Source organism: Rhinolophus sinicus, chromosome 3, assembly GCF_057876585.1.
Source record: "Rhinolophus sinicus isolate RSI-liver-muscle chromosome 3, RSI-T2T, whole genome shotgun sequence".
NCBI lineage: Eukaryota > Metazoa > Chordata > Mammalia > Chiroptera > Rhinolophidae > Rhinolophus > Rhinolophus sinicus.
The window spans coordinates 72,023,991-72,096,079 of NC_142503.1; the positions used below are offsets into that span (position 1 = coordinate 72,023,991).

The following is a 72,089-nucleotide window of genomic DNA, read 5'->3' on the forward strand; positions in this document are numbered from 1 at the left end:
GTCTTCTGCTACACACACACACACACACACACACACACACACACAGTGTCCTTTATATAAGATTTGGGTGAATCATGTCTTAACAAAACTGAGTTTTTAAGGACTAAAAAAGAAAAAGAAAAAACAACAACAACAACAACAATAGCAACAACAACGAAAAAGCTACAGGCACTAGCCTTTTCCAGTTCCATTTCATCAAATTTGCTGACATTTAACTGAACATTTAATGTAAAAATGGGGTAACAACCTTATACTGTTGCCAAAGATTTCTATACCATTCATAAAGTTATGTGGGAATATTTTGATTTTAATTTTCTTGGCATCTCCACAAAGCTTCACTCTGAAATTTAGCTAGTGAGTGTGATCTTTATACCTCATTACTCTTATTCCAATTTAATTATTGTGCAAGCTTTTGTAAATGACTCATATGTTCAGTATTTCAAGCAAATGCAACCATTTTTTAATCTTATAAGAAGCTCCTTGTTGGTTGTTGACATTAAGCACATGTGACAACTCATTAGGAAAATAAATATACCGAAGAAAACTTTGCAAAGTTAGTGATCAGGGCACTGACTCACTTGAAATTTCAAGCTTAATAGTTTCAATTATTCCTGCAGTGTTAATATTGTACATTGTTGTAGCTATGTCTATTTTCCACCCTTATCATAATATACATCCCAAAGCATTTTTCCTCAACTTACACTTTTTTTCTGAGAATATCTGAGATAATTATCCAAGTCATTGAAGACAAAAATTACTTTTATACAAAATATACACAAATATCAAAATAAAAAGACTCTAGATGAATAATTATGAATCATCTAGCTATTAGAGGCCAGGTTGCCTCTTATCAGTCATGTTTTTCTTCCCTTTTTCATTGAAATAATCACTGAATCACTGGAGGTGCTTTGTTCTAAATCAGCTGATCCATCTCCCAACTTTCAAGCTAGAGCATACACAAAAAAAGTTATTTAAAGTTGAGTTCAAAGAGACTAGTTGATTTATTAAGTTCATAAACAGATTTTAGCATTAATTATCTCAATAGTCTGCACATATAGTCCTCAGCCTCATAGGTTGGTTAACACTGTCAGTCAACCTTGAATGTTTCCTCCACTCCAAAGAGAGTAATAATTAAAAAATAAATAAATAAATAAATAATTAAACACAAGTACACTCAAAAAATTAAAAAAAAAAAGATTCATGTACCAGAAACAGACCAGAAATAGATTTAAAAGTAGAGGACGAATCTGTGGGCCTGTGCAGATTCAAGGAAGGAAGCAACGAGAGGCATCATTAAACTGGGCTGCTGGCAAGTGAAAGGGTGCTGACAGAACTCGCCATTGCCTGAGGCTACCCTGATATAAAACTGTGACCCATCAGAGATTGGGAGATCAAAGGATTTTTCCTAGGCAGGACCTGGGCTGTGCCATTCACCAGCTCAGTGTTGTGTTTTGGGTCAGGATCCCAGGGCAGGGAAAACCACCCTCAAACTAGAGAGCAGGTAGTAATGAGTCTGGCAGGAGGGGAGAAGCAGGCAGACGGGAAGGACAGCTCACTCATGCTAAATTTAGGAAGGATTATTCCAAAACCCCTAGAGACTAGCACTGGGAAAAAGAACAATAGTTGACTTATTCACTACCAATAAAATGGAATTTTTAAAAAATTTTATTTTCAAAATGACTCTAATAAAAAGTCTTTGAGTTCCTTATGAAAATAGTTTTATCTTTAAAAAGTGTAAGAGTAAGAATGAAACCAAAACAGATATAAACAAATCAAGAACAGATAAATAAGAAATCGAACCAATTAGAAATTTAAGACAAAAGTATGCACTATTTTTCAGATCTCTGTACTAACACTACAAAGAGAGATTCAATCAGTTGGAAGTTCAAACTAACCATTCCACTCAGAATTCAGCACCAAAAGACGAATAGATTCATATGGCCCACCAAATGCAAATGAGCGGTAACCTATATTTAAAGAGATAATAGTTGAGAATTTTCCAAGATTGAAATGCAAAGAGTGTAAATAAAAATAGATCCAACCTGGACATGGCATGGTGAAAAAACGGAATAAGGAAAGAGAAAATATTACACCTCGGCAAGAAAAGACAGATAATTTTTAGAAAGAACAAATTAACATAGACCTTACGTAAAAAAGTACTTTACTTAGATTGTTAAATATCCTTCCCAGTTTTTCAGTTTATTTTTCTGCACATCCTAAAAACAAATGTATGTGTTAATGCAGCCAGTTTTGTTTTAATTTTATAGCCAATGAGCATAGATAAGAATAGCACTGGTACTTTTACAAAAGTAAACAACAAACATTTTACCTCAACTCAAATAATGCAAAGTTCAATGTGGATTGTTAAATATGCTTCACAAAAGTTGGTAATATTTTGAATCTATTACTGAACTATGGTCATTAGAAACCCAAAAGTAATAGCCTGGATGGCACAGCAGTCGGAAGATGTGCTTCTTTGATGTAAAATTAATCATCTTTTTGTTACTGTGAGCCAGTGCTTGTGCATGGTTGGGCTATATTATAGCTACAGCCTAGTAACAATGTAGTTATATATGAGAAAGTATTTCCAACCACAACCTGAATATTCATATGTGTATAAATAGGGGCGGTGAAGAGAATCACCCCCTAAGATTCAAATGCTCCCTGTTTTAAAGTTTTGTGGGTTTTCTTTTTTTTAATTGTAATAGACCTTACTTCCTCTAGTTCTAGAACTTGTAACCGTTAATGGCCATATTGTTCAGCTGGGAATACATGCTTCACTTTTTTTTTTTCCCCTAAGATAGGATAACCATAATTAAATGTATCTTCTTGACAAAACTACTATGCACATGGTAGTCAACAGCTTAATATAATTAATTATAAAAACAACTTTATTGCGGGGGAGAGATCAGGAGTTGTGTAATGGGTACAGTGTTTCAGTTTAGGATGATGAGAAAGTTCTGGGGATGTACAATGATGAAGGTTGTAAAACAGTGTGACTGTACTTACTACCACTGAACTGTACTCTAAAAATGGTTAAAATTGTCAATTTTATGTTATGTGTATGTTGCCCCAATTTTTAAACAATTAACTTCAGAGAAAGGGTAACTTTATCAACGTTTTACAAGAACAAGGAAATCAGTGCTGCCGATTGTATTCAAAGAACAGGCTGTTCATCATAAATCATATATAAAAATTTGGATCAGACTTGTCTCATCAAGTTCCTGGTTTGTGACTGCCCTAGTTGATATTTTCAGCCACTTTCTCCCTGTCTGTGTGGCACTTCTCCAACAGGAAATTTACCTCAGATCAGTACATGTCACCAGTCTTCCTACAACTCTACTTTATCTGCTCCAAGTTAAACTGAAAACTGCCCTGTTATTTCTGTTAACCTTTGAGTTTGAGGCAATTCTGTGAACTTCTCTCACAGCAATTGTCTGTTCCTCTTGGACACCATGCTACAACTAGGCCCAATCATAGAATTCTAGGGTTGAAGTACCTTAAAAAGAACTGTGACCTTTCCAGCACTGGCCACAGCCACTCAAAAACCATCCTAACAATCTAGATTGTGTTGTATTTTAAAGCTCGTTCTCACAATGCCATCCTTCAGGAATTGTTCTTATAGAAACATCAACTTCAAATGTAAATCTGTCAGACTTAGTATTCAGGCATATTTCCCCTTGCTCTTGCTAAAATTGAGTGGGGGCAAAAATTAAACATTTTCTTATTCATTACTTGCATCCAGTTTTTGAAGTCCATTACTACATTGAAATCAGATCCCAGCTGTCTCTTCTACAGCTAAATAACTTGGAACTTCATTCTTAGAACTTAAACACGTAAGGTTGCATTATAAAGTCCATGACCATTTTTTTTTCCTCTTCCATGCTTCTGCTTCCCTTCAGATATGGAGGGCATAACACTCAAATACAGGTATGGTAATTATTTTGTTAATTTTTGTGTTTTCTTATATCCCAGGACCACACTAATTTTTTTGAGAGAGATTCTACTACAGACTTACATATATCTTAAGAGTCAAGTATCACTAAAATGGCTACTACTACACTTATTGTCAACATTCACATTTGCCAGTTATCTCTCCTATTAGTATCAATTGTATTCACCCTTTTATTCCAGATGTGACCATTAGCAATCTTTTTTTTTCAGATAATACCAAGTAACTTTTAAATTCAACACTGATCTCAAATGAGAGTGTGGTATCAGTAACATTTATTGATCACACATACATGTAGGATAGCTTAAATAAATAGAAGAAAGCTTGTTTATTTTAATATCTTGCTTAATTGTAACTTTTAAATGCAATCTACTGCCAGTGATTATCCAAAAGATAGATACTCTCAACATACGATTCTTTGTATATCAACTTGTTACTCGTTTTTTTTTTTTAAATCAGGTTAATAAGTACAGGCATTCTGAGTATATATCATATATCAACTGTATATTTTGTACAATAGTATAACATCGCTTTCATTAAGCCCCTTTACTTTCCTTAAGAGGGAACAAACTATGCAAGAGTCAAAAGTCTCCATTATGCAGGTAGAGGAAAATGTACCCTGTAGTTCTATCAAATTATAGAGAGCCAGCCCTGTGCATCCAGAGGTAGGAACGATTTGCTGAGGCATAAAAGCCCAGCCAAGGAGGGCAAAGGCATGGTGATCATCATAATCATGACAACTTTAATAATAGAAATGCTTCGAAGACGAGTGTTTTACAGCAGGTAGACTCTCCACAACCTGCAGCTTGTACATAATCTCTGAGCTGGTCTGGGCTCCAAACATCCCCAGTTAGGAACAGCAAACACTCAGTGTCAAGTGACACCGACAAGATTCCTAAGCAATGATAAAAACAAGGAAAGGAGAGCGGAGCACCCATGCCACAGCAAACCTACTCTGCCCAGTCCCCCAAGGTGATGAAATGTGTGGCTGTCACAAGACTCAGTAATACTGTCATAATTGGGATGTACAGGGAATAGGTGCCAGCTGCAGAAACAGTATGTGCTTTGACAAGGAGTGTGTTGCAGGCTGCTGCCAACCTGTGCCTGCTGCCAGCTCCACTCAGCTACAAATAGAAATGACGATGCACAGAGGGTCCCAGCTCTCATAGCAGCCCTCACCAACCACTGCTTCAGGACCAAGCAAGATCCAGAATTCCAGAGTGGTCATCGCAGTCTTCAAATTAGTTGCACCTCACAGAGCAGTGTTTCGCAAAGGATGTCTGCAGGTCACCTGCATTGGCACGAACAGGAAAGCTTGTTTAAAAATGCAGCTTCATCCCCACTCCCCCACCACAGACCTGTTGGATCAGATCCTCTGAGGGTGAGGCCCAAGAAACTGCATTTTTGAGGTTCCCTGTTGTTATTTATGAACAATGTGGTTTGAAAGCCAAGGTCAAGTGAGCCAAATAAGAGAAACCAAAAGCTCAAATGACAAAACCCTATATAGTAGGAGAAAATAATATTGTCTTGCATTCTTATGATGCTTTTCAATTTAATAAGTGCTTTTATATGTAACCTCGTTTCTCCACAAGTATATTTTACAGAAAAGGAGGAGATCTGAAGTGGCCAATATAGTTTAAATTTTTTTTTAAAAGATCAAGAATACAGCATAGTTATTTTAATAATGTGTAGAGCTCCTCTCACTATACTATTCTGACTCACTGTAATAATAATTATGATGGCATGAATAATGATAAAAAGAAAAAGAAATGATAGCAGCTCTTTCTGTGTGCCAGACATTATTTTGTGTTCATTATCACATATCATGTCCATAACAACACATGAGATACTATACTGCCAGTTTTACAATTGAGGAGATGAAAGCTCAGGAAAATTAGATTAGATTGCCTAAGATCATAGAGAAAGCAATTACAGTGCCTAGATTCAAATGTTCTGCCTGACCTTAAAGCATGTGCTCCTACCACTCTGCCCTACAGCCTCCCTGGTCTGACTCACTCAGTCTAACTATGAAGTCGCTCCATTGTTCGAAAATTACACCTGGCTTCGCTTCCTCACAATACCCAGTGTAGTCAGATCAAGCCTGATGAAGTGAATGACCTTCTCAGTGACTCCTTCTGCTGCACGTCCTCATATGTTCCTTCATCAGCAATGCATTGACTTCCCATGTGATGCCAAAGATCGTGCCTGGTGATGGGAATACAATGATAGCAAAAGGAAGTTGATGCTTTCGTGAAGTTTGCATTGTGGTGTCAGTCTAGGGCCATAGCAATTCTCACACACTAGGCTCTACTTCCCCAGACCCGAAGAGCATGATCTGCAGATTTTTCCACTAACCTGTCTTTCTTAATGAAACATCCCGATTCTCCTGTGATCTTGGTCAAGCCTTCTCCTGGTGGGTGAACTTTAGCAAACCAGAACCCTTCATTGCTAATGTCTTGTAATGGGCGCAGATAATACGTTTACAAAAGGCTATGATCATTGTATCTAGTCAGTTTTTCTCAGCTGCAAGACAGAAAAAAAAAATGTGAATTGGCTCATACAAAGAAAGAAAATTTTTAGACTCACAAATTGGAAAATTCTAGAGATTTCCTAGGTACCGCTGGATTCCGATAGTCAAGCAGTGTTGTCCAAAAGCTCTCTCTCATCATCTCTGGCTTCTCCTTTCCTCTGTCAGCTTTATTCTCTTGTAGGTTCTTCCAACACAGTGGCAAGCAGCTATAGTCTCACCTCCTACGTCTCATTGTAAACACCAAGGAAAGAATTTCTCTTTTCTATAAGTCGTGATAAGAAACCCAAGCTTGAGTGCCATTGTCTTGACCTGGGTGACCTAAAACTGTAGCACTTTGTTTGTCCAGGCCTGGACCCTGTGCCCCTAGAAAATGAGTTTGGCCCTGCCCAAACTACCTCAACCAGAAGTTGGCAAGAGGTATTTGTCTAAAGACAAAATGGTGTTACTATCAGAAATAGATGCTGAGCAGGGAAAAACAATACACATACATTAAAACCATTTACTAGGGACTTTATACCAATATCCCAATCTAGAGTAACAATTCTAGAAGAAAAAAAATTAGTACTAAAATCAGGAAAATAAGGTGAGAGAAAAAGAGACAGGAAGGAAAATTGAGGGAGTAAATATTCTATTTCCTTCAGATATCAAATAGACTACTATTATTTCATTTATGCAAAGTGTGAGCCCTTCCACGTGGAAGAATGGGTCTTAGGTGACCGTAATAAAATGTATCCCACCAGATGGATCAAATTGACCACAGCAGAAAGGTTCTGTTGAATATAATTATAATTATAATATGGGAGAGAAAACTTGAATTCAATCAAATATTCAGATACTTTAAAAACGTCAGCTATTAGTCCTTTTAGACAAGTGCTCCAATTATTGTTTTGTTTGTACTTCTACTCCGGTGTCCACAGCATTTTGTTGGGGCATGGCTCAGATACCCCTCACTCTCACTAGTGTGCGACCTTGGAAAAATTATTTGATCTTTTTTGTAAAATAGAGATGGTAAAATAGAGCTATCTCCTAAAGCTGTTGTGAGAATTAAATGAACTAATTCAAGGAAAACACTTAAGATGTAGTAGTCAGCATACAATAGCCATGTTACCTATTATAATTATTTGAAAAGCATTCTTGGTGGAACTTAACAAACAATTTGATACTTGACTTGTTTGGGGCAACCACTGAGTTATACCAGTAATCATATTTTTGTCTTGAATTGTTTTTCAAATACGTTTATTAATACTTCTTCTATATAGTAAAAACTTGAGGTCAGCAACAGCCTTAATCTCTGTATTTTCATCACAAAACCTAGCATTTCTTGAATGAATGACTGAATAAATGAATGGAAACAAAGTTTCCTTTGTTTCCTGGAAAAAAGTAAGTAACAATATAAAAGCATTCTCCCTCAGTGTAATAAATAGATTTCTAAAGAGCATTCCTAGAAAAGGCAAAGACTTACTCCCAAAGAAAGAATACTTGATGGCTGCGATTTCAGGAACACAGACGGTCAGAAAAGGGAGATATTTTGGATCAGTGAACATTCCTGGCTGCCTGAAATCAGCATTTTCACATCAGCAAACATAGAAACCATATTCATCCCTTCGCACTCATCACAGCCCCTTTGAAGCAAGACTGGTGCTTGTGAGCACTTACTTACCCTCATATCTCACCATACCGGCTGCTGTCTGCTGCACCTGTGCTCAGGGTAGCCCTTGTCTCTAGACAGCTCCCCACATTGACCCCTTTCCCCCAAAGTACATAAATGGGAATGAAAACCACTAGTTCTCTACAATAACATCTGAGGCACTCTGATTACTGACACACTACAGAATGGCCACAGATGGCCACCCAGGGACAACCATACGCCTGCATAGACTTCTGCAGAGAGCAATATGTGCCGGAAGGGTAGCCGAAGGCCACATGTCCATGCCCACACTGGAGTCACGTGATTGCGCTGCTGCCAGAAGCTTCCTGAGAAGAGAGGAGATTAAGCAGGCATCCATTTTCGAAAAGTCCTTCCCCTTCTATGACAAAGAGATTAAGATCTAGCTCCGTGTATAAACAGCTTTCTCTCATCCATTTCCAGCACAGCAGTGCAGCAAAACCTTTCCTCCTGGTCTCCATGATTTTCTACCAGTGAGCATTTTTATACCCTCTGTGCTTAATAGGTTAATGGAGCTTTCATCCCTTGTAATGCCACCAGAAATATAATGGTATCTATAAATTCTGTCAAAGTGCACATTCCAGCCAGCGTTCCTTGTAACCATTCCCTGATCGAGTATGCTGGAGCATTGATCAGAAGCTGCGTGCCTTGGAAACCTGACCCTCTGGGAGGGTCAGTCCCTGCCTGTGGAGTCACCGCGAGAGCTTGTTCTCATGAAGTCAAGGCAGACATTGAAAAGAGCATGGAATCATTTTAAATACATACGTTCATGTGGTCAAAAATACATATATTTTAAATTATGTTTATGAAATTAAGAATCACCTCCTCACAAACGTAAAGTAAGTATCACTCTTCTGTGTCACCAAGTATCTTTTGCATATTCTAGACACTATGACTAAATATTTGCCGTATTATTCCTGGTGCTGGTGACTCAAGGAGTTGATGGCCCCGAACTATCTCTACTATAACATTGCATTCATTTTAGCTTTTTCTTTAATTCATTTTTTAAAGTATTTTTACAGCTTAGGTTACCATCTATCTGGTATGTTTACTTGGACGACTCATATTTTCTTATTTTGTCTACATTAAATAAATAAAGTACATTGTGACCTTTTGTTCATCAAGCTTACCTATATTATCTCCTGTTGAATTACTTAAAATATTAAGAAAAATTAAATATGATTATCCAATAATAAGATATTTTAAAAGAGCACTATTATTTTTAACTAGCTTTCCAATTAAAAAGTAAAAAATTAAGATCTTTTCTCTTTAATATTCATTTTATATATGATTGTTAAAAGGCCATAGGAAACCTGAAATATATTTCTGACATTTTAAACTGTCTGAATAGTCAGATGGATAATGTTTAACCTCATATTTTTTGTGAGGGTTACCAATCACCCAACACCAACTAATTTCACGTTCAAAATGCAACTCTGGAATTCTTTTTAAACAGGTCCTTCACCCATTAGATCCACAGCTTCTATAAGTATATAAAACAAAATTTATATGCAGCAAAGCAAGATAACATTTTGTTTATCCTTCAGAATTTTAGTGCATTCCTTGGATGTTTCTTTTATAGTGTTAGATGTATCCCATGGAATAAAATGCAAAATAATGATGCATATAATTTGCTTTTGAAGTACTGATATGAATCACAGAAGATTCCGGTGTTAATTGGAGTGTGCTTGTTCAGCACTTTATATGCCAGTGCAGCCTTCTCTGAGTTTATTACATTGTTGCATAGGCTTTGAAAACGTTGCTAATATTACACAAGTCAACCCTTGTGCAACAGTGATGAGAACTGTAGAAAAAAAACATGCTAAGATGGGATTGCTCCATTGGGCATGGTATACCTATTAGGTCACATCAATTAAGTCATTTCTGAAACAAGAGGTATTTGTTTGAACTAAAATAGGTGTTATTTTTAATTGGCACTGTGAGTTCTGAGCTTACATTTTATAGTGAACTTCTTATGATAGCTAAAAGGATAGAAAACTGTTCATCCATTACCAGAGACTCTGTGCTAATAGGGAATGTCTCTTCTTAGGAAGTTTAAGGTGCTTTAAGGGAGGACTACTTTAAACTCAAATGTTTATCTTGGGCCATCACTTTCAGGTTAGGTTCTATTTTCAAGGTGTGTATCCTCTTTTACTGAGAAAAATGATAAAATTAATATTATAGCATCAGCATAAACTATGCATATTTTTGATGGAAAAGATCAGAAAAAGGATAACATGACCACAGTGTTAGTATAATTTACTTTCTTTTCATGTCTTTTTAAAATTTTTAGTGATGTGAATATTAGAATTTGAAATCTAAAAATAAAGAAAAGAATCTACAGCAATAAGGGTAATTTCTAGTTTAGTAAAAATAAAAAAGGTCTGACACCCGATTAATAGTGCCTAGTCAAAAGGAAAGTGTTATCCATGACACATCCAAAGTTGGTGGTTCTTATAACAAAATGTAGCAACAGTACATTACACCTCATTATTTTTGAGACCATCTATAGTTTGGTAGCATTAAGAGCAAATCAATTTAAAAAATAATACATTAAACTCCATTTAAAGTGAAAAAAAATCACCAAACACCAACAGTTCAATGTAAACTACTATATGTTGTTAGTTTTTTTCTTTAAAATGTTATATTTAGGGAAACTTGAAAGAGACTGTTTCAAAGAATATATCTTATACATACAATGATCTTAAGTGCAATTTGAAGTCATATTCTAACTTTATGTAGTACTAAACTAGCATTTGTAATTTGATATGTGAATTTTAAAATACCTTTTATGCGTTTCAGCTAAACATATTTCACATAGGTTGATGAATGAAATACAAAAGAAAGAAAGGGGAAAAATGAAATAGCGCTAAGTAAAATTTTATCATAAAATTCTCCCCTCAAATAACTAGTTAGACAAATGCACAGAGTAGAATTAGAAATAACCAGTCTCTGGTGCTTCTTACCCTTCACTTTGCCCCTTCTGGCAAACATACCAATGATTATAACAACAGAGGCTTTTGGTACTATAACCTTGGTTCTTGACCCTTTCCTGACTTTGCCTTCTGCTCTGCTTATAAATCTGCTGAGGTCACTTATATCATCTTTACCACTTATGAGCTTGGTACCACTTAAAAGCTGCTTAACTTTACCCTATGTCAATTTCCTCACTTGTAAAACAGGAATAATATTAGTACCAACTCATAGGGCAATTGTGATGACTAAGTGACTTGATATAGTGGCTAGCGCATGTAGATGTTTGATATATGCCAGCTACTATTATTTCTATCAAATGGATGATGGACTCTGTCATTCCCAGATACATTTTAAAATAGGCAAAATATATCCTAAGTATGTTCAGCTATTCTAATTTTTATCTTTTCTCCCAACTCCATGCCTTACCCTCAATACTCCACCCCTATTCCCCGCCATATTGGCACTCTGCAAGGAACTCTGCTACAAAATCAGAGACTGAGGCTGGGAAATGTGGGAGAGCAGATGGAACATTGGGTGAGCATCAAAATGTTTGCCACAGTCTGCCTTTCTGAGCACCAAACATTCTTTTGCTCCCTTCTTTGCACACATGGATCCCATTCAAGCCTTCCTCACGGGAGAAAGCCGGAAGGCCCGTCCTCTTGGCATCTTCATCAAAGTCCATTATCTGTAAGTGATTCGTAGTCATCTCTAAATCACTTGCAAATGTGAATCCATCTGTCCTACAGCCACTCAATACACAGTGATGGAATAGTAACCACAGTAAAAGTCCTACTGGAAATAGGATGGCTGAGAAAAACACAGAACCCACTGGCCTGCAGCAATTCTGAAATCCTTCGAGGCAATCATTATAAGGTTTTTCAGCCAAGAGTATGGGGATATTTCTTAATTAGACCCAAATTGCACATGTTAGGAAGATCTCCCTGGGCTCCACCCTCGAAGACATTTTGGTGTTTTTTGTGTGTTTTTTTTTTCCTTTTCAGTATCCTCTTTGGCTGCAACTAAAGTAGTCATTAGATTAAGCCCCATACAGTCTGCACAGGTTTCTCAGTCACCAGCACATGAGAAGAATGCAGTCCCAAGACTTGTTTTAAATCTTGAGCATTACAGGACTTTAGTCCAAGTTCACAGATTATTTAGCAATACAGTTTTATCCCAAAAAAGTGATAGGTTTCTTTGATAAAATGATCACAGTTCATTTCAAGGCATGATCTCATATATCTTTTGGGTTTCGTTGTTGTTTTTGTTGTTGCTGCTGTTGTTGCTGTTTTGTTTTTGTGTTTTGCTTTCTCACCACCACCACCACCATCATCCCCTCCCTCTGCAATACAAACACACACATATATACACACACATACACACACACTCAGACATTTTATATTTCTCTTTCAATTTAAGGGGAACTCCTTGAGACTGCAGGCTTTATTGTGGAAAACTAAATCAAATCTCTAATCTGCGTTTTCCCATGAGCCATTTTGTCCACCTGAATGTTTCCTGGGAGCCATGCTCTTAGTCTGATCTTCTCCCAGAGGCAATTCAATTAACTGAAAGATTAAACTGGGGATTTTCCCACTCCACAAGGTGGATGCAAAGGCCATCCTTCATGTCCTAGGAGATTATATACCCACAAGATAATAGAAACCTAGATCCCTGAATCACCATACGGAGGAAATCTGCATGTAGATAGAAACACCTACATCAGACTGTTCCTTCAGTAACTTCTATTGTCTTTAGCCACTGAATTTAAGGGTTATTTCTTATTATAGTTAGCAATTCCCTGCTTTATATAATCAATGGCTCAGGAACAGTTTAAATATATTATTATATTTCACTGATATAATGGGTTGAATTATTGCTCAGTGAGATAGTATTTTTGTGGAGTACATATAATGCATTTGATAATAAACAAAATGAAAAATAATCATATTCAGGCTTGCCAATAAATGCAATTTATTTGCTATGCACCTGGTTTTCTGTTGATCAAGTTAAAATCAAACCATAATAGGCATTCCTAAAATAAAGGTGAAGATGAAGAGTTCATAACATATAAATGTAATAGCTAAAATGAGCCTAAGCTACATCTGTGACCAAAAAAAAGTCACATAAAGGAAATATCAATGTATGCTTTCCAAGTTTGAGCATCATGTAGAAATTAAACATAATGATTTTTTAAAATAGTAATGATTGCCACTACGTCCCATTTTTAGCCTTTCGATTATTGATGACATAGGCATTTGACTATAAAACATTTTTGTGTGTGTTACCTACTTAGTGTGTCTAGAAACAACAGTTTATCACTAGATATGAAGTGAAAAGGAAGAAATTCAAATTAGCTTTTAAATGTAAAATATAACAATCAACACTTGGAGTTCAACACTCTTCTAAGTTCAACACTTGGAGACTAATAGAAAATGTTTTATTTCCTTTAATTATTCCCTATTTAACTCATTAGATTCATCTGTGCCATTTGACCTTTGGGCATATTTTAATATTTAAGCATTTTTCTTCTATGATAGAGTAGTTTTAACAAAAACCCTGAAAGTGAAAGATGAAGCTGGATTTCCAGAATTGGCTCTGTTGCTGTTCCTTTTACATCAGTGGTTGAATGGCAGGACTGGGGGCAGCCTGAATATTGTATGTAATAATAGGTTTGGACATCCCAAGTTTGTAAGAGTGCCTTCTAAGAAATAAAATATAAACTGCTCAGATTGGATTAAAATGTTAGAACAAAGAGATGATCCGTCTTACTGCTGATCAAGGAACTGCTGATCAAGGAAATGCAAGTTAAAACTAACCACACATGACTGTTATTCACACTTCTCAGAATGGCAACATTTGCTCATTTTTAGGGTTGACATGGATGTGGAGAATGAGTGCTAGACTGTCTGGTGTTAGCAAAGCATCCCTATCCCCCCTTTTAAAGTCCCTTTCATCACAGAACAGAAGCCAGGATTGGCTTTATCCAAATCCCCTTCATTACATAGTTCCAGGTATGCTGCTAATAAGACACATTTGTGCCAGATTAGGGTAGCCGAAGGGACATAAGAATCATCGTTCTCCAGAGGTTATTGCAGCTAGATGAGTGTGCAGATGTGAGGTTTTGACTAGCTCTAGAGACCCACCCATTTTCCTACTGATGACTGAGGTAGTTACTCAGATCTTCCCAGAGATTCTGGGAAATTTCAGCAATTTACTGGCAAGTTCCAAAGAAGCACTCAAGTTGTTGCTACAGCCAGGAATCATTGCTGGCAGCTACCTGGATCTGCTTTCCTAGCTCTTCCAATTGTTGTAGAAGCTTCTAATCCAAGTACTTAAATCTCATTTATGGAATTCATAGTGTGACCTCTGTTTTCCTGACTAAACCCTGGTTGATAAAGCCCTCCTTGAAAATTTTGGTGAGAATATAGGTTATTATAACACTCTTAGAATACTGTGATACAAGGAATTCTTAAATGGCCTTCAGTGACCCATGTCTTTGTATACCCCCTCACATTTAATGTGGGTGAGACCTGTAACTTGTTTCTAATCAATAGAGTGTGGCAAAAATTATGGGATGTCGTTTTCATGATTATATTGCATTGGATGGCAAAAGTGAAAGGGCTTGCAGGTCTAATTGTCAGGCAACTATAAGTAAATAAAAGGATATTATCCCAAAACACTAATTTGAAAAGATATATGTTCACTGCACCCCTGTGTTCACTGCAGCACTATTTACAATAGCCAAGGTCAGGAGGCAACCTAAGTACCCATCAATAGATGATTGGATAAAGAAGATGTGGTACGTATATACAATGGAATATTACTCAGCCATAAAAAAGAATGAAATCTTACCATTTGCAACAACATAGATGGACCTAGAGGGTATTATGCTAAGTAAAATAAGCCAGAGAGAGAGACAAATACCATATGATCTCACTTATATGTGGAATCTAAAGAACAACAACAGCAGCGCAAAACAGAAACAGACTCATAGATACAGAGAACAACTGATGGCTATCAGATGGAGGGGAGTTGGGGGACTGTGTGAAAAAAGGTGAAGGCATTAAGAAGTGCAAATCAGTAGTTACAAAATAGTCACAGGGGTGTAAAGTACAGCATAGGGAATATAGTCAATAATATGGTAACAAAGTTTGAAAACTGAGAAAATAAATATGCATTGTATAAGCCGCTAAATTTGTGGTAATTTGTTATACATTAGAAAACTAATATAAATATCATTTAGTAATATCTAGTAAAATGTTTAAATTTTTGACCTAGCAATTCTAATGCTAAGATTTTCTTCAGGATTTATCATATATAAATGTTCGCAAAAAAGTATCAGATTATATGCATAATTACATCTACTATATTGTTGTAGATAGTAATAAATAAATAAATAAATAAAATAAGGTAAGTTTGTCTAGTAATAGGACACTATCTGCTAATAATGAGATGATTGGCATGTACAAATATTCTAATTTACTGAAATTTAAAAGCATATTGCTAAACAATACTTTTAATATTCCATTTTATTTATAAACAGTTTATGTAAATGTTTCTATATGTATATTTGTACTCTTGTACATGCATAACTCTGTCTAGAAGTATACCTTTGAATATCTGAAAAATGGTTAACCATGGGGAATTGAATACAAGCTGGGTAAGATGAGGAGAAGCCTTTATTTTCTTTTTCCAACAATAGCTCACTGTGTAATTTATTTTGCAAGTGTGTGAATGATTCATTCCTGTAAATGTTTTTTAATAGAAAAAGTTAAAGTTATTAGAACTGAATGATGGAATCTGGAATGTCTTCATTTGCATTAAGTGCCTAAAACAATGCCCTGCCCGAGGTAGGCTCTCAATAAACAGTTTTTAAATGAATAAATCAAGCTATTACATTCAGAACATATTAGTTCATGAGATGAGGGAGGAGTTAACTCATGCTGAATTTCACCCATGAAGGGATCTGAGTTGTGATAGAGTTGACAGCTGACAGTTGCTTTCCAGGGACAAATCATAAAAAAAGCTTTGTTCAGCCTCTTCAATAAATGGTGCTGGGAGAATTGGATAGCCACGTGCAAAAGAATGAAACTGGACTGCTATTTGTCACCATGTACCAAAGTTAATTCAAAATGGATCAAAGACTTCAGCATAAGACCTGACACAATAAACTGCATAGAAGAAAACATAGGTACTAAACTTATGGACCTTGGGTTCAAAGAGCATTTTATGAACTTGACTCCAAAGGCAATGGAAGTAAAAGCTAAAATAAACGAATGGGACTATATGAAACTTAAAAGCTTCTGCACAGCCAAAGAAACCATTGACAAAATAAAGAGGCCACCAACTGAATGGGAGAAGATTTTTGCAAATAGTGCCTCCGATAAGGGGCTAGTATCCAGAATATACAAGGAACTCATGCAACTCAACAACAAAAAAACAAACAACCCAATTGAAAAATGGGCAGAGGACTTGAAGAGACATTTCTCCAAAGAGGACATACAAATGGCAAATAGACATATGGAAAAATGCTCAACATCACTAATCATCAGAGAAATGCAAATCAAAACCACAATGAGATATCACCTCACCCCAGTCAGAATGGCTATCATCAACAAGACAAATAATAACAAATGTTGGAGAGGCTGTGGAGAAAAAGGAACCCTCATACACTGTTGGTGGGAATGCAGACTGGTGCAGCCGTTATGGAAGGCAGTGTGGAGGTTCCTCAAAGAATTACGAATAGAATTGCCATATGACCCAGCAATCCCTCTCCTGGGTATCTACCCAAAAATTCTGAAAACATTTAGAGATAAAGACACGTGTGCTCCAATGTTCATTGCAGCTTTGTTTACGGTGGCCAAGACATGGAAACAACCAAAATGTCCTTCGATAGATGAATGGATAAAGAAGTTGTGGTATATATACACAATGGAATACTATTCGGCAGTAAGAAAAGATGATATAGGAACATTTGTGACAACATGGATGGATCTTGAGAGAGTAATGCTGAGCGAAACAAGTCAGACAGAAAAAGCAGAGAACCATGTGATTTCACTGATATGTGGTATATAAACCAAAAACAACAAAAGAACAAGACAAACAAATGAGAAACAGAAACTCATAGACACAGACAATAGTTTAGTGGTTGCCAGAGGGTAAGGGGGGCGGAGGGTGGGGGGTGGGAGATGAGGGTAAGGGGGATCGAATATATGGTGATGGAAGGAGAACTGACTCTGGGTGATGAACACACAATGAGATTTATAGATGATGTAATACAGAATTGTAGACCTGAAATCTATGTAATTTTACTAACAATTGTCACCCCAATAAATTTAATAAAATAAAATTAAAAAAAAAAAAAGCTTTGTTCATGTTGTTCTTGAAAAGCTAATAATAAAATTAAACTATTACCAAAATAGGTTTAATTATTAGGTACAGGGAATAGATACATATATATGTATGTATATATATATAATTAAAAAATACTAAAGATCTTAAGGTTTTAAAATGGAGAATATGCAATCTGTTCAATTTCATACATAGGTGGTTTGGCTCCACCAGATTTTTCTTAATATCTCTCAAATAAATTTTCAAAGAAAGGGCAGTATGCTATTAAATGAAAAAAGCTTCTCATGAGTACTATCTCAGTGAAGAGATCAGATCCTGTTTTGGGTTGGAAATACACGTTGGCTAAATTCATAGATCCCTAGGAAAGAGGCACATTTGCAATACTTTGGGTATGCGCAGAGTGAAATTTTAACAAGAAAACAGAAAACAAAATGAAATCAGAAAACGTTTAGCTAGCACAGAATGAACCCATGGGCTAGTGAAATGAGGTCCACCTTCATGTTCTTTCCATTTTTACTTTAAATTCTTTCCTAGAAAGTACCAGCACTTGGAAACAACGTATCTAAAAAAATTATTTCCATTTTAGGCCCATTCATTCTGAAAACATAAATTTGGGGAAATCAGCAGTATCAAATAAGAAAACTCATGGTCAAATCATGTAGTAAATACTAACACCACTGACAGTGCCTACTCATGAGCCTAGTTATAGTCCTCTGGACTCAGTAGTTACAGATCTGGGCATCTACATCTTTGTATGTCCATTGTTTCTGATAGAGAACCTTAGAAGTAATAACCTCTCAAAAGCATTATTGCATTTTGATTTGACTCTTTGCATTTTTAATTGGTGAATTCTTGAATTCTAAATGGTACTTGGCACATCTTTGGCTGCTTATTTTTATTTACTTGTTTTAGTGCCCTAGCACTTGATTTGTTAGTATTAAACTACATTTATGCCAAAATTTCTCAAAGTACATCTGCATTAGAACACCCGATGGGAGCTTACACAAAAGGCAGATTCCTGTGACCCAATCGTACCTGCAGCATAACTTCTGATGGTGAGACCTAGGAATCAGTATTTTGAAAACAGTTGCTTCAAGAACACTTACATCTTAGAACTTCTACATTTGCAGTGAATGTATTTGCAAAGGGATCTGTAGTTAAACAGAAGAGATAGCTCAAAAAGGGAGGGAAAGGAGGTTGGAAGCAATCAAGGTTTCCTTCAGTAGGTAAATGGGTAGAGAAATTATGGTATATCCAGATAACAGAGTATATTTCTTAGTGCTGAAAAGAAATGAGCTATGAAGCCATGAAAAGATGAAAACAAACAAAAAAAAAACACTACATATTACTAAGTGAAAGAAGCCAATCCTAAAAGGCCAACTATCTGATGTGCTGGAAAAAGGCAAAATTATGGATATAGTACAAAGATCAGTGGCTGCCAGGAGTTAAGGAGGGAGGGGAAGATGAATAGGTGGAACACAGGATTTTAGGGCAGTGAAAGTTGTCTGCATGATACTACAGTGATAGATACATGTCATTACACGTTTCCAAACCCATAGAATATATACCACCGAGGTGAACCCTAATGTAAATTCTGGACTTGGGATGACAGTGATGTGTCAGTGTAGGTCCATTGGTTGTACCAAATGTACAACTCTGGTGCAGAATGTCCATCACGGAGGAGGTTGTGCATGTATGGGGAAGGGGATATATAGGGACTCTGTATTTCCTGCTCAGTTTTGCTATAAGCTTAAAATTGCTCTAAAAAATAAAGTCTATCTTTAAATAAAGGCAAACAGGGACTGACTATGGAAATAACAAAAAAATAATACCCCAAAATCCTTTTTAACTAATTTTCTTAAACTCTTAAAATAATGCACTTGAGTCATTTAAACATAGAACTTCCCAAGTGTTCTATTATCATGGATTAATCAGTTAGTTCTTTCTGAGCTTAGACTAAATTCCTGTTATCAAAGCAACAGAAAACCGGATTAGAAGGGCCCTAAATCATATGATTAGAACATTATTTCCACTTAGAAGAAAATTTCATTCTTCTTTCTAAAGTTTGAGTCCACTAAAATAGCTTCAAGCTTCACCTAAATTAGTCTGACAATATTGTATAAAAACTATTTGGCCATTCTCAAATTCAAATTTACCCACTGCAAATTCCTCATCCCTTAATTTCTTTGATTCTGAACCATCATGGTGCCCATATTAACTGAAACATAATTAGCTGCTAATAATTTCAATACTTTGGGGTAAGAATTCTTGGGAAATGATGCCTTGTACCCTAAGAGAAGGGAGAATCTTGGATTGTTAGCTAAGGGCTGAGTTTACCGTCTGTTACCACCGCAATCCAATAGGTCCATGGGGAGTTGCCACACATGTTTGTTATATAGGTTGTGTTCAGCATAGCAACCTTCTGGTAGTTTCATTCATTCGATAAGTGGAATGTATTTGGTATGTTCTAATGAGTCTCAGACATTCTAGCATGATGAGCTGAGAGATTTTTATCAGGTGAAAAATAGCTTTTGGATGTTTCTGAAAAGCAGAGGACCTTTGTAAACTTAACCATATTTAAGAAGAAGTTGTTATAAAATGTTGTCAATTGCAAGCACGTTATAAAACATTTTTTTGCTCATTTCATTAATATCCATTTTTCAATTCCAGAATTAAGTTTTTATAATCTCTATCATTTTGTACTAAGACGTGAAGAAGTAGAAGAAACTCCAAAGATGGTACTAACTCTATTTTTAACTTTCCAATGGCTTTTTCTTGAAAGGCCAATTACTTAAGCCCTCTTTTTTTTTTTTTTTTTTCCTCACTTACTGCAACGGACATAATCATTCAGGTTATCTTGATCGCACAATTCTTTAATTTTCTTGACAGAAAAGATTTATCAATAAAAGTTTTAGATTTAAAATACTATACTTTATAGTTCTATTCTTTGCAGAGAACTGGTTAAAAAAAAACAGTTGTAATGTTAAGAAATTAGGGTAAAATATAAACTTCCTTTCATTCTCTCTCTCAGTTTGTAGATTGAAAGCCACTTTGTTGAAATTCCCCCACTACCCTCACCCCACACTTCTCTCTTTTGTTGAAACCTTACCCATCCTACAAAATGTTTCCCTACAAAACTTTCTGGATTTCACCCAACCAGATGTGCTCTCACCCTTCCTTGAACCCATTGTATTTTTTTTTACTTATGGCACTTCTCACATTCTACCTCATATTAACACTATTGCCATATCGCCTAGTCCTTATTTAAAAAGACCTTCCTTGTAAAACTGGCGTTCAGTGTCAGTCATTTTTGTCCTCTGCATAGTAGTGCTTTAGACATGTTAAGTGTGCATTAAGTATGTGTTTAACTGACTTGTTGTTTTTAGGTATAGGGGGGAATGGCCGTGGGAGCCATTGAAAATAGAGTAATTGTCTTAAACTATTTCAATTGTCTTAATCATATGCATCAAATCATTTTTGGGATTTCATTTCCTTGTTGATCATAGCATGATACTTTCACAACACTTCTCCCTGAGGGAGCCCATTCTTCTCTGCTGACCTCAGCTACTATTTATGAGCCTAATGCTTCCAAAGTTTTATTTCTGGCCCATCAAGCAGCCTAGCAACTACCTATTGAATTAGTGCATCAAAGAAAAAATTTACTTTCATATTTTGTTAGCTTTAAGAGAAATGTTAATGATAATTTTTAAGCACATATATACTACATTTGAACATTTCATTATTTTTTCCTAAGAAAAATTCTAGTTTCTGTAAAAACAATGAGCTGATTAACAGACAACAAGCCTAACGTAAAATTAAGAAAACTGGAATTTAGTCCAGTTGTCACAGATTTTTTTATGAGACCCTGCACAAGCCATTTAATTGTCTATGAACCTCATCTTCAAAGTAGGAGTAATTGTCTTTACTGGCCTGCCTCACAGTGCTGAGGAGCTTAGGTGAAATAAAGGATGTGGCAGCACATAAGAAAGCGTACCGAGGTGGGCAAGGACTCACTGACTGGCTAAGGGCGTGGGTGCGGGGTCAGCCTTCCTGGGTTTGAATTGTGATTTAGTCCTGGCTCCCTGTGTAAGCCTGTCTCTGGTACCTCATCTATAAAATGGGAGGATAATAGACTACATAATGGGAGGAGTAAGTGAGACAATCATTGAAAAGCACTTAGCACAATACCTATTCTTACTCTAATGGTGTGGTTTCAATAGTGAATTGGTTAAGCCCTTTTAATTTCCCAAAGAACTTTTCATCTACATATGGCCTAATCAAATAAGTAGTATATAAATTTCCTAAATGGATCTAAAGAAATTAACCATTTTATAAAAGAAAGTTTGTACATATTGAACTGTTAACATCATACACCCCAAAATCTCCTAAATATTGTTAAGTTTAGAAATGGTATGACTGTCTTTCATACTCACACTAAGTACATAACATTCAAAAGCAAATATGATTTAACCCCAGGAGTGAAACTTGACTTTCAACCTATTTCTATATTCCAACTCATGAAACAACTATCTTCTACACCCCAATCCATTGACCTCAAAGAGGATTTAACCTCCTTATCACATGTTAACTGCTCAGCTTCTGTGTCTATCCAGTGAGTGAGAGCGGTCTACACGCATGTGTGAAATAAAACGCACTGCACAATTTTGGTTAGCAAACTGTAGAGAAAAAAAAAAAAATTCTGGTAGCCTATTTTGACAATTCTTATAATTTGCGGTGATGTTTTCATTACAGTGTGTCACACAGGAAGCCACAAAAGGATTAGACACAGACCAACTCATCCACATTTCCTCCAGCCAGTAATCATGTTGCCGCCCGCCAGCGACCCAAACTTCCTTAGTGCCAACTCTTCCAGTTATTGGATGGTGTGGCCCCGAAACTCGGTAAGAAATGGACGCACCACATCGGTAAAAATGTCATTATCTGTGTTTTATTAGGCTCTGTGATATGATCTTCTAGAAATATCTGAGCCCACAACAAGACAAATGTAGAGTACTATAAAAATATGCCAGTGGGATTTTGAAAACCACAGAGAAAGTCTATAGGAAATATTACGAAAGAAGAGGGCAAGAAACAGTGATCTGGAAAAAAAATATATAGATACTATAAAATTGGATCCATGCTATACCCTCCTTATGGTTTTATAGGGTTATTTTGAAAATCCAGAAATCATGTAGACTTTATCCAAACCTGAATTTTTGGAAAAAAAAAATCCATAGCTTTTATTGGACTAATAAAAACCAGGTAATATGTGTTCTGACACAATTGAAAACTTTGTATTTGGTTATTTTTTTCTATAGTTGCTAAATTACTTTTTGTAGGTGTGAAGGTGCCTAACATAATACTAAAGAGTAATAAAACCATTTTAAAACTTTGAGACTAGTCATCAATTAAAGAAGTTATCCACAGTATTTTATTGTATCAATAATATTTCTTTTTAGCCATTCCGTTTGATGCTATGAAGCATTTGGCAGGATTAAGAATTTCTTTCTTCAGATTTTCTCGTCTTGATATTTAAAATGGGTCTCCTGGTTTGACTCTAACTCCCTTGATATGTTTCCATCATTTGTGTCACAGGCTTCTCTTCCTTCATCTGACCTTAAATACATACACATATACATACACATGCATAAGTATTAGACCCTCTTCTTGCTCTCTGCTCTCGGATTAATCTTATTCACTTCCACAGCTTTATCACCTACAAATCAATAATATCGAAATGCTGCTTTCTAGTCCTAAGCTCTGTCCTGAAATTCTGATTCAAATTTTCAAATTGTCATCTACAAGAATATTGCATCATTTATAAATTTAGCTATCAATTTGATTAATTCAAAATAGTATAAAGTTATACTTTCACATATTCATTTTTGTATTTTCTATTACTACAAGCCTGTATAGATGCGCAAAACCATGCATATTGATTTTTATCCTCACAGTTACATGCTGGATCCCACCAACAAAGGGCCTTTGTGATTGGATGTTTTCTTCTCATTGCCTCCCATAGCATCTTTTGTGTAACTCTATCATGATATTTTATACAGTAAAACAATTATTCATTTTCCTGCCTGTGTTCCCAATTACAGTGAGAATTTCATCTGCAATGAGCATTACTTTTACTAATCTTGCATCCCCACCAAGCATAACAGTACCTAGCACAAAGGAAAAGTTCAATCAAAGGTGACAAATGGATGAATTAATCATGCGACTCCTAAAGGTTGACTTTATTATCTCCACCTTTTTCACTGTTCGGATTATTTAGCTTGGACATTACACAATTATAATGTTTTCCACCTACACTTCATTCATTGTATAAGATACATTTCTCTAAAGTTTACAGTTCATACTTACATCACTGGTGAATTGTTTGGAGATGTTAGGAGAGCGATGATTTATGTTGTTGCATGATTTTCAATGTAATGGTTTAGAGTGGAGAACAGATAAGAATTAAATTCCTTTTTAGTGTCTCAAAGAAGAATAAATATAAGGAGATCTTTGAGCTCTTTAATGATTTGCAACCTCACCAACTGTCTGCATCCAGCCTCCTGGTTTAGATGTGGAATTCACAGAGCTGGCATCGGTGATCCTGTTTCTACTCCTCACCCCATCCAAGAATCATGTTTTTAGGCTATACTTTTCATGCTATATAGTCACAAAATTCTCCCTGTAATACCAGTTTTAACATTTAAAAATCAACAATAACTACATAATGCTTTTAGTTATTACTCTATTACTTGGGTAATATATTTTAAATGTTTAAAAGCATTTTAGTGAAATATTAATGAATAACACTGCTTGCTGGTGGAGATCTTGGAATATTTCTCGATGCTTTTTATTCTTATGAAAATAATTTCCCCAGTTTTAGCCTTTTGTTATAAATTGCATTTCCCTAAAACTTTCATTCATTCAACAATTACTGAGCAATGCCTGTGTCAAACACTCTTTGATACAGCATTAATTTTTTTTTTTAAAACCCACTTTCAAGAAGCTTACATTCTAGTGAGGAAGACATACAATAAACAAGGTAATTAAGGTTAAAAGTGAGTATGTTAAACAATGAAAAGTGCTCAGAATGAAAATTAAGCAGAGAAGGGGAAGAAAGAGGGGCATGCTTACGTTTCATGGAGTCACTAGGGAAGACCTCTTTGTGAATGACATTTGAGTGAAGGCCTGAAAAAAAAATCACAGAGTTGAGCCATGCAGATTTCCAAGTGAGAGCATTCCCAGCAGAGACAAAAGCAAATGCAGAGGCATGAGGCAGAAGTATACCTTGTATATTATAGGAGACAAAAGGAAGCCAATGATGCTGGAGCTGAGGGAGCCAGGTAGCAGATAGTGGGTGAGTGAGCGTGGATGTGTAGATGAGGGGGAACAAAAGGGATGGCAGATTGGATGCTCCCTTGTAGGTCATGTGAAAAATGTTGGCTTTACTCTGAGAAATGGGAAACAAGTGAAAAATATTGAGGAGAAGCTTGTCCTTATATTTTAGCAGAATAATTTTGGCTGCTATATTGAGAATAGACTATAGAAAGCCAAGAGCAGAAACAGGGAAACTAGAAGGTATTTATTAATCCAGGCAAGGGGGATGGCAGTTTGGTATAGATTAGTAGAGGAGAAAATGATGAGAAGGAGTGTATATTCTAGACATTTCTTAAAGGTGAAGACAATTCTTTTTTCCAGATTGGATTTGATGAATAATCTAGATATGTTATACCATTTTCCCACCACTTGCACCTGTAATGGCTTCCTCAAATTTATGCAGCATTGTTGAATTTTTCTTAAACCTTCCACCCATTTCTACATCCATCCAGTCAGTCAGAGAATTCTACCATTTTCAATTCTAAAACAGTTTCAAACCTGTTCCCTCCTTCCTTCCCATGCTTACCATTCTACTTACTGACCCTCACTATTTCTTACCTGACAATTGTTACAATCTTTTAATGGACCTCCATGTTTCTTTCTAGTTTCTCCCATTTCCAATCCATCCTCCTCAAGGATACCAGAACCACATTTCCAGAGCACAGATCATGTCCCTCCTTTGTTTAAAATCCTCAGTAGGATTTAAAATCCTACAGAACAAGCCCCAAAGGCCTTCTTTTTTTTTTTCCAGCCTTATAACCCATAAATCCAGCCACACATGACCTCTGCCATTCCTCAATGCTTTCTTGTCCATGTAGTTGTTTGCCTTTGCTCATTCTTTATTCTTTGTTTGAAATACACTTTGCTTTGCTATCATCTTCTCTCTGCCCCATTCCCACAGGCCTGAAAAAAACTCCATCAACCCCAGCCTTGTGTCCCCAAGGCACTTGTTTGTAAACACATAGAGGCACCTATGATTCTGTATTACGGCAAGTGGTCTATCAATTTTATTTAAGCCTTGGTATACAAAAGATGCTCAAAAATATCGGACAGTTATATCAAATGAGAACAACTGTAGCCAATTCAGTCATGCAGTGATCTCCACTGAGTAAGATAACAGATATAATCAAGTTATCACAGCCATAGTTTTATCCTTTCCATTCAGCTAAGTTCATATAGGAATGTTGTTGAGGAATTAGATCCAAATTTTAGAACTAGATGAACCCTATCTTTACAGACCACATAAATCTGGTTTTTCTTTTATAGAAGAACAAAAGCACAAATCCCAATCACCTGTCACTTAAGGAAAAAAAAGGAAGAAGAAGAATTATGTCACTATGGGCCAAAGATATAAACACTGCAGCAAGAGATACGCCCCCGCTTGCAGATGCTTCAAACTGCCGGTGCTCTCTGCATTGCACTACCCTCTCCTTGCAGCATTAACTCAGAATACAATCAAAACAATGGAAGTTGAAAGGAGATATTCTGAAGGCAAAGTGACATACAGCCACACAATCACTCAATTGAATGAACAGAATTACAGTTTTCGCAAACTGGATGGCTGTCACTCAAAGCGACACCTGGCCTTTTGCTCATTGGACAGTCCATGCATGTAATATAATAGCTCTTCCAATTGTTGACAAGAAAAGAGCAGGTGGTGAAGGCAGCTATTGCCTGAATTCCAAATAGCAGGAAAATTTTAGTATTGGGTTCTGTGATTTGTAGTACCCGTGGTGTCACAAGTGAGATGAAAAGAAAATAATTATAAACACTAAAGAGAAGAAAAACAAATACATTTCTGTTTTTTTCAGCTCTGCTGAGGCATTCTCCATTATTTTTTTGGTGGGGAATGGGGAATAAAAACCAATATGATTTCCCTAACTATACATCCCAGAAGGAAATGTACCCTAAACATTTAGGATGGTGGAGGCCAAGATCTGTGTATGTATACACATATACATGTCAAATATTTGAAATCAGCCTTGCAGATGAACTGAAATTCATTCATAGAATGCAGTCATACCTGTTGACTGAAGTTCCCCCTGGTTGCAATAATTGATACAGTAAGGTACTAAACCTGTGTCCAATTCATAAGGAATAAACTACTTGTTCATTTAGTCAACCACTGATTATTGAATATCTGTCATGTTGCTCAGGGGCTGTTTTTACCATTTACCAAAACTAGACACTCATCTAGTACTAGGACAGTAGCAGTGCCCATAACAACAAAAATTAATTACTTCAAATTGGAGCTTAAATACTCAAGTTGGGGAATCAGACAATAGACAAAAAAAATTAATAAAGTGTAGAGCATCTTAATAGGTGATAATTGCTCTGCAGAAAAACAATGCAGTCAAATGTCTTAGTCCAGTTTAACTTCCTGAAAGAAGATAGAGATAATTAGGGGTTACCATTGTAAATAGGATGGTCAAAGACTGAGGTAAGAGGGTGTGTTTTACCAATATTTGGGAGCAAAGTATTCAGGGAAGAGAGAAGAGCCACTGCAAATGCTCTGAGAAAGGAGGCTGATATACTCGAGGACAGGAAACGAAGCAAGTGTGGCAGAGAAAGAGTGTGCAATGGAGGAAAATCGGAAAAGTAGAGGGGAAAGTGACCAGATTGTGCAGAGTTTTGTAGGTTTTTTTTTTTTTTTTTTTTTTAATTTGGCTTTGGTCTGAGTGGCACTGGATGTGAGCAGGACCTTAGCTAAGTTTCAGGTGGATCACTCTGAATACTGTGTTGAGGACAGACTGGAGGAGGCAGAGGTGGGACAACAGACCGGAGCAGTAAAGCCAGTTAGGAGACAGTTACAAGAATGAAGTCAAGAGATGATGGTAGCTTGGATCTGGATGGTGGCAGAGGACAGGTGAGAGGTGGTAAGGTTCTGGAAATATTTTTCAGATGGAATCAATAGCATTTCCTTATGTAATGGAATGGATGTGGTACATAAGTGAAAAGGGTAGCCAAGAATGCTTTCAGGTTTTCTGGTGTTTTTTTGTTATTTTGTTTTTGCTTTTCTGGTAATTGGAATGAGGGAACACTCTCAATAGAAAAGTTATGGGTTTCGTTCAGAGCATGATTAGTTTGATGTGTGTATTAGACATCTAAGTGGAGATGTTCATAAGCAATTGAATGTATGAGTCTAAATCGAGTTCTAGTTTGGAGATACGAAGTTGGGAGTAGGCAGTGTAAACGTAATATTAAAAAGAGAGTGAGTGTACATAAAGAAGAGATGAGTTCCAAGGACGAGGCTGTGTCGGACCTCAAAATTAAGAAGATGGGAAGATGAACAGGAACTAGGAAAGAAGGTAAGAGAAGTGGCCAGTGTGGAAGGAGGAACATCAGATGCCAGGTAAAATCTTTTCAAAAGTGGAGGGTTGTTGATATGTCTTATACTGTTGATAGCTCCTCATGACCGCAGCAGTAGGGTACTGCAAGTCCAGTCACTTGGTATCCAGTCTAACTTGATGTGTTCTGCAATTCAAGCTAAAGCTGATATTAGCAATGAGAAAGTCGAAGTGCTAATAATAATAGCAATATGTTGCATTATAGTCTCATTATGTGCCAAGCATTTTACCAAGAATTTTACAATCACAATCTCATTGACTATTCTCAAAGACCCTATTATATAAAGATTATCGCCCCCACCCCCTTTTATAGAAGATATCCAAAGGCTCAGAGACTCCTTGTGATTTTCCTGAGATCACATCACTCTTAAGAGGAACCAGGGCACAAAACAGGATAATACCACCCACTGTGCTTATAACCACTATGCCAGAGTGATAGCACCTCACATTACAGTCATTATTATTCTGAATTGACAACTTTTAAAGAGCTTTAATAACTTTGAGAAAAGGCCTCATGTAAAAGACAAAGAAATATAGCACTGCATAATGAACGATACAATTTCTTTAAATCTATATCAATATTGGAACCTGAATATAGCTGGTCACCCCCAACCCCCTTTTCTTTCTTTTTTTCATAATGCTGCATTCAAAGGTAGAGAAATTCAATTCCAGAAATCCTGAAGACCAATATAGGGTTTTACCAATAATTTCCTAAAAGTAAAGTATGGGGGTGTCAGGGACAGGATAAAAGCATTCAACATAAAATGCTGTCTAAATATCTTATTTGATGTGTTTCCTTCTCCCCATGATTTACAACTACCTTTCTCATAATAAACCACCTTTCTCAGCATAGGAAAAGCACAGGCTGAGTTGCCGAGGTCTACTGTGGGATGTTAACTTCTCTGTGCCTCAGTTTCCCTACTTAGAAAATGCAGTTATGAGAGTATCTCACTCTAGGATTATTATGTGGGTTACATAAGTTATTATATGTAAGTATTTAGAACATTTTCTGAAACATGGCAGATACAAGATAAATGTTAGCATGCATTATTACAGTATCTCTCTGGTTATATCTTGGTGCTGTTTCACAAAAACTAGCATAATCCCTCTCAGTGCTATCCTGGGACTCCCCCTGTTCACATTATAGACTCTCACATTCAGTTTCCTTCCCCTTCCTGTACTGAGCTGACCATGATTCACCTCAGGAAGTTTGATCCTTCAGAGCTTCTCTTAAGGAGTCCAGAAGCAAAACGTGTCAGCTTTCTGAGGTGATATCAGCCTCCTGCAGATTCTGTGTTGCTGATAATGTAAGGAAAATGGTATTTTCACTTAAATATTTCCCTCGTGAAGCTGACAACCACTAAACGCTCTTGCTAAAACAACAAAAGCAAAGATGGGATCATCTGTTGTCCCCCAAATTTCTGGCGGCCTGAGTGTGCTGAGATCTGCAAAACCCTGCCTGAAGAATGGGTAGCTAGAGAACCAAAGTAATTCCGCTTATGATCACCATGCCACTCCTGAAACAAAGGGCCAATTCTCCAGTCTGCTCAGAATCAGCCTCTTCAGGGTTTGTGATCTGGTTGCCCTTGCCTAGGGAAACCTTATTTGTTGGGGCTCAGACTCCATGAAACTGAAGCACAATCATACCCCAGCTGCCCAAATCACACCAGCATCTCAGGCCTAAACTTAAGTAGTTGTTTGTGTTCCTGGAGGTTTGCTAGAGTTGCCTCTTTTTCCTCCAGAAAGAACGTGATGGCTCCTTGGTTGGTAATAAATGCAAAAGGTTGCCTACAAGCAGTAAATCGGCTTCAAGTTCCACATTGACCAAACTTCAGTTTACTGCCCCCTGGTGGATGGCCCACAGTTCCAGCAGGCTCTTTCTGAATACTGAGGTCTAAGTATTTTCCTCTTGTTGATTCATAGTGTCAACTCAAAACGTGAATATCAGCTATTCTCCATGGCAGTTCCTGGTGAGTTTGAATCTCTCAGTGACCTGAATGCACTTAGTCAGTGGTATTTCCCTGCTCTGAGGCTATTTGTCTTTGTTCCATTTCTAACCATGTTTAGAGATCTTGACTTCAGTCCCTGGCAGAGCACTTCCTACTAATTTCTCAAGTTTCTGGGAGAGCTGGTCTCTACTTGTGGGCTCAAGGCCTGCTTAATTCCAGTCCCACAGTTACAGCAAAGTCCCTGGGTGTTTGTTCTTGTCCAGTGAGTTAATGGTAAAGCATTGAAAGAGCCCAAGCATGGCTCCTAAGAACAATTCCGATTTCCTCAGTAAATGGGTGTCCATTGAGCCTAAGTTAAAAATCAATTTTCAGCCTGTTTGTTCACAAGGGACTTTTTTAAGACTTCTCTGTTGATTCTTAGCCATTAATCTCAAACCAACCAACGTTATGCTACAGAACACACACTGATGGCATCGGATCTACCCCTACCAGAGGACTGTTCCCTAGCAAGCCAGATGCAGCAGCCATCTTCCCTCTTAGGGAACTGTAGCTATCACACAGACAACCTTAACTTTATCTCACTGGAGAGCTTTGTCTTTAAAAGCAATCCTTAACCAGTTGGAGTCTGGCCAAGAATCAGTGACAGAGAGTGATCTGGCTTATACATAATATAAGGAAATTGTCCTCTTCTCCTCTCCCCACTTTCTTACCTCCAGTTTCTCCTGCAGCAATTCACCACTTATCCCCATGACCTTAAATTCTAGCCATTGGATACCCTCTCTTATTTTACTGTTTTCTTATTGATGTCGCATGGCTTACTCATCCAGAGACTTTATCTTCTAGAAGATAAGAAACTGAGTCCTTTCAGTCAGCTCTTGTCTTGATACTTGTGGCTAATCTACCATCTAATAACATGCTGCTGAATCTAAGTTCTACCTAGACCTTGTGTGTATTGATACTAATCAGTTCTTCCTATTTTTGTTCTAGTTTTAAAACTATATGGCTTACCCATAAATCTCGCTCTAACCTCTGCATCTGTATTTCCCTATTATAGATATATTCTATAGACAGATATGTGCATAATAGAAGAAACATTCCCATATATCCATATTTTGTAAATATGCATAATACCACATTATGCAATTTCTTCAATTGAAATAACCATGCAGTCCAAATTTCATAATACTTATTTCTATATAATTCCCCCCAAAAAAATAGATGGTCCTAGTGAAGGTGCACTTTTAACTTAGTTCTCATGTACTGATTTGAAGCCAAAATCCTATATGTAGCCCAGATATATCTGACTCCCACTAGGACCAGCCTTTGTGTAGCATTACATTCACTGAAACAGCAGGCTGGCCACAGAAGGTCTGAAATATTATATACATCTTAATTGTGAATTGCCTTTATGGGTAATGTGGAGAATTTATACAAAATTTCACAGAAATTCTTCCTAAAAATTATTTTTGGACATCTCTCTTTCACCCCAGTTCTCCCTATCATGGATGTTGCCTCTTACTCTCTCCATGCGTACTTCTGCCATGTTTCTCTACCTCCTACTCTGTCCAGCATAGCTTACACATCTAGAGTTACCAACATGTGACTCTCCATACCATCTGCAGTCCCGATGGAACAGAGTTTGTGTTCTGCTCAGAATGCCTTTCTCATAATAAATAGCTCTCACGGGAATTACGTTGAATAAAAATACAACTTCTCCACCTTGTTAAACTTTCAATTTATAAAGTGTAAAATCATCCACCCAACCACTGAAGTTATTCTACACATAGAAATAATTTTCAATCACTTTCTCTGAATGTCTTATTTTAAGCTACAAAATCAATTTAAGATGGCCCTAGATGGGGGTGGGAAATCATAACAAATAGTTGGCAACAGACGTACTCTATATTGGAAATATGAATGAATGGAAAAGCTATTTTAGATGAACAGACAACATTGCAATATGATAATTACATCTTGCTTAGAATATGTGTTTGTGTGTGCGCACGTGTGTATTTTACCAATCTAGAGATACTCTTACTGTTTTGATATCCACATTTCTATTTGTTCACTTACATCTTCACATTTGGGAACGCTTATGCCTGGTGCTATATTCCTGACTCTACAAGATTGCATGGCCCTTTGGGTCAATTTTCAGAGAACAATGCATCTTGTCAGACTAGGTCTGAGACTAAGGTCTGAGAAGAATACTAAGGACTTTGATGAGTTATCATTAAAACTGAACTGTGCTGAGAAGTTATAAATCTTCAGATTCCCTCAGGCTTAGATGAGACTGATTACTAGAAGGATCATCAAAGTCACCACGCTGTCCTGAGCCCTAAAAATTACATTAAAAAGGGCATCATCCACCAAAAATGTAAACAAGGGTAACACGAATTCCAGGCATATGAAGTTCAGGCACTAATCGTCTCAGATAAATGATAAACAAATGATGAGTTACATGTAAATCAACAATGTTGTCAAAACATTGCCCTTTTAATCCCAGATAAATGATGAAGTTTATAAAAGGAGATTTCTGAGGGTCGTGGAAGATTGTTTAAACATACATGGAGAGTGGTTTAAGTGCTAATCCATTGCCATTTATGTAAACTGCATTTCTATCATCAGTCTTGGCTGCATAAAATTGCCTCATCATTTTATAAATCCATAGACCTAGTTGAAACTAGTCCCTGCTGAAAACAAATTTTTCACATTAAGCTTGAAAGTTTTAAACTCCCTTCTACATACACAGTGACACAGTCTTGAAAACCTCGGCTCAAGACATGACGAAGTTGAAAGCACTTCACAACTTTTATGGGGTGTCACCCTCTATCCAACTCTAAAAGATCTAACGATACAGAAATGCTTCCCCATCAAGATGCTTCACAAGATACTTTATAAATGAATCTGGATTCTACTGATGATGTTACACATCTGCTTTACTTTACCAGTGAAGAACACAAACATGTTGATGGTTTCAGACCAAACCCTTTTTGTAAGCAAGAAGGAAATGCAGAATGTTCATCTAATTGCTAAGAGGAAATCCATATGTGTTATTTGCTTCCCATGAAAGGACAGGTCCTCTTGCTATTTAATTGATGAAATGCTGTACACAAAACTGACAGTGATTAATACCATCCTAAGATACCATTTTAAAAGCTGTAAGTGTAATGCTCTGGAATATGTTCTTTGACATTTACATTGCTATTTGTTAGGTATAAATTCTAGTTCTTGCCTTAAGCATTTATATTGGGGAGGGGGGAATTTTAAGTAATTTCAAATGGCAATGTCTTCCTAGGGAGCCAATGTTTAAAAAGCCAGGAACCGATCACTTTTTATCCCTGATTTCCTTATAAAAACAAACAAACAAACATTAGGCTACAGATTCATCTAGAAACATTTATCAAGCATCCCGAGGATATTTTATGTGATTTCCCCTTGATGTGTGTCTTCCCACATCGAGGCTGGATGGGCACAGAATGCCCCGAATTCAAAGGGCACGTAGTGAAGTGAATGGATTTTTAGCAGGCTCTTCCGTGCATGGTCCTCTCCCCACATACACACACAGGGCTCATCTGGGATGTCTGTACTCCAGTGATCCTAAGGACAATACACAACGGCTCTCACATTTCCTTATTTGATGCAGTCTCGAAGGAGGTAAGGTTCAAGCCTGGGTTTTCTTTTGTAATCTCCAGCATAGAGAAGGATATGAAGGGCTTGATTTTTCTTCAAAGGATTCACAGTTCATTATCCTTAAGCTTTCCACAGTCCTGTGACCTCTCAGACCCCCTTCCCGCACTAGTGGATAACTGCCATCCTGAATCACTTATATCTAACGGAGATAAGAGGCTCTTTTGCATCTGCCTTAGACATTATTCCTGATACCACAAGCATTCAGACACCAGAAATTTGCAAAAATAAGCCATACAGAACATTTCCAACACACCCTAGTGCCTGAGTTCCTTAATAAGGGGACACCGTCATTTCCTGCTCTATACTTCCCGCTCTATACTTCCCGTACCTCATTGAGAGATGAAAGGAGGCATCACAAGTGCAAATATTTTTAGAAGCCAAGTAGGTAAGCATAATGAGAGAAGAAAACAACACAGGCACAATGTTAAAGATTCGTAATGCTACCTTTGAAAAGCAAAATTGCAAGTAGGATGAGGTGACAATTAACGCTGGCCTCAGTGACTGGGGTTCGTGGAGCCTGTGGCAAACATGCATCTAAAAGGTTGGAGGTTATTAAGCTCCATCCAGTTGTTTTACAGGCAAAACTAAAAGCCCAGTATGGCCAGACCTTACGGTTTCCAAAGGAGCTGGAAATCAAGATTTTTATGTGAATTCTCCCAATTTTTTTAAGTTTTTAAGTGATGACAACCAAATTAACCAAAAGGAAAAACAAACAAACAAAAACAGTCATTTGGTGGAGTATAAATGTGCAAGGCAAATAAAATCTCATCTGTGGACCAGATCAGCTCCAAAAGCTGAAAATTTGCACCTCTAGTCTTGACAATGCTCGGAAAAATGTTTTCTGATATTAGTCCAAGCATAAGATTCACTACACCTTAAACAAAGATTCTGATGCTACGAACGCTTCCAAAAGCTGACTCTGGAATTCTGCTATCCTGCTGTGCACTGGTGTCTCGTCAGAGCCAGATTCTGTAAAAACCTAATTGAAGGTAAGTCTCTTGTCGTCTATCATTTATCTTGAACACCGGAGGATGGAATTCATGATAACCAATATAAATACCAGTAACCAACTGCAGATTAATTCAACTTTTGTCCACCTCGTCTCTTCAACTATCCAGAAGTTCTTCAAGACAGAAAACAGATCATAAGATGAAAGACACTTGGGTTTGGTGATAATAAAAATCAGAAATGGCAGTGAAAGCCGAGTAAGCATTTTCAAAATTGGAGAAACAGACAGATTAGTTTAGGGACAATGAAAGCAGTGATATGGTGGCAATTTAAGCAATTGGCCAACTACATAGTGTTGGATGGAATTCCAGTGCTTTCATGGGCCACCAACCAACAGAAACTTCCTCTTGTTCTTGATGTCAGGTATATAGGATTGTTTATGATCCACAGCATGTTTGTGTTTCCTGCCATGTCCCGCTTTACTTCCCCGCGGTCCCTAATGCTGACATACACACACACACACCCTCATCCCACACACATTCTGAGTTCAGGGACTGAGCGATCAGCATTCCAAAAGCCAACAGATGTCTTCTGTGCCAGTTTCAGCCTCTATTCTGAAGATGCTGACCAGGGGAAAAAATAAAATCCTTCATCCAAAACCCTCTCCTTGCTAATGGGAGGGCCAGCTGTCTTGTGCCAGCCCCTTTATGGTTTGTCTTTGACAGATCAGTATCAAACCAAATAACTATAGGCCAACCAATTGAAAAAAAAAAAAAAAGTGGAGACCAAGAAATGCATGCCTGTTGCTGAAAACTTAAGCAGGCATGTGGGTAATATGAGTATGACAAGCTGGCAGCCCACAGTCTTTTTGAAGTGAAGAGCAAACAAGTTGAGGATTTTTATAATGCAGGCTTTGTCCAGTAATTCAGCCAGAAGCCTTACCAATACAGCTGCTTCCAAAAACTAAAACACATGGGGCCGAAAGCGTTGCAACTTAAAGCAAACAAGATTCGCAGCCAGGACCAGTATTCTCAACAGCTGAAGAATAGACACGCTCTGCCACTAAAAATAAAGTAGTGGCTAGATTTTGAATGTCTCCCAGACAGACCAAAAGTAAATGATGATGGACAATTATAAACTGTGAAAAGGACAACTAAAAGAGACTATGAGCAATGTTTGAAGTAACAGCTACAGAAAGCTCTCTTGGTGTGGAATGTAAAGGTCAGAGGGCATCTGGGAAACAGAGACAACAGTTATGAAAATAATGCTTAAAGTAAAAGAATAAAGATACCATCATTATCTTCTTGATAAATATGTAGTACCAATTACCCTTACTCTCAGGAAATATTTTATATATCTCACAATTTAGCAAAGATAAATGGATTTGCATAGTATAGCGTAAGAATGTACAATTCTAAAGTCTGCATTCCAAAGATAGGTTACCAATCTTAGTGGGGGTTTTTTATTGCTGCCTCCAATATTTGTTTATGTCCCCAGAACCTTTTTAAGGGGCTACATCCTCTAATGGCATATCAGCCTTCGGCCCAGTTGAATTTGAGCCTTTGGTGGCACAAGCAACATAAGAGGCCCTATAATTTCCATTGAAGAGAAAATGTTCCTGTCATAAGATTAGACCAGAAGTACCAGAGGTCCCCCAAAAAAAGGTATACAAGTGAGCACTTTGATCAATGTTGCTCAAGTAGACGTTCGCTGTAACCAGAAGTGTCTGGACCCTGATGGTAACCATTGAGCACCTCTTGTAATTGCGGAAGTCAAACATGACTTGTATTCCTCTTTTGTTATCAGTGTATATTGAGTGTTACAATTTTAATACAGTTTTCCTTTCTTAAAATGTATATACATTTTTCTGGCACCCTCTGTATTACCAATTCATAAATCAGTAAATCCTCAAATATTATGTTGTGACTGGCAAAAGCCCAAAATACTAGGACGTGAAAGTGCTCGAGTTCCTCCTGCAGAATGGGTCAGTGATGTCTCTCGTCAAAAGGGGATACTCTTGGGCTTTCAACAGGTGGCCCGAAAAAGCTTTAAATCTACTGGGCAACTAAGTGATATGCACTAAGGGGTAGGTGGATTAGGAGAGCGTGAAAGGCTTTTTCAGCCAGAAGTGCATTCTTCTGGGGGTGTAATTTGTGTTCATTCGATAGATTCCCTGTTACAGTAATTATTATGAATTATAGATAAGCACTCTGTGTGTAATGTTCTGCTCTCCATTTCCTACAAATCAAATTACCTAGGGTTATATTGGATTGTGGACATATTTAGAAAATCCTTTTATGGTTGTTTAAGTTTCCTTCTGCCAAGAGGCTCCAATCTCTCCTTTGACCAGATGCCCCAAAGAGCCTGCCTTATGAAGGACTACGCACTGTGGAGGGAGGCTGTGCAGGGTGGGGCTGCCCAGGCCTTGGAGTCTCCATCCGGACCAACATGGGGCTGATGTAGCCATCCTGACTGGGAAACAGTTGAAGCACCATAAACCTGGGCACATGGCTGGGTTCAGGAATTACTTGAATGTCCACCCTGGTTATTATCCTAAGGAGGCTGCCAACAGAGACAGCGTCTGCTAAGACAAGCTTCTAAAATGGACCCTAGACATTCCCAGCTGTCTTCCTCAGATGCTTGATAAGGGGTACCATGGGCCATACCTGCCATTGTAGGTGAAGGCGGGAGATGGACCCACAGATTAGGTTAGATCTGCGCACTGTTCCTATTATGAAGTAATCCCCAACTATTTAACTCCTTGATCAGCTTATCAAATCTGACTCTGGGTTACCTTTACAGCCCTTTAGATCATAATGATGAGCTGTGTGTATGTGTGAAGGTCAGAAGCCTGCCAGTAACCTGTAAAGTCTTCAAATAGAAGGAATTGCAAAGACCAGAGCTACAGAGGGAAGAAAACACCACCACCAAAAAAACAACAACAACCTCGTAAGCTAAAGCTATTGCCTGCCATTTCTATAAGATCCCGTGCTTCAAACATAGATGCCCTCATCAAAACTTATGTCCCATCCCTGAGGACTATTTTATAGGTCAGAGCAAGTTGTCACATGAAATAAATTTCACCATGACATTAATGACTGGCAAAGATACTCTATAATAAAAATAGCTAACATTTATTGAACACCTACTGTGTGCCAGGAACTGCACTGTATGCTGTATATGTGTTACTTCATGTAATCTTCGCAGCAAACTAATGAGGTTAATAGCTGACAGATATGAAAATTTAGGCATAGGGACTGAATGCCAGTTTCTTAAATTTGCTCTGAAGAAGTAGATTCAAATCCAGATGGTGTGGCTCTAGAACCAGAACACTTAACCACCTTCCTACAGCAGTTCATACTTTATAGTGTAAAAACGTGCATTATCTGAGTCATATTCTAAATATTATTGTTATCTTGGGCCAGTAACTCTCAGATGCCCCCCATCCCTCATCTGCAAAACTGAGGGATTGAACTGCCCCAGTGGTTTTCAAGATTTGATCAAGCTCCCTTTGGGCCTAATTGAGGTAAAAGTAGAAGATGGGGGTAGCAAGGCTCTGTTTCCTCATCTAATTTCAACTCCAGTATTTCTGCTTCTGTCTTTTTATTGGTTAGATTTAGGTATGAAATTTCTTGTTCAGGAAGGTTCTGAATCCTTAAACATTTTGAAACCCACTAGTCTAGACCAGAGCTCATAAACTGCTGACCAGTGGTTCAAATGCAGCCTGAAGATTTTGTTTGTTTGTTTGACTCCAGAGATTTTTGTTTTATTTTGCTTTAGAACTAACTTGCAGTACACACCAAAATCTAAAATTCAGGGTATTTTACAGAAAATGGAACCTCTCTTGAAAAAGTTGCTTTATAAATATTGGGCAGGTCTTCTGCCCAGAAACCGTTGTGTGACTAGCCTTCTGGACGGCATGTGCATTCTGAAATTCACTGTAGCTCCCACTCAACCCACTGCATTCAACACTCTACTTCCCTGACCCCTGGAGACATTTGAGTTCTCAGTCCCTAGTCTAGGTTATTTTTAAAGGGACAGGGCTTTTTATTATGTATATTCAATATTCCTCAGTGCTTCCTACTTCTAACCACCTCATCCCCACCCTCATCTCAGCACGCGCGCGTGCACGCACACACATACACACACATAGGTTCAATGCATAATAGATGTTCAATAATTGCTTTTATATTGATAAATGGCCTTCTAAACTACTCAGTGATATTTAAATTTTACCAAAGGATCTTGAGCCCCCATTGCTTAGCCCAAAGGAATACCTATCTAATGGTGTGTTTCATCATGCTGTGATGTCAGGCAAGCCCAGAAGAAATTTGGGAATTGAGGGATTCTGTTAGTAAAGCAATTTATTGCCAATAAATATAGACTTTCTCTGGTTACCTTAATGAGAGCTTATTATAAAGATATCCAAGGGCAAAAACAAGTATTGTGGAACACCCTTAGAAATGAGCATATTTGGGAACAAGAAAAATCCAACATGGTTCCAGTGACCACTGAACTTATTGGCCCTTTAGTAGCAGGACTGTTTTGATCTCTTGCCTTTATGGTGGTCACTCAGCTTCTTTCTGACTGCATCTATTCCTCCCACTGGTGTCAATTAACCACCTTACCCTCTACTGTCTGTCATTTCTGTTTCAGTTTCTGCTTACTTATAAATTCTGTTTACTTACACCATCAGTTTATTCATCTCTCTTGCCGCCACAAGTCCTCTTCTTGTGGTTCATTTTCAGCTTATACTCCCTCCCAAAACCAACTAATTGACTCCCTCCCAGATGCCCTAGTTCAAATTCCTGAGCTAGAACATCTGACCCAACTAATCACCATTTTGCCTGTTTGGGCAGTTTTTCATGCCAAACCATCTCATAGGACACTGGCCAGCCTAGGGATTGGTTAGGGGTAGGACCACCCTGGTCCAGTGAGACAGGTCTGTAAGAAGGGAACTCATGGCCACCCAGGGCAGCTCCCACAGCCCACTTGTGGGTAAGACACTTACCCTTAGAAGGAAGCTATTGGTGTGACAGGCACTATAATGGACTTGTCCAACGGGATCTTTAGACTTCAAATCATGCTCGTGTCTCTATCTTTGAGGATGGTTTCCTTCTGAAACACAAACGAAAGTGAAGATGATATTGCTGTAACATTCCTGTTCATGTGGACCTTTACACAGGAGCCAGTGGAGGACTTCTGTGGCTCTTACATGCTCTGTGATGACAACTTACTCTAACCAGGTAAGGCATAGTTCCTCAAAGCGTGGATCTCAATTGTTTTGGAGGCATCTCAACCAACTCTTTTACACATTTTTATCTAGACTTAAGTTCCAGTGAATTATACTGACCTCTGAAACTCTTTATCAAGTCCATTCCGATGGTTTCAAATAACCAGCTGTATGCTAAGGAATGTGAGCGGTGTAAGATCTTTCTTCTGAACTCTATGTTTATCTGACCCATCTCCACCTAAATGTCTCATAGTTATTCTGTGTTTCTTCAGGATTCCTCACATTCATCATGCCCAAACTAGTTTTGCCTACCTTGCTCCCGATAAACCTGCTCTTCTTCAGCCATCCGTTTGCTCAAATAATAAATTAGGGTATCACACTTCATTTTTACCTCTCCCAGGTTCATATCCAATCAATAGTTATTATTTCTGTTGAATATTACTTCCCAAATATCTCTTACTTATGTCTCTAATGTTCCACTTCCACTACCAGAGTAAACTCATTTTAATTTTCAGAGGCTAATGCTCTCTGTAGCCTTTAGTCTTTGGTATAACAGAGCTATTCCCACTGACTAGAGTTCTGTCTTCCCATCCATTACCCCCATCCAAACCCTAAACTCCTTTTGTCTGGCTAATCCTGCTCATTCTTCAAGTATCAAGTTGGTGTCACTTCCTCCTGGAAGCCCTGCCTTACTTACCAATTCTGGGGCAAGTACCCTCCTATGTCTCTCAGTGCTGTCACCTATTCCTTACCCTATAATGTTTGTGATTGCCTATTTGCTCCTCTGTAACCTCCACTAAACTATTTGCTCTCTGAATCAGGACCATGTCTGTCTCGTTTAAACCTGTAGTCCCAGTGCCCAATACAGTAACTGACACATAGCAGTTGTTAAGGAATAAATGCCCTACTCTATAAGACCTATATGCCTTTAATATAATTTTCCTTAAAACTAACCGAGAGAATAAGGTTGTGATTTTGATAAAGTTTCAAAGACGGTTGGAAACAGGCAAAGACATGCACAATCCCAGACACAAAACAGAATGAATAACATATAAAAAAAAAATGCAAAACTCAAATGAAGATGCAAATCACACATAGTCATGTAAATCACTAAGATAAGCTGAATACAAATTCTGTACCTAAATACATTTCCCAGACCATATTTCTAAGGACAGTAGCACACCATACCCCTGAGAATTACAGAATGCCTTTTTTCCATTGTTCATACACTAATTCATATTTCTGAAACTCAGATATTCAGATAACAAATAACGAAGTGTTGGGAGGAAAGTTACAAATCATAGTCATATGTCACAGTCCACGCAAATGGCAGCCAAATTTCCCTATATAAATTGCAGAATTCTCTTATGATTTCACAAGACGTATTGAAAAGAAAACCAGTAAAAATTTCATTTTTTACTCAGCTAATATAGTATATGGGTAAAGGATTCATGTTTAAACTGTTACAGATGAGTGAGTTTTTCCAGAAAGGCAATTTTAACAAAGCATAATACCACTGAGATATTAAAACTGAATTTAATTTTTTTTAAATTAGGTTAACACCCTCACAGCAAATCATGCTAATATCATATGCTTTAAATAATGCTGCATTAATAATGCTAAGTAATAAATTACTTAGCTAGCAACAAGAAAACAGATTTCAAAAGAAGGCAACATAAAAATGGAGCTGGTCAACAGAAACATAGGAACAAAATACCTTTTAATGACTAAAAACTATAAGCTAATAATAAAGTTTTTATGTAGGTATAAGTAACCCTTTTGTGTTTTATGGTTTTTTATTTATTTATTTATTTTTGGTATGGCTATTGCTGCTAATTATTAGTAAGTCTAAAGTTACCCCTTTAAGAGTGAGACAATAGTGAGCAATCCATATTTTTCAGGTCAAACTGTTACAGTTCATTGCTGAGAATGACTACAACATTGAAGGCAAAAATTGTGTTTGTTTTCAAAGTGACAATTAATTATTGCTAATTCTCATTATCCTTCCAACATTTTTATCTAAGAGAACCCAGAGTGAAATACTGATGAGGGATAACCTCAAAGAGAATATGTGAGAAGCCAAAATCTTCAGCCTGAGGCTTCTGAAAAGAAGTGGATGAACATAACAGTTTTGCCTTGGGCCAATTAAGGGGTAATTATTTGTAGATAAGCAAGATTTAAGACTTTTTTTCATCCTTAGCCCTACATCCCAAGGTCAAATACTGGCCCCGACACACCACACATCCCCAAACACTCCCTTTCGTACCCTCTGTAAGACAAATCCTTCGGTAGCTTCTTGAATGCCACATGTTTTCTGATCATTCCAAGATGGGAGTTTTGTTACTTCCATGTTGTTTTGCCCCATCTCAAGTTCAAAACAGTAAAATGTATTTTGTAGCATCCAATGTAGAAACTCTAAATGTTCCCAGAAAAAAAGAAAAAAAATGAAACTTGTTCTGGTAAGGCCATTTGGGGATTATAAGTTGGCATTTTTTGGCTGAAGTCAGATATAAATGAGCATCCATTCGTAGCAATCCTTACTAATATTATCTGTGTTTGTATTGTTGTTATGCTTATAAATGATTTTGGAATCCATGCTAGTCTTAAAAAAACAAAAAGAGATCAAAGACCTTTTTTTACTGTTTTTTTTCTAACTCAAGGAAGCAAAATTCCAAAAGTAACTTATTTTCATAGAATATATGAGGGGCATGAAAAAAAAATCCAAGTATAAGTCCTTGTGAAATATATTTGTGATCAGTGGAATTAGACCTCTTCCTGATGTCCTAGTCACTATCAAAACGGATATACGATTTCTGTGCCTGTTAGGTGCCTCTTTAAAGCCTTCCATAGTTGGCTTGTCCTTGTGCAGCTCAGTCATTTAAAAAACACTTTAAAAGCTAGCCATGAGAATTACAAATCATTTTTCAAAGGTATGTACAGCTCTGCAAATTACATGGAGTTTACAGGTGCAGTCTTATTCTGTGTCACCTAGAGATGAAAGAGTTATCAAGGACGCCGATGCTCATTCCTGCATCGATGAAATCCTCATGAATTCAAAAGTTGTGGCAATAATCTCCTTCGTGGAAATAGATCTACGAAGTTACCAAGCAGGAGGCATCTGATTCCGTCCTAAATGAAGAGGCCTTGCTTGTAAAATAGTGTGAGGGCACCAACAGCAGTGGGCAGCAGGAGCAGAAAATAGGGGCAGTGGTCCTCAGGTGACCTGCTGGACCCCGGAGGATGAACTGGGGCAGACACTTTCTCACACATTGGCTCACTTAAAGCTCGTAGGAACCTCATAGAATAGTGTTCTTTCTCTATAAAGTGGAGGAAGGTAAAATACAAAAAGTTTAAGTGACTTGCCCAAGAGTACCAAGCTCACAAATGTCATAGCAAGATTTCCATCAAAAAGGAACTAAGAAGGAAGAGACACTTGCCCTCAATGCTTCAAGCGCATGCACACGGACGTGGACACACACACACACACACACACACACCAACACAGAAACTTATGAAATCAACACAAAATCTGGGGTCAAAGCCTAATGATTAGCTTATTCTTCCTGTCTGTGTTTTTTAGCATACGTGCTGTTCTAGTCCGATACTGCCATTCTTCCTTTTCTGTTCAAGGCTTTCCAATATGTTGATGTGAACCCGATTTTCTCTTTAGTTATTCCCGTGAGCTGACCCTGGCAGTGGACACTAGACTTAGATTTGTTGCTCATTCTCTTTAACCCCCCATTCCTTCAGTTCTCCCTTTCCCTTGCAAGCACCACTGCCCATGCTTTTGCCCGTGCTGATACAGCTAAGCACTGTTAATGAAAACCCAGGAATCCAGCTGACCTGGTCTAATAAATTCTATATTGTCACACTGTCTTGCTTACTGCAAAGCAACATAACTACTACTCCCTGACCACAGATGGCTCTGAGATCAATATCTCAGGTCTTGACTCGCTCATCCTCTTTCTAATGACATATTTTGTGCTGTCTAAAAAAATAGCTCTTCTTGGTCATCTGCCAAGATCTAAAACTAATTATGACAAAACTGCACCCAGAATCCACTCCCTCAAACTCTTGCCCTATTTCAATTTGCCTACTATGATCAAGGGGCACCATTACCCATCTGGGCACCCAGCATTATAACTGTGGGGTCCTCTTCAGTCCCTCTTCAGCCCCTTCTCTCTCACCTGTCGCCAAGGTCCAGCACCAGTTTGTCCTTTCTAATTTGGGACCCATGTGTTCATACCTTCACTCTTTATTCCCACAGCTAAACCATGACCACCATCATTCATACTAGAAGCCAAAAAACAAAAGTCTCTGTTTCCAGATTCTCCTGATCCCTTCTACTCATCACACAGACACAACTGCTATTTCCTCATACCTAAAATCCTCAGCATGATTGGAAGATCTTTAATTGTCTGGCCCTACTTACTTCTCCAGCCTGAACTCATGCCACTTGCCCTCTCATTCACTGTCCTGCTTCTTCCTGTCATCTCCCCTAACATGACCTGCTCTTTCTACTTGAGAGCCCTTGAATATTCTGTCACTTTTCGTGGAATGTTTATTCCACCACACTAGCCAATACCTGATCAGCAGCTTCCTCCAGCCTCCATTCTAATTAGGTTCTCTTATCGAACCCTTACTTTTCTTTCATCTCCCTTATCATGGTCTGTAAGTATCTATTTATTCCTGAATGAATGAACACACCCAGTTGTTTCTCCAAGTAAAGGGAAGAGCATTTGCAAAAGATCAGAAAAGGATGGTGGCCTATTTCTGATAAAAAGGAATCCACTATAATTGAGACAGAGAGATTGAGAGGTAGCATGGCACTAAATAAGGGTGAAGAGGCAGATGAGGCTATATTGTCGAGTAACTCTGTTGTAAGTCCATGGTAAGAAGCTTAGATAGTAACCTAGTAATAATGGAAAGACAGTAAAGAATTTTACACAGAAGAGTAATACATACGATCAGACTTGCATTTGTAGATCACTTTAGGTAAAAGGTAAAAAATGAAAATGAACTGGAGGGGTAAGAGTGATTACATAAAGACAAATTTGGAGGTTCTTGCAGGTGGTTTGGACTAGGAACATGGCTATGAGGGTGGGGAAGAATAGATAACTGAAGCATTCCTGCAGTGAAATCTATAGGCTTTGCCCACTGCTTGGAAGTAGGAGTGAGGACGTGGGAGTGTCAAGAATGAGTCACAGATTTCTTTCTTAAGCCAGTGGAGGGATGGTCATGCCCCTCACTGAGAGAGGCAGTACGGAAGAGAAGCAGAGGGGAGTATATTGATGATTTTCATTTTAAATAGATTGTATTTAGGAGTCTTCTAGAGAAGCCAAGTAATATATCAGTGGGCAATTGGATCTACTCTACTGGGTTGTATATTGCAAATTGGGGAATATTCAACATATTGAAAATGTTCAAAGTTGTGATATGGCCTAGGGATGTAGAAAGGGTGTACGTAAAATGAGAAGAGATTACCTAGGGTATTCTCGTCACTTGTGTTGCCCCAAAACAATCTTTCTTCCAAGCCTTATACCTTCAAAACATTGAAAACCTTATTCAAAACTCACATTTTCCACAAAGGCTTCCCAGGTTCACCTTGCCTTTATCCTATCATTCTAATAACACTCATTACCCTTGAAAAAAGTTATCATTGGCTACATATATGTTTATGGGACTCTCCTCATACCAATATTATGTTGTAAGCTCCTAGAAGACAATCTTCTTGTTTCTTCTTTCATTAAATGTTTACACTATTCAATTGATAGTGTTGACAAGCTAACTCTGTACCTGCTAGTAATATATGCCTATTTGGGCTTTGAAAATTTTGAGTTTTGTATTGTCCCAGAGCAATTTTAGTAATTTATGTACTTTTTTTTTTTTTTTGGTCAAGTTATATATGTAACTAAAGAAGACATAATCATATGTTTTAGTCAAAATAGAGGGTTGGCATTATAACTAACCAACATATTGACCAAAGAAGAACATTAAAGCAAACATGCTATTGGAACACAATGCCAGCCAACAACTTCCAGTATCATTTTCAATTCCATTCCAGTGACATGGGTAGGTGCGTTGAAGTGTCATACACAGCCTTGTTTCTGATCCTACATAATTTAGCCTACACAGAGAGTCCCCCAATATTTTCAGGCTTCCTAAGGAATTGACAGCTGTCTAAAAGCATTAGTGACACAGTGATGTTGAGCACCCTCATTAGGTAGAGGGTGTGCCCTCTAGAGCATACCACTGGAACACATCACTAGAGCAGTGCCTACTGGTGGCTTGGCAGAGAGACAGCTTAAGCTGCTGATAGCAGTTCACCAGGCTAGTCTTCCACTGAAGCCATTAAGTTCCAGTTCATTTTCTTAGACTTCCCCTTAGCTGGGTGGTTGGAGGTGGCAAAAGGAAGGACGGGTACCTGTAAAAGTTTTTGATCAGATTTCCACATCCTCCAACGTCAAGTCAATTAATGACCTTTTCTTTCTGAATGGCACATAGCAGGTTTTCAAAAAATATTTGTTGAATGAGTCAAAGAGTGAAATCAACACGAACTGAGTACATAAAGATGTGCTGCCCAACACCATGTGTTTGGGCCTTTTTTAACGACACCAGGATAATTTTTCATCAGTATGCTAAATAAAACTGACATTCAAAGAAGTTGGTTAGCCTGATCAAGTCTCACAGCTAGTAAATAACAAAGCAATAACTTAAACACAAATCAAGAATTTTCTTCCACGTGAGGTTTTCCCTATTGACAAGATGAGGTTATTGCTCTAACCATTAGAAAAATATACTGATTAAGAGAACGTCAGTGGTTGAAAGGGTGAAAGGCTCTCACACTTCATCTTGGAGCTACTCAGCATGGATCAGTGGGTCTGAACGTGGACGCAGATCATGTGAGAGTCTTTGGCAACCCACATTACACTACGGGCATAATTTCTCTAAGCTCCTCCCCCTGTATAAAGACGATGTTCTATATAAATGTATATATGAAGCTAAGCAGTGAATAGCTGATAGCTACGGAATAAAACTGTACAGTCAGCCCAGATCACTGAACCAGATTTTCAATTTTCCATCTGTTTCAGGTGAGTTGCATCCTACAGATTTGGGATCAACCTTATGCGTGTGCACAGTAAGCAATTTCATATCCTAGACTGGTTTTAATTCAAGGGGATTGTCCTAAAAATATCTTCCCCTATCAGGAGTTCTACTTTTAGTGTTTCATGCCCAGGTATTCTTTCAAAATAAAATGTCTCCCTAGACGAATTATTACATTAAATTTCTAACCAATTTCAATGGGTTTCTCAAGTCACTTCCTATGAGTGATAAGAGGGACATAGTAGCGTCCACCACATGGATTACGGCGCCTTGGTTAAGAATACAGGATAGTTAGGCTCGTATCCAAGTGTCACTCTCTACTGCCCATTAGAGCTATGGATTTTGTAGGTTACTTTAGCTCTGTGAGCCTCCATTTTCTCACTTGTACAATTTGCAAAAATACTAACCTTATATTCTTGTAAATATTAAATAGTGATAATTATCATTTTCTTACAATGTATAGCTAAATCTATTTAAAATTCCCCTTATGCACAGTGAAAAATAGAACCCATTTCATAATAATTGATGCATTTATTTTAGGGAAGAAAAATCTATAAAAGTAGGAATTGCTCACATAAAAAGATAAAGAAAAAGACAAACATGCCTTCGTGTCAGCAAACAAGTTGTAATTTTTATGTGTGTGCTGTGATGATAATGAGTATTACAATAATTACAATACAGTGGTCTGTATTCTGAATTAATAGTATAGGATTTTACACACATAATTATTTTAATGATATGAACATTCTTATACTAAAAGGTTGCTGAAAAAGTCAAAATGCTAGTCTTTCAGAATGTAGAAACTTTTAAAGTCTTTGAGACCAGACTTTTCGCCCACTGTATTACTTTCCTAGGGCTTCCGTAACAAATTCACACAAACTGGATAAATTAAAACAACAGAAATTTATTCTCTCACTGTTCTGGAGTCCAGGAGTCCAGAGTCAAGACTTTGGCAGGTCTACACCCCTTGTGGAGGCCCTAGGGGAGAATCCTTTGTTGCCTCTTCCAGCTTCTGGTAGCATTCCTTGTGGCTGAATACCAATCTCTGCCTCCATTTTCACATGGTCTTCTCCTCCGTGTGTCTGTGTCTTCTCTTCAGTCTCTTATGAGGACACTTGTCACTGAATTTAGAGCCAACCCAGATAATCTAGGATGATCTCATTTTAAGAGTCGTAATTACATCTGCAAAGGTGCTTTTTCTAAATAAGTTCACATTTCTGGGTTCTAGGAATTAGGACATGGACATACCTCTTTAGGGACCATCATTCAACCCAGTGCACCAATAACATATTGTAGTCTCATAATTTTAAAAATTATAAATTATCAAAAGTAGCAGCTCTTACCTGTTAAGTCTATATCCATTCTTTCACCTGTTTAATACGGACCAAGTGCCCTCTACATGTGGACAGTGTTAGGCAATGGATAAACTACGGTGAGTCAAGCAGCCATTGCCTGGGCTGCCTCAATGGAAGTTATAGACTAGTCTGAGAGACAGTCAATACAAACTGAATATATACTTACACACAGTTGTGGCCACGAATGTGGGGAAAATACGGTACTTTACAAAGGATAAATCTAAATAAGAGTATCCAGGGAAAGCTGCACCTAATGGAAGATTTAAGCTAAGCCTTTGGAACATGAAGGACCCAGGCACGCAAAGAATTAGGGAGCAGAGGGCCTCACAGAAGGAACAACACAGGCATATGCATTGAAGTGGTAAACAGTGAGGCAGTTTCCAGGAACTGAAACAGATGACAGTGTTGGAGAGTGAGTGAATGAGGACAGGGACAAGGGCAAGAAATGTGTTCAGAGGGGTAGACAGGGACCAGAGCGTGTGTAGCTTTGTGGGTAATGGTAAGAAAACCATTTTTATTCTTCTTAGAGAAACAGGAAAGTTTTGAAGACATTTTAAAGTAAAAAGTTGGATTTTTAAAGATAGCTCTACTTGCCAGCTTTAGAACCAGTGCAGTAGTCCAGACTAGAGGCAGTGGTGGCTTGGACAAGGGCGGTAGCAGGGGATGAGAGAAGGAGATAGAGCGGAGGAGACATTTAGAAAGTGAAATACACACAACTTGGTGAAAAATGTGATATGGTGATAAGGAAGAAGACTGTATGAATTCTAGGTATCTGGCTTGTATGACTGTATGAATGCTTCAAGCAGATAGTGAAATGGGAAAAGCTGAAAAAAGCATAGAATAGGGAGTAATGGGTCATTTAATTAGCAAACAGTACACACATATATTAGTGTGATGGTCAATTTTATGTGTCATAGCTAGATCGTGGTGCCCAGATATTTGGTCAGTACCAGTCCAGTAGACTTAGAAGAAAGCAGATTATCCTCCATAATGTAAGTGAGCATCATCTAGTCAGCTGAAGTCTTAAGAGAAAAAAACTGAGATCTCTGAGGAAGAGAGAATTCTGCCTGCAGACTCTACCTGCAACATCATTTTTTCCCTGAGTCTCCAGCCTGCTGAACTGCCAGGCAAAGAGTGGACTAGCCAGCCTCCACAATCACGTGAACCAATTTCTTAGATAGCCAGATAGATAGATGATAGGTAGGTAGGTAGATAGACAGACAGACAGATAAGATAAGATAAGATATTCTATATATCTTTATATATATTGTTTCTCTGGAGAACCCTGAAAAATACACTCAATGATATAATTCTGTAAAACAAAATATATTTGCATATGTGCATATAAACAATACTTGTAGAACTATAACCCAAATGTTAGCCTTTTGGAAGCTTTATGACTGGGGTAGCTGTGAGACATCCGAATGAGGATGTCAGGTGGGGAACTGGATATGCAATTCAGGAACTCAGAAGACAGGTCTGAGTTGGGGCTACATAGTTCTGATTTGTCAGCATATGAATAGATTTTAAACCCATGGGAATGTATCAGAAATTTCTACAAATTGTTCTAATTGTTTAGTATATCTCATTTTATTTAAAGCTTAAAGCTTACAGCAACTCTATAAAATAGGCATTATAATCCCCAGTTTACAGATGTAGAATTGAGACTCAGAAATTAATTAATTTGCCTGAATTCACACAGGTAAAATACAAACCTGGGAATGACTGAATCCAAAGCTTATGCTCTTAATCAATGTGATATTGTTTTGTTTTCTTTAATTTCAGATTATTTTATCAGGAGTTTTAAACCTTTTTAACTTTGTAAATAAAAGACTTGACAAATAGTTAAGTACAACAGCAAAGCTTTTTTGGAAATTAATTTATTAACACATACAAATAACCTAAATTATTTTAATGTCATTTGACATAATAGCTCCACTCCTAAAATCCACTTTAAACAAGTAGAGGGGAAGATAAAGATGCTTTACAAAGGAATGGTTATTACCAGATTACTAATAATCTTGGAAACCTGGAATAACCCAAATATCGAAAAGCATGTGAATAGTTAATAATTATGTATTCACCTAGTGTTTATTAGGTAGTCATTGAAAAATCGTATGTTCAAAAATATTTTAAAACATTAGAAAATGCTTTAAATACATTAGTTGAAAAAATACACACATACACTTAATAATAATGTAATGTAAAAAATGTATATGTGCATATAAAGAGGTTTTGTAGAAAATATACCAAATATTAAGAGTGCTTAAAATGTTGTAGGATTGTGGTTAGTGTTTATATTCTTTTTCATATTTTAAGTACTTTGCAGATTTTTCTACAATTAATATATATTACTTTGTACTCAGAAAAAAGATCCTTTGTTTTATTTTTAATGAACACTGAATTTCAAAATGCAGGAGCAAAAACTGTAAAATGTCTATTCTCTAACAAACTAAGCCATTTAATATATTAGCTCCAGCTATAGCATGCATTTATATTTTTATTAAAAAATTTAATGAGTTTAAAAATACTGATCTAGAGAATTTTAAGAATTAATGTTTATATTGTGCTTTGAGATCACTGGATAAAAGGTGCTACACAAATGTAATGTATTATTATTAAGTGTTATTAAAGTAAACTAAAGGCAAAGCATGTAATAAAAATTTCCCTGTGGCAAAAATCTGAGGTCCTTATATGGTTCCATAGTGCTTAGATCACATTTAACTGTGAAAGTACGAATATTAACATGAACATGTTTTTGCTGTGGTCTGGAATCAGCAATGGATATGTACTGTGTAGCATTCCATTTTTAATTACATATCATATTTTATAGTAGATATTGAAATTATAGACCACAAAATTTTGTATCAACAGGTGCCAAAATTAGAAAAATGAAAATATTTTTTATTTCATAGAACTCACACAGCTAAAGTTTCATTTTGTAAAAGTAATATTAAGGACATATTGATGGAAACGGAATTTTAAAATCTCAAACCACCATCAAACCTTCAAGGTGTAGAATCATATTTTCAGTCAGTTCCTAATTATTCACATTAGAAGTGAACAATAGAGAGCATCTGTCACTCAGGTTCTCAGATCTCCAGACATACGCTAATCAGAGATTAGTTAGTGAATTGCAAGTGAGGAGAAAAAGTAGGGTATCCACAGAAAGTATATCTAAATAATAGAGAAGATCAGGGAGGAAGAGGGGAGAAGATAGCCCGGTTAAAGATGGAAAGGGAATTTAGAATTTATGATGGGGGATGTTCAGTAACAGCTTCAGGGTAGCAAGAGAGCTGGAGAATTTAGGAAGGACTTTTTAGAAACCTAATCAAAGGATTCCCTTTACTGTGCTGTGAAGGAGAGAGGTAGACATTGGAATTCATTTTTAATTGTGTTTGTTGGCTGAACACTTTTCTTTGAATATGATTCTCTGTGGAAATTTTGCTACCTGGGGCTCCAAGATTCATTTGAGTTACAAAGGAATATAATTGACTGAAAATTAAAAAAATGAGTTATAAGTGTAACCACTCAAGTCAAATGTATATATTACATATCCTTTCCCTTTTGTTATACAAGTCAAAGGAAAATAGTCCCCTGTTTTAAGAGCTTAATTCTAATATCAGTTTCTAAAACCATATTTGCCAAATTGAATTATTAAAATTAGTCAGCCTTTGAAAAATATGGATGAGCTTAGTCATCCATTTTTCACATCATGTGAACTATCTTTTAAGATGTAAAAAACCTTCAATAATGCATATTTTCTTTGATGTTTTTCAGTTGCCTAAACTGAAGTTAACATTTTTTTAAAAATTAATAAAACAATGTAAATTATATATAAACCAGAAGACAATTTCAAAAAATAACAAATTAAATGTCTTAAAACTTGATGAGGTTAAGAGGGGCGTTCTACACTTTAATATGTATTAGAATCATCTGGACAGTTTATTTCAAATGTGGATTCCAGGATTTAGTGCAGTTGTGAAGATTCTGATTCAGAGGGTCTGACGTGAAACCCAGTCATCTGGCCAAGTGAGTCAGAATCAGGAGAATCTAAAATCACAGTTTGAGAAACACTGAGTTAAGGTTTGATTTCAAATAATTGGAAAAAGTTTGGGGTATACAAAGATATATGTGATGTTTTTCAGCAATATTTTACATATAAATATCCTAAAAGATTATTAATTGCAAGCTGGTTCAAAATTCACATACGTGATTTCAGAACCACATAAAATTTCCATGCAACTTTAATCAGCTCATTCTTAAACTTGGCTCTGCATTTTTAACTTCAGAAACCAAGGTCCGTGTGAACTGTTTTTATAGCACATTTATTATGGTAAATGATTGGCACAGTGTGGAATAATAAAACTGAGGTTATTTTTAAAAAGTCGTTATTTACTTTAGAAAAGTTGAAACTTATTTACCTCTGCCTTTTCAACTTTTTCTCACTGGTTTTGTCCATATACATAAAGCAAAAGAGAAATGTATGTAATTACTCTGTGAATCTGAGTAATGGACCTTTGAGTCTGAGTAAGAAAACCTCAGATTTTCTTTAACAGAATCTTTTCCTTCTAAATTGTCTATGTAATTTCCTCGACTCTCCAATTTATAAAACCTAAGTACAAACAACCATTATATTTACCACTGGTTAGACCTGTGTGTTACAGAAAATTAATATCAGAATCATAAAGTTCTATCAGAAAAATTACTTACTTATGCATAAGAGTACTTACTTACATATGCATAAGAGCAACTTACTTACATATGCATAAGAGTAGTTTAGTTGGAATTCAAAAATTCAGATCTCAAAGCACTTAATAAGCATTTTTATTAAAAAGCATTGCATAGTTGCTCTTTTATTAATGGGTTCAAATGTTTGGTCATATTTCAATTGGAAAACATTAACACCAAGCTCTGAAAACCTCCCAGACTGGAATCTGGTCCTATTCACTGCTTTATCTCAGTGCCTGGAATAGTCCTGACAAGTAGTGAGAGTTCAATATGTATTTGTAAGAGCGTATGCTATCTTGGTAAAATTTTTGTACATCAAGGTCAAAGGTCATGTACTGTTCGGGTGGGTCAAGTAGATTCATTCTTCTATGTGCAAGGGGATGCCTATCAGCGGTGTGTGAACAGAAGATGGCAAATCATGTCAAGATGCTGTGTAATGTTTGCAGTAAGCAAAGTAGTTCCGAGTATGGTTTTACTTGTCTTTTTGTTTTCATTGCACAGGTGATCTGGAGTAGGTTGATAGTAATTTGAAGTCTTTGTCAAAACCATCGCAGTAAACTCTCAGCAGCGTAAGAGTCAAATCTATGAATGAATTAGTCCCTTTGTGGGTTACTCACAAAGGATACCTGAGTTCTGTGGTCTGTTGACTTAGTCTACATATAACCTCTGCAGGATTTTAGAACATTTCTGTCTCTTCCTCCTAGGATCAGACATTGCATAAAGCCATAGAAGCCAAAACACACCATTACTTTCCAACATGCTCCTTAAGGAAGACGTAACTCAGACCATGGATGAACTTAGAAAGAGATAAGGTGAGTTCTAGATGTGGTGAATCAGTCAGAACCAATTCAGCATCTCTCTTGAGCATGGGATTAGTAACTGGGAAGACTTTGGCAAGTGATAAAACAGCATGGGAAGCATGGGAGTTTTCCAAATCAGATTCTCCCAATGCGTTTTTATCATTTGAATGGAAATGGTATAAACTCCCAACATATCAAACACCTGGATTAAATGGAGTACAGAAATACAGAGCAAAACAAAGTATAAATTATATGCAATTTACCATTCTTGCATTATCCTTGTCAATGTTCCCCTCCATTAGCATAAATAATTCAAACTTTCAAAAATGATTTCTGCCCCAATGTAAAGTAACTGACTACATTATGCAATGTTTAAAAATTGGACTATGCTTGAAATGTAATTGTACTTCTGTGTATTTAGATAAATCGGGTATATATTTGGAAGAACATTTTTTGATTCAAGTTTTTCCTCTATGTTTATTAGTAATCATGTTAGTTTGGTAGGATGTCTAAATATACTTCTAACCACAGACTTGATTAAATGGTCACATTGGAACTTCCTGCAACTTTGGTATTAACACTTTTTTTTTCCTCTTTAAAAAATAATTTTGGGTATTCCACAGTCATTAAATGATGCTATTAAGTTATGCATTGACAACTCTCTTCCACAATCCAAACAGAGAAAAATGATAGCTACAATAAGAGAAAGATAAAAAATTACAGCTAAGCTCAAAATAAGGCAAGTATCTCTCTGGACTAGAAACACAGAGAAATCAGGGGGGCAGAAGCAGCAGTTGTGTTAGGTTCGGTGTCTAGAAACAAATGGGGGCAACCAGGAACCTGGTACTGTAGAGTAATGGGAATAAATACATATGAATCTGGGGCCTTAAATCTGTCTCTCTGCTTGAAAACAGGGCCAGTATAAGTTTCTATGCACTTGGAAGGAAGCTAAACGGAAGGAAGCTAAACAAAGCTTCAACTGAATATTTTCTGAGGTTGTAGCTTGTATAAAATAGCATGCCTGTTATGAGCTGAATGTTTTCTCCCCAAATCCATATGCTGAAGGCCTAACCCACAGAATGTGTTTGGACATAGGGTCTTTAAAAAGGTAACTAGGTTAAATGAGATCATTGAGTGTGTCCCAATTCAACTTGACTGTTGTATTTATAAGAAGAAGAGATTAGGACACAGACACACACTCACAGTGGGAAGACCACGTGGAGACATTTGGAGAAGATGGCCATCTAGAAGCTGAAAGGAGAAGCCTTCAGAAGAAACCAACCCAGCTGACACATTGACCTTGGACTTCTAACCTACAAAACTGTGGGGGCAGCCCTTTGTTTTCACATGGCCTTCCTCTGTGTACATCTGTGTCCCAATCTCCTCTTCTTATAAGGACACCCGTCATATTGGTTTAGGACTCACCCATATGACCTCATTATACCTTAATTACTTCTTTAAAGGCCTTTTCTCCAATTACAGTCCCATCCTGAGGGACTGGGTGTGAGGCCTTCAACATATGGATTTTGGGGGCATCCAATCCAGCCCATAACACCAGGTTTATCTTCAAATGTCAGAACCACCCAGTAGTAGATTCCAGCAATGACAACAGAACTGTCAAGTAGTGATGCCGCAAAGAAGTACTGGAGGAGGCAGGCAAGAGGGGGAGGGGCAGGGGGCTGTCCAGAGCTCAGCAGCAGTGCTTTCCTGACCCAATGAGTACATCAAAGCCCCAAACTCACCAATTTGATTAAGCTTCACTTTAGAAAAAATTGGGAAGAGTTACTAGGAAACATTTGAATTTCCTGTTAATTTGAACAAATAGAAGCTCAAGTTGAACACCCAAAAAAAAAAAAAAAATGCCACTTTTTAATCCCAAGATGGGCAAGTGACGCCTGATAGTCGTCACCGCAGAATGTGAATGCAACTTTTTATTGCTGAAGGAGAGAAATGTGAGAGGTGAAGCTGAGAGGGCAACTGAGAAGATGGGGTTTAAGAGATGCAGGCCTACTACTACCTGCTGAGTCCCGCTTAGCAAATACGTGCTGCAGATTCTGCTCGTGTTTGAGGGAGATGAGGCAAGCGAGAGGAATGTTAAAACCAAATATTTGTTGTAGTGCAATTCCTATATCGTAGTTTCAAATTTCCATATAACTTTAAGAATTTTAAAATAAATACAAGCGAAAGGGGCATGTCAAAGTTCTATAGATAGCCTTAATTCTTAGAGAAATTCACCCACTGGGAGATGGACGTTGCTCACAGAGCTGCTCCCCTGATAACTAATCAATACCTCTAAGTCAAGTGTACAAATGTAGCCAATGAAGAACATTTATTTATTTGTTTATTCAGGAAATGCCAATGAATATACAACAGCAGGTGAGAAAGATGAGGTCCCTGCACAAATAGAAAAAGTATTTCTCTTTGTGCCAAATAAGAATAATGTAAGGAGGGCTGAATAGAGGACTATTCACAGAATCATGGGCAGAGCGAAGGGATGCTGTAAGCAATAGTGCATCCTCTGGGTCCAGTAACACACAGCTGTTACCCTCATAAATCCAAAGATGTAGGTAAAGGGGAAGACACTAGAACTCAGAAGGAGAGAGCCTTGTGGAGAGGGCCACCTTGAAAGAAGCTGTGACTTTTAGTGCAGTCAGCCCAAGGGACCTAGAGGAATGAAAACTCCCATTCTTTCTGCTCCCTCCCTGTGTCTCCTGCAGGGACCCCCACTAACCAAATCCACGCTGAGATCAAAAGACAAGGAAGCCCACTCATCAAGACCATGTGGGGTCAGCCTCCAGGGCTGAGAGCAGGGCGAGGCAGAGTGGAGACTTGATGGGGGGGGGGGGGGGGGGAATAGAAAATGTCCAGCCAGGCATCTTGTCTCTACAGCCCATCTACTTGAATCCAGTGCTCAGAGGAGCTCACTCCCTCGTACACACACCATGTTAGACTCCGCCTCAGTTAATGGCCTTTGCAAATATTTGATGTTTTATAGTAATGGCCAAGAACTTTACTCTCAAAGAATTTGGACTCTCATAAATGAGATCAGCACTTACAAATTTCCAAGCATTCGCTTCAAACATTCCCAAAGGGTCTCTTATGAAAGCCTGGGAGTTCTTTCTGGCAAGGATTGGTGATAATAACAGCGTAGTCAGGGGTGGCTCCCACAGCCTGTGCCTGGGTAAGAAGACTTCAAAAACTTAGATTCCAAGTTGAAATTTAGGCTCACACTAGAAACACAAGCCTTTAAAAATTATCAAGGCCTGTAAAATGAACCAATATAAACTGTTCTTGCGTCGTTTGTCCAAGCGTCTGAAGAAAGCACGCCAACGTCAACATACCCATCACCACCACCTTTCATCCCTGTTGCCCCAACATTATCTGCTCTTGTTTTGAGCCAATTACTGAGAATTTTTACAGTATCCATCCTTTCCCTTTGTATATTTTATATGTCTTGAACACCCTTTAATCTATGGGTCTCAAAGTATTTTATAAACATGAATTGTCCCAACAAATATGTGAGGTTAAAAGATAATTATCCTTTTCCTCCCAATTGTTTAAATATACGAAACACAGAAACGATAAGAAACCACACCCCTGGTCTCAGAGCGAGTCTGTTTCACAATGGGATTCAGCTTGCTTAGTCACTAGCAAGCTTTTCAGTTCTTATACCACTGGGAAGAATATGTCAGTCTTTTCTTGTTCATTACCTTACCCCGATAATTAAGGAGCCTCCTAAGGCACCTAATGATTGTAGAGCACATCATATGTACCAGGCACTGTGCTTTAAATCAGTGATTCTCAAACTTCGTGCACACTCAGAGCATCTGGGGAGCTTTACAATACCGATTCCCAGGCTGCACTCTATGTCCATTAAATCAGGAACTTTAGAGACGGGGCCCAGAGAGCAGGTTTTGTTTTTTTTTTAACTTCCCTTGTGATTCCAGTGTGCCGTCAAATTTGAAAACCAGTGTTTTTAAATCTTTACCCTTTCGAGTGTGGTAGGCAGAACAACTGCATCAAGCGGAATTTGTGTGCCCCCCCCCCGCACCAGGATGATCACTGAACACTGAAACTTGTGCACTTTAACAAGCTCTCACGTGCTTAACATGCACGTTGAAGTTTGAAAAATAGTGCTTTAAATAATCAAATAAACAAATGAGGTCAGTGACACTATCCCTATTTTACAAATGAAGAAACATGTTCAGAAAGGTCAAGGACAGCAGGTCCTTGAATACCATTGTTTTGTTCAACATCGTTTCGTTATACCATTGATGAGAAAAAAAAATCGGTTTCTCTCTGGGGCTACTGTCAGTGTGGAGTTTGCATCTTCTCTCCATGTCTTCATGGGTTTTCTCTGGATACTTCAGCTTCCCCTCATGTCCCAGAGGTGTGCACATTAGGTTCACTGGCGTGTCTAAATTGTCCCAGTCTGAGTGGGTGTGGGTGTGAGTACTCCTGTGATGGAAGCCTGTGCTGTCCAGGGTGAGTTCCCACCTTATGTCCTGAACTGCTGGGATAGGCTTCAGCCACCTGCGACCCTGACCTAAAATACCGTGTTACCCCAAAAATAAGACCTAACCAGAAAATAAGCCCTAACATGATTTTTCAGGATGACATCCCCTGAACATAAGCCCTAATGCGTCTTTTGGAGCAAAAATTAATATAAGACCTGGTCTTATTTTCAGGGAAACACGGTAAGCAGGTTGGAAAATTATTACCTTACTTATTTTTATTAATCTTTCTTAAATGTATATATAGCTCACATTTATTTCAGTGTTTAATATCAGAAGTATTTTGGATTTTTATCTAGAAGTTTGGTGATGATTTTGTGACCAGAAATACAGCCACGGGAACTTGACTCTTTTTTTCTTCATAATTTTTTAATTAGTTTCAGGTGTACAAAACAGTAAGTGATGAGACATTTATGTATCTCACAAAGTGATATCCCCTATAAGTAAGTCTATTACCCTGTACTGTCTGACAGTACATATTACTATGTACAGTCTGACACTATACATAGTTATTACACTATTACTGACTATATTCCCAATGCTGTACTTTGTGTCCCCGTGACTATTTTTTTATAGTTGACCTTCAATATTATTTTATATTAGTTTCAGGTGTACAGCATATTGGTTAGACATTTATATAATTTATGAAGTGATCCTCTTGATAAGTCTAGTACTATCTGACACTATACATAGTTTTTACACTATAATTGGCTATATGCCCCATGCTGTACTTTATACATCCCTGTGACTGTTTTGTAACTACTAATTTGTACTTCTTAATCCCTTCACCTTTCTCACCCAGCCCATCTAGTAACCATCATTTTGTTCTCTGATCTATGGGTCTGTTTCTGTTTTATTTGTTCATTTATTTTATTCTTTAGATTCCACATATATGAGCGATATCATATGGTATTTCTCTTTCTCAGACTGATTTCACTTAATAATATCAAGCCTATGGTGAAATTGTTTTAAGTTGTTAAGCTTAAAATCACAGTTTCCAAGAACCTATTGAAGATGCTAAGTGAGGATTCACTGCAGTAATGCAGATTCTAACACAGGGCCAATGTCTTAGAAGTTCATGAGTTTTTGACCACATCAGTTTAAAGCTGGAGGAGGAGGCAAGTCACAGACTATTTTCAAAAGCTCATGAAAGTTTTGAAACTTCACCCAAGAATTATTGCAATCAATAAATAAATGTACACACTTAGAAGGGTTTATCATCCCAGAAGCCCTCCATGCAAACCTGCAGGTCCAAGGACCACAGTTTGTGAATACTCCTACTCCCTCCTGTTCCCCTCCACCCACAACTCCATGGCCTGTGTGATATGAGTACTTAATTTCTTTTCAGTTTAAAATGAGAATAAGCTTTATCTTAGATGGATACACCACACACACACACACACACACACACACACACACACACAGCATTTCCTCTAAACAGCCCAAACACTCTGGGAATTTTACAACCCAAAGTCCTTTCAAAAGGCACATTGACAAAAGGTAACATTGTACATGGGCTCTTCTACACACCTGTTAGCAGTTGAACCTAATTGTTCACCTGGTACTAATTTAAGATGCTGTCACTATATCTCCTTATTCCTTTTCCATGATTTTTTCTGGTTTGGAGCTGCTGCTGCTGCTGTTTCTGCACAATGTATATATTTTTAAAGCTAAAAAGACATACTTTGAAAGAACTCTGGAGAGAGACATAAAAGTTACTTCTTTATGTACCATTCTGTAGTTGACTTTATTTAAACTGACAGTAGTGATTATTAGGTGTGGAAAAATCTAAGGGCAAGAAAAGATTTAACTAGTTGGCTATCCTTCATTTTCTTAGATCTCTCTAAACTTGAGGTAATTTGACTAACTTCTTAAACACCTGATTTGCAGATATTTGTGGATGAGAATGCCAAGGAATATTGTCCTGCGTAGAGACAGATGCCTTTCCTGCGTTGGAAATCCTCTGAAGCAGTACATGTGCACACTCATTGCATCATTGAAGCAAGATGCCCTTGATGGAACCATTTTTAGAAAAAAAGAGAAGGAAATGATAAAGGCAAGAGATTTTTACGTGTATAAAATAAAAAGAAAGAAATGGTTACATACAAAAAATATGAACATACATATGAGATGATCACACATCAGTGACTACTTAAGAGTGTTTATTTGCAACTCTAACATGGCTTTCCTTGACTGTGCTTATACAGCAGCAAGACCAGTGCTTACCTTTGAAACCAAAACGCCATCTGAAGTTGGGCTTTACAGGCAAACACAGACCAAAGCATTAAAAAATCATGAATCACATCTTAATAAATAAACATAGAGATCTTCAATTATATTTAAAATAATCGTTAGATGAAAAATAAGCTATCCAATAATTTTATCCATATAAAAAACTATTCTTAAGAGCATATAATTAATTCTTTAATAAACCTATATTCTCCAAATTATTCTGACTTGGGAAAATAATATTAGCCACATAGTGTAACAGAACACATATTTGGAATAAACACCTGAGAACCTGAATGTGGCACTGCAATTATGTAAAACCAGCCTTGTGTTCATCTTCATCTAAATGAGTTTTCATATTTAAGGACCACAAAGTCCTAGTAATAAGGCAATTTTATTTATTAAGTAGAACTTCCAAGGAGACCTATAAAGTAAGGCATTCATGGAAAAAAAATGGCTTAGATTTCTTAAATCATTCAAATTCAATAGCAAAGTTCACTTAGACAGTCAATGCTGTGATCACATACTTTTACAGCATGAACTCACATTCATTTCTATCCTGTTTCGCCGAAAATAAGACCTAGCTGGACCATCAGCTCTAATGCATCTTTTGGAGCAAAAATTAATATAAGACCCAGTATTATATTGTATTATATTATATTATATTATATTATATTATATTATATTATATTATATTATATTAATATTATACTAAAGACCCGGTCTTATATTATAGTAAAATAAGACCGGGTATTATATTAATTTTTGCTCCACAAGACGCATTAGAGCTGATGGTCTGGCTAGGTCTTATTTTCCGGGAAACACAGTACCTACAGGGAAATCTCTCTCTCCCTTCAGACATACACTGAATGTTGATTAATCATGCTGCCATGATACATTTTTCCACTTTCTCCATGCCTGAGCTGTTCTCCAGTATCACTGTTTAATCTCCTCACTCTTCACCAAATGACTGGTACTCTATGAACCCAGCAGATGGTCTTATAAATGCTACTCAGGCTGATGGCAAAGACTGTGGGTCAATGGCATTGAAAGATGTTGGAAAACATTTTAACCGTCTGTTCTTAAATCTCTAGTTGGTAGGAAGTACACATTTCTTCTTAAGTGATAAGAGCATATATGCCACTAAAGGTTGTATGTTTAAGTGAGATCAGAATATTCACTCTGTAGATGATAGTCTGCTTTTTGTCGTGTCAACATGTACATCGTGTTCTTTTGCACACCTATTGAAAACATGCAGCGTCTGTGTTCATTATAATAGACAATTTGCATGAATATTTATAACCCCAAAATGAATAGTTAGAATTGCATTAATTTGCATCACTATTGATGGAGTTAGGTTTGGATTTACCTATTAGTGTTCTTATAAATCTCATTAATAGATGTAATAGAGGTCCCCTTAGCAGTGTGCCCTCAAGTAATTCTGCAACCATAGCAATAGAAAACATTAAAGTGTCTTGAGACAATTTTCCTTTAACATAGTGTCTCTGTGGCTTGCCAGATATTTATTGCAACACTGTGTTTTATGTCTTTATCTTTCTTAATGCAGAATTAGCAATGATATTGGCTTCAGAAGGGAATGATTATATAGGAAGAATGCCCAAACGATGAAGAAAGAACATATTTACTCACTCTTATTAAGGTGAGTAGCATATTTATTATAACTTATAACTACATGCTGACTTAAACATTATGATCTTCAGTAGAATTAGATAAACATTAACATCAAGTTCACAAATTTGTATTTTTGGCTGACTCTTGAGCTGTTGCTAGTGGAGCATACATTTTGAAAGACTAAAAGAAAACAGAAGGTTGATGACATGAATTATAAATTGAAATCCATACTTCCTTAATTTATAAATTATACCACATTCCCCCAAATCAAGTATTTGAGTGATGATGAACCAGACCCCAACAAAGAGGCAGCAAAGTGGTGTGAGTCAGACTGGGTTCTAGTCCCACCTCTGCCACCATCTAGCTCTGTGACCTTGGACAGGAACCCGAGCATAGAGAGAATTCTGTTTCCTTACTGTAAACTGATGCTTGTAGGACAAGGTGATCTATCTCTTCAGTCCCTTCCAGCTCTGTCCTTCAAAGCATCAGCAACTTTGTATAGCCTTCAGAGAAAAGAACCAAGCAGCAGCCATTCTGCCCGCCGTCTTACCTGGTTACTCATAGTGTTATTGTAAAGCTCATATGAGGCAAGATTTGTCAGAATTTTTGGAAATGTAAAGAGTATGAAGCAATGCAAGACAATGAGAGATGAAGGCAGAGGTGACATTCCGTAGCTAATTGTCTCTTGACCCATCAGCTTTAAGTCTTTGCACTGTGCTCCTTCTAATCTAGGTCTGTTTTCTGTGTCTTATTTACCTTTCATTTATTGCACACACTCAGAATCTCAACCTCAACCCAAAGGAGGGCACCTTTCTAACATTATAAAATTTCAAGGGGCAGCACATGATATTTGTAATTTCTCAACCTGTTGGTTGAGAAAATATACGTAATCAACATTTAACAAATGTTCTTTGAGTACTCAGGGACTTAATGGAGTATTAAAACAGATTCATAAAGCTTACACTGTAGTGGGGAGAGACATATAATAAAATAACCACATAGGGAAAAGTAAAATACAAAACGATAAAGAGACACAATGAATTTAGTAACTTTAGTGGATTTGTATTTTATTAATCACAATGCCTCCTACATGCATTTAAAAAATAGCATGTATGTGTCTGTGTGTGTGTGTGTGTAATTTATTCTGACTGTGTTTAGTGTATTAATGCAGGCCCTTTACAATAAAACTTCTGCCCCAGGTTAGGAATTTCTACGTTGTGTGACCATTGTGTCCCTAGCTAGAATTTAAGCTTATTGAGGACAAAGATCTTGCATGTTAATTAAATATTTGCCAAATAAACATATTGAGATAACTGCTTGCTGCTACCTCAGACAAACCCTAAATTTATTTCTCACTCTGTTATCTGCACAATGCTGAATGCTGACCAGAGGCAGGGAAGAGTGGGAGTGAAAAATGTGTTCTACACAGGTCAAGCTAACAGAATATCCACCATTTTGTATCTGTGCTCTCTGGGATCCATACCTTCTGCCAAGTAAGGAGACACAGGCATGGAGGAAGCAGTCCAGCTTTAACTATCTCAGCCCAGAACGGTCACCATGTGATGTAATTATTCCGTGTCATCTGTCTGTCCAACCACATTGGCCTGTATCTCTAGCACCCAGCATGGTGCCCACTCAATGAATTCTTATTGAATGAACCAATGGAATGTGAAAAGGCAAGTTCTTTGCAATTCAGCATTACAAAGGAATTGATAGTCCTTTCCACCATGACACAACCAACTCCACAGCACTGGGGAAAAAAAAAAAAATCTGGTATCATCCACCACCTGGAAACATTGCAAACACAACTGGGAATCTCAGATCAGTTTCTGTGAAATGTTCCCATGACACTGCGGGAAAGGGAGGTGACTGGAGGCTGTCCAGTGGCCGCTGCCTCGCGGTGTTCATCAGGCTGAGACTCTCTAATAAAATTCACTCTCATTCACGTTCTTTGAAAGGATAAGAGAGTCCTGCTATTTCCCACCAGCACTGAGTCTAGCACCTGCCAGTTTCAAAGGAAGGGTAACAGAAGTCCCTTCAACAGAATAAAATGTAGACACCGACTCCCAGCACACACAAAAGAAGGAAATATTAATTTTTACAAGGAAAACACTTGTTATTGGTCAAAAGTCAAGTTTTGGAATAAAACTGCCTCATATTTCCAAAGGACTTTGAATTTTCAAAGCACTTGTATATCAGTGATCTCATTTGATCCCTAAAACAGCACCATGCTGTGGAAGGGCAAGAGTTTTTGTGTGAGAGGTGAGGAGCATGTCCACAGGGTCAGGCGACCTGCACAATGTCACACAGCAGTGAGAGCTGGAACCAGGGAGAGCGCCCAGACTTCTGACTTGGAATCAGTTTCCTTTCAACATCGTATCATGATTCTTATCTTCAAATCAATGAAGATCCTTTTGACCCTGGGTTGTGGTTTGGGCACAGTCGTTTCTACCTTTGCAATTACTGTCAGACTTGTTTATTGTCTCCAGTGCTATTTAAAATGACCACAGATGGCTAAATCTGAAGGGGAGCAGTTAATAAACAGACTGCTGAGAAAAGACCTCTGTCTTTCTATATTCCAAGTAATGAAATCAAGAGCATTTTCAGACAGTGCACAAATATCCAGTCCTTTCAAGCTATTAATACTAAGCTACCTATGAAATAAACAGGTAGAATTAGCATTGTAGCAATTTCCTTCTAAAATCTAATTTTTCCCAACCTCTTATCTACCACGTAGCTGTTCTGAGAATGGCCGTAATTCCCAATATTTGTTTCACAAACAGTACCTCTTAACCTGTCTCTTTTCATATCAAAACATTTATATAAAACTCAAGAAATCCATAACTCATCATAATAAACAGATGGCATTCTCCTTATTCGTTCTAAAATGACACTCTACATTATAGAAGATTTTTTGTTTTTACTTCTTCAGTTCTTAGGGGAAAAAGCATGGGACTTATAAATGATTAATAATAATTAATCATATCTGGTTAGCATTTAAATCAGGCTGTTTGTGTGTATTAGTTACATACCAGCACAGTGCCATGCTTATATGTGTTCAATAAATATTTGGTGAATGATTGATTCAGTTCTCAGTGAGTATACATTGTCTTTGTCCTGCTGTATGACTTTTGGTAAAGATTTTAAAAAGAGAATTACAAAGCGTACAGTAGAGGATTAGGTCTTTGAAGACAAAGATTCTAGTCATTAGTACTAAATAATGAAATGACTTCAGGCAAATTACTTGGCTCACCAGGCCTTGGGATTTCTCAACACTAGAATGAGAGTAGGAATGAGAATTTAGATGGTCTCTAAGGTTACTTCCTTCTAGTGCTAGTATTTTCTCATGGTAAACTGCAAAACTGTCAGCCAGAGCAAAATATCACTCTCACCAGAAAAATAAATATGGACTCTAGGGTGGTCCCAGACAAAGGTCTTCACTTTCTAAATTTAAATATGTGTGTGGAGGGGGCGATTAAGAATCCCAAAGAATCTAATGGAAGACAATAAGAACTTCCCGGAGTCTGACAGAGATTGGTTTTAGCACATTATCATCCATTACAAAGCTCTATAAAAGGATTGTAGTTGAGGGAGTTACAAGTAGGCTCTGAGGATAAAGGACGGGTGCTAAGGAAAGCTAAAGTTTTTTTGTGTTTTTTTTCTTTAATAAAGTAGATGAGGGAAAGGAAAACTATGATGAACTGTGCTGAAATCACACAACTTGTGGAATGAATAATATTAAGTCGCTAGGAGTACAAAAGAGAAGAAACCTAGAGAAAATGGAATTCATGGAAAGAGAACCCAATATAGAGCTCTTAATTTTTTAAGAGACTGGCAGCTTGATAAGAGTTTCAACCAGACACCAAAAGGGCTAGATCTGGGATCCAAATAAGAAAGAACTGTGTTCTTGCAGAGGCCACAAAGAAGCTGAAGAAGATACCTCAGCCTTAGAGGAGAGGATGGGAACAGTGGAAACAAGAGTGCTAAGAGGATTCCTGACCATCAGAGTCAGCATCTCGAAGCTCAGAAAGGAAGTAATAACTATCTGGAAGGAACTAGACCTTTAGCCCCACACCAGGTTGTGGAGGCTTTATCTGCTTCCGCCTGTGATCCCCACAGTCCAGAATTTTCTCCTACTGTCATGCAGTGCATGTAACAGCAATGGAACTATGTGTGTGTGAGAATTCCGTGGGCAGAGCACCACAGGAGAACACGAAGCAGAGAAGAATGTGCCTCTGGAGTAGGATCTTGAAAGGAGAAATTCTCTTTCTTCCCCACCTCCCACCACAGCCCTTCCCCTTCCTTTATTTCCTCAGGAATGGCAGAGAAAAGTGAATGATATATAGGCCAAAGAATACTTGGGCCTGCCAAAGAATCTCACCAGCTCATAAAGTTGCCCAAAAAGAAAAGCATAGATCCCACCGAACACCCACTGTGCACCCATTTTGTGTAAGGCTAGGTTTTTAGGGGGACAAAAAAGACGAGCAAGACATTGTAATTACTCTAAGAGGCTTCCAATCCAGGGGTGAAAATAAATCAATGAATAACTAAGACAACGTAGAGGAAACAATCTGCCATATGTGAGGTTGAAACAGAGACTTAGTGCAGGAAGAATCACGATCACTTCCAGGGTGACTGGAAGGGTGGGGCCACGAGGAAAGGCATCAGGGGCAGGCTGGGAAGGATGGCCTGTTTCTTTCCATTCTCTGTCCCCACCCTCTTTTAAGCTATACTTTTCTCTTGCTTGGGAATCCTAAAAACTCCCACTTTTGTTTCTACTGCCTCCTATCAATTGTCTTCCCCGGGGGCCAGAGCGATCTTTTCAAAACACAAGTCTCATGCCACTCCACTGTCTTCAAATTCTAATTGTACTGAGCATACAGTTTCAGGTTCTTACCTGGGCTTGCAAGGAAGGCTTCACCATTCTGGCTTCTCTCTACCTCTGCCTCATCTTGACCCCCCTTTCCCAGGGGGGTTGTCTGGCTCAGCCTTGCTGGTCGTATTTCTTCCCACATACCTTCCAATCTGCCTTAGGGCTTTTACGTTTGCCGTTTCCCTGCCAGGGATGTTCTCTCTCTTCATCCTGGCTTACTTAACTCCTGTACCATTCACCTCATTCCTCTCCACATTCCTTTCCTGACATATTCACCTCCCCTGTTCCCACTAGGTCACTACCTCTTGTTATTAATCAGTGTTCCTGTGGCACTCTGTGATTTTCCTTCATATCACTTATAATGGTTGATAATTACATGTTTATTTGTGGAATTATTCATTGACAGCTGATACCTCCATCTACTATAAGCTCCACGAAGGTAGAAACTATCTTTATTCTCACTGCTGTATCCACAGCACCGAGCTCAATGCGGGCATAAAGTAAGTACTCATTAGGTACTCCTTGAATGAATGAATGGACATTAGAGATCGAATCGTCCAGCCCTTTTTCAGAAGAGTGAACTGAGGCTCAGAAAGGCAAACAGATTTGTTCAAAGTCTCAAGTTGCTGAACCAGAAAAAGTACTCTTGTCTTTAGACTCTTAATCCATAGTTCTCATCCAATTCTACCACGTGGCCCTGAAGCTCGTTCAAGGGCCAAGTCACAGCCTTCAATTTTATTGCTGGGACAAAAGGTGATTGAGAAGAGAGACAAAAGGAATTATTCACTGGGTCATATGAGCATTTGAACATAAGTGAGAAACTGAGAAATGAAAGACTGAAACTGGGAAGAAAAACTGATGAGTGGGTGGTGTGGTTAACGTATTGACACACAGATGAGAGACTGATCTGGCTGACGAGACTGAGGTGTCCACATGTACAGGCACAAGGCATGAGGCTCCACAAAGACAGTACCTGTACCTGGCCAGCACCTAATTAAGAGAAAGAGTTTTCAGGGGAACAAGTGGGTGTGCTGAAAAGTATAACAAGGTCAAGTTCTGTTTAACTGATTCGCAATCATGAATTCTTCCTGAGGGATAGGGGCGTGGCAGTGCAGGAGTCAAAGAACAAGGGGAAAATAGGCAATCTATTGATGTTTTTTTTATACTTGAGAAATTGTATTTAATAAATAATGAGGATGCGGTTGAGTTTTTAAAATGCCAAGTCTAAAAAAATAATGGAAGAATTGGGAGCCAGAGAAATAGCTTATGTCTAATGAAGTGATGGGGCCTCGAGGGAGAGAGGGGCCCCATGATGCCACCACACCCTTCTGTTCAGCCAGATCACATCTTGGCCATAATCTTTCTTTCAACCAGTGCCAGTCACAAGAAGGAGGTGTGACTCTGGGGCCGAGGCTGAAGCACAATGCTGAAGAGCCACAAAGGGTAGGGGCGGCCTCAGCCTAGGCAGAGAAGGCAAGTTCTCTTTTATATTTCCGCCGAAAGAAACACAATGACCTAATTCAAAACTGGAGGGTTATTAGTTTCCCCACCAAAAGGAAGAGAGTCTCAAATGTGGGATTCCAAATATCAGGGCTGCTTTTGAACTTCCCAGCCCTCAACATCTGCAGCCATTTCCATTCTTCAGTTGTTGCCAACTTCTGCGTTAAAGCCTGATATCCTCACAGACACACGGGTTCTGGCAACCTCAGTGCAGTGCGAGAGGCTGAGGGAAACAAAGCCAACCGGGAGAGGGGCAAGGAATTCTTGAGGCATGGCTCTAAATCTCTACCTGTAGGACAACTTCAGAAGGCATATATATAATGTGCAGGCTGTTTATGCACTGAGCCTCTTGTGTGAAAAATGCCTTCAGAGTTACATAGGGTAATTAAATACCAGGTATCGAAAACAATAAACAGTCTCAGGGTACTCTAAGTCATACCAGTTTCAGATTTTAGAAGAGTAATAATACATTTTTAAATTACTTTTTACTCAGAGAAGAATCAGAATGGCATAGTGGAAAGAGTACAGACTTTGGACGTAAACCTAGTTTTGATTCCTGGCTGGGGAGCTATGAAGAAGTTGTTGAACCTCTCTGAGGTTCACTTTTCCTACTTTTCCTACTGTAAAAAGAGAATGGCTGCACTCACTTTGAAGATCTTTGGAAAGATTGGAGATCATATCTGAAATCACTTACTGCAGAGCCTGGAATGTAACAGGCACCCATTAAATGGTAGCTACACTTACACAGACCTATGAAAGAAAACAAGGCAATATTTTTCTTTGCCAGTGTTTTTAACAATCATTAATGAGATTTGAGAGCTTCAGTTTGTAAAAAACAACTTAAAACAGGTATATTGAGTTGGACTCTGACAAGTCATTCTTCATTCTGGTGCTAGATTCCTGTTATCAGCTATTTCCCCAGTATCTCTTCATTCATACAGGGACAGTGAAGAGAGGTTCTATGTCCTTAAAAATGTAGGAGGTTGTCTATGCAAAGGTCTCAAAGTTCTTGCATCAACCACCTCGACATTGCTTTGCTCACCTGCTTGCACTTACAATTACTTTAAAATCTACCTCAAAAGAGGACTGTATTTAGCTAAATACTTCAAATCCTGTTTAAGCACCCACACTTGCGTATTATTAGCTATCATTTCTCTGAAGAGGAGTCCCAGAACTGCATCTCCCTTCTAAGTGCCAGCCACATGGCTTCAGCCTCCCAGAAGACAATTATTCCAGCTCACTCTGTAGGTTTTTAGCCTTGAGCAACTAATGGAAAATTATAAAGTACTTAGAAACTGTACCATCCATGGATAGTCTGCACATTGCAGCATTTTGTTTTGTTTTGTTTTGCTTTGCTTTTTTGTTGAAGAGTTGCAGGTCCTATGCTTCAGTCACAGATTTACTCATTTTTCATGAAGATAGGTGATCGTACTCCTACCTCCTCATAACTCTCTCTGTGGTCTTCCAATAGACTGCCTTCCCCCCGCCCCCAGCTTTCAGACCTAATTGACAAATAAAGTTATATATATTTAAAGTATATAATATGTGATTTGTTGTACACTGTGAAATGATTACCACAATCAAGTTAATGAACACATTTATGACTTCACATAGCTACTACGCATGTGTGTGTGCAAGCGTGTGATGAGAACACTTAAGATCTCTCTTACCAAATCAAATATTCAATACAGCATTATTAACTATGTTGTACATTAGATTGCCAGAATTTATTAATCTTATAAATGGAAGTTTAGAAGGCCTTTTTATATCCTATCTCTACACCAGGCCCTAAGCCTATACAAACAGTCAGCTTAATTATTACACCTGCCACCAAGACTTTGCAACCGTTCTAAGCCTCAGTGACATCTACTTCCTGTGAACTCATTCAAAAATATTTATTGAACACCTACAGTGTGCCATATTAGGCCTATGGCATTCTCTGTCTGCCACTCCCCGTTTACATTAATCACCTGCTTTGGAATACTTCCTATGTCATAATTTAACACTAGTTACCTAAATGGTCACTGTATCTCTGTCTGTGCATTAGATTTTTAATTTCTGTTCTCTGTAATCCCAGCATAGTTCAGTGTGATAAAAAAGATCCTTACTAATATTTTGAATAAAACAGCCAACGAACTTTCTACCAGATACTACTTCAATAAGTCATTGTTTATTCTTTTGCACAAATAAACTTTGCATACTTATTCAATATGTGTTTTTTCCCCCCCAGACAGGGCGAAAGACCCAGAACTAGAGTGGTAGAAGCAAAATACAGTTGATCATTGAACATGGCAGGAGTTAGGGGTACCTAATCCCCACTGCATTAAAAAACCTGCCTATGACTTTTGACTCCCCAAAAACTAAGTTGTTCCTTGGTATCCACAGGGGGATTGATTCCAGGATCCCCATGGATACCAAAATCTACAAATGCTCAGGTCCCTTATTAAAATGGCATTAATCAATGCAGTCTACCCTCCGTATCCACGGAATCATAACCATGGATCAAAGACAATGCAGGTATTTACTGAAAAACATCCATAGATATATGGACCCTCGTCATTTCAAATCCCTGTTGTTCAAGGGGCAACTGTTTATATTTGCAAATTTTCACTGTCATTAAAGCCAGTTCTGGCTCCTTTTTTCCCCATCCCCTCAGCTAGGTGAAGCTCACAGTTGTCAGAGATATGCCTAGTTCCTTTCACTTGACAAATTTCTACTTTCTATTGTATACTCTTGCAAATGATTTAAGTATTTTAAAGTATTACTATTCTGACTTAACAAAGCTTTTGTGTTAAAATTAGTTACTTTTTTGCTATATATATATAGCATATATATGTATGTATGTATGTATGTATATATGTATGTATATATATATATATATATATATATATATATTTGCTATATATACATATGGCGAAAAGTTTTTATAAATAAAAGTGGGGTCTCTCCACATAGAGTAAAATTTACCTAAGAATATCCGTGGTGTGAACAACATAGAGCTACAAGAAAAGAGTTTTGGTCTCACAAAGAGGAACAGAATCTGTAAAGGATCCTCATATAAACATTTTTACATGCTTAGGAAGGGGAAACAAGAGCCAACTTGCCTACTCTTCAAAAAAAAAAATTATGAAAAGGGGAGTTGTTTATAGTCATTCAAAACTCCATATCCGTAAAACAGGATAAGGAATGCCTCGACACTGTAGATAAAAGTTATTTGGAAAGAGAACACTCCCTTTAAACCAAGGAACGTACGTATGCTGATTAGATGAGGAAGGTGAAAGAGAGAGGTATAGCACCCATCATTAATAATAATAAAATGACTTTGAACTTCTCCAGCC

General features: G+C 37.6%; 1 long non-coding RNA gene across 2 annotated transcripts; it reads right to left on the reverse strand.

The window, feature by feature from the left end:
- Positions 1 to 4,253: 4,253 nt before the first annotated feature.
- On the reverse strand, positions 4,254 to 48,206 carry LOC141570400 (uncharacterized). Of its 2 annotated transcripts, XR_012494403.2 has the most exons (6): positions 48,034 to 48,206; positions 39,792 to 39,898; positions 24,604 to 24,657; positions 6,308 to 6,475; positions 6,071 to 6,157; positions 4,254 to 5,243 (listed from the first exon to the last, which is right to left on the reverse strand). It is a non-coding gene; the product is annotated as an uncharacterized LOC141570400 (long non-coding RNA). The 2 variants fall into 2 exon arrangements; XR_012494404.2 differs by lacking the exon at positions 6,071 to 6,157.
- Between the last annotated feature and the right edge of the window lie 23,883 nt (positions 48,207 to 72,089).